The sequence below is a fragment of the Ylistrum balloti genome, unplaced genomic scaffold (assembly GCF_031769215.1).
Source record: "Ylistrum balloti isolate Yb309-2 unplaced genomic scaffold, AGI_CSIRO_Ybal_v1 Utg370800, whole genome shotgun sequence".
Classification (NCBI taxonomy): Eukaryota; Metazoa; Mollusca; class Bivalvia; order Pectinida; family Pectinidae; genus Ylistrum; species Ylistrum balloti.
The window spans coordinates 269,946-342,034 of record NW_026782466.1 but is presented as its reverse complement, the minus strand read 5'-3'; the positions used below and the strand labels follow the sequence as shown (position 1 = coordinate 342,034).

General features: G+C 36.0%; 2 protein-coding genes across 2 annotated transcripts; one reads left to right on the top strand and one right to left on the bottom strand.

Annotated features, from left to right (window-relative positions):
• The first annotated feature begins 17,368 nt into the window (after positions 1-17,368).
• LOC132558623 (hepatocyte growth factor receptor-like) lies at positions 17,369-38,806 on the top strand. Its single transcript, XM_060223218.1, has 19 exons — positions 17,369-18,500; positions 18,931-19,134; positions 21,452-21,583; positions 24,999-25,190; positions 27,392-27,531; positions 27,958-28,096; positions 29,047-29,183; positions 29,634-29,813; positions 30,661-30,763; positions 31,206-31,469; positions 31,987-32,142; positions 32,864-33,122; positions 33,441-33,587; positions 34,246-34,329; positions 36,126-36,310; positions 36,472-36,581; positions 37,332-37,494; positions 37,714-37,850; positions 37,973-38,806. Exons 1-19 carry the CDS (start codon positions 17,370-17,372, stop codon positions 38,238-38,240), a joined length of 4,131 nt encoding a protein of 1,376 aa, XP_060079201.1. The 5' UTR covers position 17,369; the 3' UTR covers positions 38,241-38,806.
• A 9,591-nt stretch (positions 38,807-48,397) lies between these two features.
• LOC132558587 (hepatocyte growth factor receptor-like) lies at positions 48,398-69,438 on the bottom strand. The gene is made up of 18 exons (XM_060223174.1): positions 68,308-69,438; positions 67,649-67,849; positions 66,958-67,089; positions 59,183-59,322; positions 58,734-58,872; positions 58,060-58,196; positions 57,645-57,824; positions 55,577-55,679; positions 54,847-55,110; positions 52,470-52,625; positions 52,072-52,312; positions 51,585-51,728; positions 50,957-51,040; positions 50,346-50,530; positions 49,985-50,094; positions 49,513-49,675; positions 49,222-49,358; positions 48,398-48,665 (listed from the first exon to the last, which is right to left on the bottom strand). The coding sequence occupies exons 1-18, from the start codon at positions 69,436-69,438 to the stop codon at positions 48,398-48,400; spliced, it is 3,915 nt and encodes a 1,304-aa protein (XP_060079157.1).
• Positions 69,439-72,089: the final 2,651 nt, after the last annotated feature.

Here is a 72,089-nt window from a genome sequence, read left to right as displayed (position 1 = left end):
GACTCCTGTAAGGACGTTGTTCCGACAAGTCCACCAAGCTGCAGAGTCCTTCATCGACTTGGTTAAGGAGAACATTTCTTGAAGCAGGGACCTAATTGGCGAGCAGGAACATTTACAAGGACTTGATGTGAAGACGTCCAAAAGGAACCACATATGCCAGGGAGTTTATCCAAGAAACCTTAGGAACCAACGCATCTGAACCCGAGATATGTTCATGAAGGCTAGAGCCGTGTCTCAAGACTTCACAAACTTGTCCTCTGGTGGAAGGACAATGTCCAGAACCGTATTGAAACGGTAAACAAGAAACACAAGTCCTGAGAAGGGAATACCTCCGACTTCTCTATGGAGGGAATGAAGCCTGCCTTCAGCAAGAGCTTCGGGACCATGCGGGTGTCCCGCACCAGCGAATCCCTGACCATGTGTAACATGAGAAAATCGTCGAAGTAGATGTGAACATCTACACTCCGCGAATGCAGGAAACTCCCCACCACCTGTAACAGTTTGGTAAAAATCAGAGGGGCAGTGGTGAGGCCGAAAGGCATGGGCCGGAACGGGAAGACCCTGCCTTCGCAAGTAAAACGAAGGTACGTCCTTGCCGACTTCTTGACGGGGATATGGAAGTACGCATCCTTCAGACCGACTGAAATTGCCCACATACCATTCCCCACGGAAGCGATGGTGCCGAGTTTGGTCTCCATCTAGAAGTGAGGAGAATCCACGTGCTTGTTGAAAGCACACAGATCGATGATTGGACGCCATGCACCAAAAACATTCTGGAGTAGAAGCCGGGCGTACATACCACCTCTGGAATCTCCTCGACCGCCCCTCGGGTAGCATGGTCCGTACTTCCCGCTCAAAGCAAGAGCCTTCTCTAGATTCCCGGGAGGGGGGAAGAAAATATGTCTTGCAGACAGGGGAGATCCTGAATCTAACGAGTCCCCTAACCCTCCGACACCACCGACAATGCCCAGCTGTCCTGAGTGATTTCCTCCACGTCTAAACCCTCCCAAACACCGGAAACTGGGCCGGAAGACATCAGCTCAACGTCTGCCCGAACCGCGACAACTAGTAATGACACGGAGGGAAGAAGCGAGTAAGGAACTCGACTTCCTCTTGAACGGAGGTTTCTTGCCGCCCTTCCCCTTCTTCCCTTTGTTTTTGAAAGTAGTCTAGGGTTTCCCCCGCAGCACGCTGCTTAGGATTAGGCCTAGACTTCATCGCAGCAGGCCCAGAACCCTGTTATGAACTAGGACCAATGGAACAAAGGCGTCGTGAAAATAATGCCAGAGGCAACTGAGATCTTCAGACCCATCTGAATAGCTCGTAAAGTCCCGCTAAACAGTGTGGGACCATTGAAGGGACCGTTAAAAGGCGAGAACGGAAGGGCTCGCTAACCTAAAGGTCCCTGAGAACGGAACACCGGCGAGCGAGCATCACGTCGGTAAGCAGCGAGCACTGCAACGCCACCGACCGTAACGCTGAATTCGGGGCAGACGTAAGACTGTCCTGCATATCCTACTTCTCCTCGTCAGAGTCGATCCTCGGGCAGATCGGACAGTCTATATAAGTAAACCATTTACAAAATTCCACGTATGACAAGATATGAAGCCAGAGGCGCAACATCCTCTCGATCTTGTGATGTTCCTTAGGTTGGAACACCACCTGGTGTGCTAACTTCCCGGGCCAAGAAGACAAATCCCTCGAGCCAGATTCCCGTCGTGGATGGCATAATCGGAGGGTTTAATCTCCGATAGATCAGTCACCCCGAGTTGCAGCCTATGATAACCCGGAGCATGTGTAGGAGAAGAATTGGTGCCTGGTCCATAGCCAGAGCAGAAGACACAATGGCGCCCTCAGACAGGGTCCTGTCACTGCGAGGTGTAGGCTATGAAGAACCAGACCGAGGTTTGGAGGACAGAGCCACTCCCTAGCTACCAACCGATACCGCCGAAACGGTAAGGGAGAGGCCAGGTGCAAGGACAATGTCCTTAGACACCCCAAAAATAGACTTGCATTTGCCCTTACCCCGGTCGGGAGATTTACCTTTCCGGCCCGATTAAGGGCACCTAGATATAGTCGCCGAACTGCTAGAGGCAGAGCCAAGTAAACAAGCATCACAGGGCATCTCCTCTGTGCAACATTGGCACTGGGGACACGCAGAATGAGGTTCGGATTCACTATGAAAGTGACCGCACCCATCCACGGTAGCGCGGCAAAAACATTGCAAAATACGTGAAGATATTGAATACTAAATAAAAAGCAACAGGTAAACGAAACAGCAAACCAGCTATAAACCATAAAAAACGAAACGAAACAATGGCAACGTAAACTGGCAAGAAAACATAGTATTGACATTTGTAGATAACCTTTCTAGTTGCAAGTAATTGTTTTCTTTATCGTTCGCCTGCCACAATTGTTGTTATTTACCTAGGCGTGATGTACAGTGTAAACAGTATACATTCTACAATGTCATTGAACGCGGACATATTGATGATAGTTCACGAGCAAGGAAATTTAATTTCCAAATTTCTAGTTTTGCATGACATCCTAAATATGAAAGGAATTTATACCCCGTTAAGGGTTGAGATTTCAGTATAACTTTAAGGAAGCAAGTGTTCTGTTCAAAAACACAAATATATTGCTATGTATGCTATGACATTGCCAAAAGTTCCTACATAACTAACAAGAAGTCAAATAGGACTATATCGCTCACCTGATATTAAATGTCAAGCAAAAATAGAATAAGTATTTATTACAAATTTATAAACATGTACGCCATTGGTATTCAATCAATTTTAACCACTTTTTATAACAAACAGCGTCTAATACTCAACTTTGTCAGTTATGACCTGGATTATAGGTAAATAAAATCAAGAAAATACCAACATGGCAACATAATCATAATCCAAACTCAAATTCCATAAAACCAAAGGAAAATATGATCAAGAGAAAGATTTACATGGAGACTCCTAAAAAGTATAAGGATAATAAGACCAGGTGTTCAGGAAGAGTAAGCGCCTTCTGCTTCATCGACGACACCCACTATGTAAACCTTAATCAATCCAAGTAAGTTATTTCACGTTCTGAAATGAGAACAAGATATACAACAATGGAACCAACAGGCAAGCTAACGAGCATCAAATACGTCCAGTTTCATGTCACACAAAGAAATAGAATATTTCACAATGAGATCACTATGACGATCATAAAACCTCATAATTTCATCAACTTACATCATTTGGACCATTGTTTTACGAGTTTGTCAGTTAGTTGACGACTTCTCGTGATTAATAGGCAATCTAAATAATTGTAATACCGAAACAAGATTAGCTAGTATTCGTCTTTTGAAAGTAAGCCAAAATCCATGCATCTACGCCGTTTTTTTGTTAGTCAGAAGAAGTTGTTTAAATATTTTAACAAATTCGACTTAAGTGACCTTGGGCCAGGTGAGCTAAAAAATAAAGGATAAAAAGGAATAGAGCAAAACCTAACAAATTGATTTTAAGTCATTTAGTTACATAAATGACGCGAACCAGTGTCCTGTTAGATGCAAATACTAGTATTTGGATCTTTTTTATCATTTCCCTATTCAGCTCCATCAGGAAGTATAACCCAACATTAATGACTAACGCCATGACTACATGAACCAATGCCCTATTAAATGTATATACTAGTATCCTGATATTTTTGCTCATTTCTCAATTCAGCGCCATAAGGAAGTATAACCATCAAATTATTAGAAACGCCGTGATGACGTCTTTGACCTTTGACCTTTTATATCCGTAAACAAAACTTCCTGATGGTATTTCGGATGTAGTCACTTAAAGAGAGACCTGTACCACGGAGGAAGGGATATGACATCCTTGCCTAGATATGTAAACCGTTGATTAAGGAGTATCAAGTCAGATTGGAATTTTAAAAAAATATAACAACTTTTTTTCAAAAGAGAAAAAAATGTCTGCAGCTGCAGTTGCATAATATGTACGATTCACCTCTTGAACTTTTAGAACTGATGTGCTATAGCTTTAACAATCCAAGTTGGTTTCTCAGCCGAACAAATTTTGACAAACAACTTCAGTAGTGGTCGCCTTTGTCTGTTGTTTCTAGATTCAGCATAGCATTTTCTGAATTTAAAACAAAATGAGTTTGTTCTTACTTCAGTTGATAATACCAGTATAGAAGACACACTCCCCCGAACAGTTCTAATAAGCAAACAGATTAAGAATTTGTCACTTTGAGATAAATTTATCCATTTCGCTTTTTTTTTCTTGTTTATCTTCTTTTTGTCACATAAACATCAACACCCAAAAGATATTCAGCTTGAAGAAAAAAAAAAGACTTTTACTTTGGAAATGGCTGTCAACAGTCAACTTCAAACCCTTAAACAATCCGTGTGATTCATGAATAACATTACCAATAAATACCAATATGTCAACATAATTATCACCCAAACTTAAATTCAATAAAACTAAGGCAAAATATGAACAGAACAAGTATTTACAATAAGACTCATGAAATAGGACAAGGAGAATAAGACCATGAGCTTCGGAAGAGTAAGTGTCTTTTGATTCATCGACGAAATTCGTCATGTTCAGGCAAACGAGCGAGCATCAAACACGTCCAGCTTCATTTGTTAGCTTCCTTAAACAACGATTCCTTTACTAGATCATTGTGTTCTGAATTCCTCTGAAATTCTACATAGGATGAAAAGCATGGAAATATTTTGTATCAAATGACTTACCATACCAAGATGAAATGTGACTGAGGTTTAAGTCTGTACACCCGTACAAGTAGCACCGCAAAGACAAATGGACAGAAGGATTGGGTACCAATAGTTGGACACATCCTACATATATAGAAGATTACCATATAAAGGGAAGTAACTGCATATCACAAAATCAAATAAGGAATACAAAGTTATTTCCCCTTGGTTGGAAGTTCTTTCAAAACGATCTCGAAATTGAATTAATATCTTTCAAATCAAGTCAGCGCACTGTGAAAATTGAAATTCGTGACAATAAAATTGTATGTAATATTCTTCAATCACCTCTCGGGGTTATGTTGGTTTCATTTGATCAAAAGCAATTGCGGAATATGAAATATTACAATTTTCCTGTTAATCATAAAACATATAATATTGTTCAAAAACACATCACTAAGCCAGGAAAGTAAAACTGGCTGGATAATGATAAAATTCAATCTAAATAACAATGTTGTCAAATGAAATATATCTGATTAAAAATACTAACTTGAAAGCTTTTGCATTCAACATAACAAGAAATTTTGGCAAAAAGAGAAAAACATCTAGATTCAGCCGATACACAATACGGCAAAGGTCATATTAATGTTCGAAGAGAATTGTAGACCAGTTTCATTCCATGCAAAACTGTTTTATACTTCCGTGACAATTTACCAACGATTCCGTGAAAACTTATTTACCTGTATTTTTAAAAATTGATCGTGCCTTCGAGATAATTAACCTGTGACAACGTACTTGTAACGCTGTGATAACTTACTGTAACTATGTGAACTCCTAACTGCATCTCTGTAATGAAGATATCACAGACATTAATGGTAGCACTTATCCATCATAACAGGCAGAGTTAACCTTAACGGGTTTGATAATTATAGTAAATTAAAATGTGGTAATGTGGTAAAATATATTTGTGATATCAGAAATGAAATAGTTGAAAAAGAAACGTTCGTATGTATTAGTACATTGATAGACTATTTAATAAAAAGATTAATGACATATCTATGTTCTTAGAAAATTTAGAAATATAATAAACATTTTCAATTTTCAATTTGTTCATGACCTTGCGGTATGTTAGTTAGAGGCTCTTTTCAGCCCCTGATGATGTGGTTACTGGTAAAAAAACAGCAATGTAACATAGATTCATTATGAATACCGCTGTGTCCTCTCATAATCACTAACGGTATCGATTACGTTTACACAATTACGGCCATGAACCTTCACCGGACTGTGTTTTTTTTTTTTTTCCAATGTGATATTATAAACATAATTATAACTAATTTTCATGATCAATTATAAATAGAACTACTGAGAAAATAATCACCAAAATTAACAAGGCTTAATTTTCACTGACATTTTCTGGTAAGATCTTTGGTCCATACATTGATTAATTAAAAACTATAAGCAGGGTCTGTATTTAAAAAAAATCCTGACAATCACATATTACATAAATTAACAAGGGAATCTGGTCTTATATTGCTGAACGGCCTATCAACAGGTCTAGTCATTTAATGTATTTTCCTCTTGTATAACGCTGTTCTATGCGGGAAAGATGCCGATTTTATGGTGCTGTTACCATAAAGATGGCCCTCAGCGGGACACCCCACTCAGTCACCTTATACTGACAACAAACGACCAGTCTTCACACTACCTTAATGCTGAATGTTAAGTAGTCCCTTGGCTTGGAGCCTTCCCGTGATAGGGCGGACACTGAACTAAAGGCCTTCCTGGGTTATCCATTCGCGGACACGGCAATCAATAATGTCCATGTTTGATATTTAATTCTACTTAACATTTTTACTCATTTCAATCACATACGTCATACTGTGACAAGTAATAATAATAATAATAATAATAATAATAATAATAATAATAATAATAAAAACAACAACAAAAACTAGGTTGGAAAGGAAACACATCATTGAACATTATGACATCGGTTACATGAATACTTTTTACGCATCTTTTCATGCAAATATTATACAGATTATGGCCCCCCTCTTCACGGTTCTAAGTAAGCTATTTGATGACTAGTAAATGTAACATAAATTCGTTATAAATGGTCTTCGTCGATCAGGAATGTTTTATAAATGCCAGGTGAGAATTTATTTTTAGACCAATTAGCCACGCAAAACATATCTAAACTGGTTTAAGACACACGAAAAGCATCATATATGGATTGTTTGTTTCCTTTTATTCAATGTTTACAATAGTAAATATACATGTATATTATGATATAAACTAATGAATATATACATAATTATTCTTCTGTCAATTCAGCAATTTTGTCTTTTTTACATGCATTTCATAAAATTCAACATTTTAGTTTATTATTATTAGTTATTATTATTGTTGAATAATATACATGTACATTGCTTAATGACATATATACTCTTTATTTTAAACAGAGTTACGGTTCTTTGTGGTCAATCTGATCCACCTCGCTATTAAGACCACCTCGCTATTAAGACCACTTTTGTCCAGTCCCCAAAGTGGTCTTAATAGCGAGGTTTCACTGTAGTATCTATCATTCCGTGCGTTAGACACATATACAAATTCGACACATTTTCGATATTCTAACATATATTTGATTTACATTTTGATCGTGCCTTTTATTCATTGACCTTGACCTTCTGTCCACTACTTGACTCAGTTTCTAGCGTCACCCACAAACTTCTTCCGACATACACGTCAGGTCCATTTCAACTGTATAATTTGACATCGACTGTGTACACCATGACTAAACCAGATAAAAAGTATTATATAGGGAGAACAGAGAGCTTGGTGATATTTTCAGGGTCGTTATATCTGTGATTACCAAATTATCGATGGTAATTTGATTCTATGTACTGATGTGTCATATGGAGTAGTTGCTATGGTAATAGGTCCCTTTGTCACTCTACTGTAACTAAGCTTGAGGAATAGCTATGTTGCATAAATGACAGCATATTTAACAATAATGGCCAATTAAGTTCCTATCTTTGTCTTCTTTAATTTTTTTTTTAAAGGAGAGAAGAGAACATGACTAAAACAGAAAAATGGTTGCTTTTCAGTAGAAGCTGATAACTCTCATTTAGAGGTATATATTGATTAATTCATTAATTTATTTAATTTACCATGTTAACGCATATACCATTGTAGCCTCTTGGCTTTAAAAAAAAAATCAAGTGTTGGTAATAAATAACATGATGTCCATTAAAAGCAGAATTTTGGAAAATTCAGGGATCGAATTAAGCATTTATGATGTTGTTAAGCATTATTCATAAATTTTACAGCGAGTTATCGCTAAAGCTATGTATTATGCAGTTTATCCTCTCTTTTTTCCGTTGTTACATCTCCCAGCCTGTGATATCTAATTGAGGTATTCTTCCATCACCGCTGACTGGTCAAATTATGTTCTACATGTTTTGTCCCGCCAGTGTAACACAGGTCTGACCGACACCCGGTTGTGTTAGGGATTTACATGTATACACAGGTAAGTGTCAATATTTACTACTTCTTTCTGTGGTGTCGGTTGATACTGTGTCTGTAATGTATATTTTTTGTCACTAATTTCCTGTGGAGGCTGTCTCAAACAAAAGGTCGGATGAGGCTCTTTATACAACACTTCATAAATTATACCTTTTCCGGCAGTTTGAATATCTGAAATTTTAGCGTCCAGAAATACTTGTCCTTCACGTTGTAAAAGCAGTATTAAAAAGCATGTTGATGTTTGTGAAGTTTGTTATAGGAATTGACATACTTCAACCAAGCAACAGTGACATGATTTGACAAAACCTTTACATACTAACGCCATTTTACACATTCATGTTGTATACCTCGTGGATGCAGTCGTATTTACAATGAAGAATCATTTTGACTGGATTTGGGCAAACATTAAATAAAGTAGTTCTTAATCAACATTGTATGATGGCGAGCCATAAATGAGGTTGAAAGCTAGGTTGAATACAACAGCTACACCGAAAATAATATTACAAAGAATATCATCCATTTTGAATTGATAACGGTGCAATAAATTACATGACGTACAGATGTAGCTGTAACTTAATCGCTAATTTTCTATTGAAACATTCAAATATGGTATTATTTATACTTTATAACGACCCCAATGACAAGTCCTATCTGATGGTAACACAGTGATACACAATGATATCAAATTCATGTTTCACTCGTGTCAACCTCTCTGATGCTAACTCAATGATAATGATATCAAGTCCATGTTTCACTCGTGTCAACCTCTCTGATGGTAACTCAGTGATACACAATGATATCAAGTCCATGTTTCACTCGTGTCAACCTCTCTGATGCTAACTCAATGATAATGATATCAAGTCCATGTTTCACTCGTGTCAACCTCTCTGATGCTAACTCAGTGATACACAATGATATCGTGTCAACCTCTCTGATGCTAACTCAATGATAATGATATCAAGTCCATGTTTCACTCGTGTCAACCTCTCTGATGCTAACTCAGTGATACACAATGATATCAAGTCCGTGTTTCACTCGTGTCAACCTCTCTGATGCTAACTCAATGATAATGATATCAAGTCCATGTTTCACTCGTGTCAACCTCTCTGATCTCTGATGGTAACTAACTCAGTGATAATCTCTGATATCAAGTCCATGTTTCACTCGTGTCAACCTCTCTGATGCTAACTCAATGATAATGATATCAAGTCCATGTTTCACTCGTGTCAACCTCTCTGATGCTAACTCAATGATAATGATATCAAGTCCATGTTTCACTCGTGTCAACCTCTCTGATGCTAACTCAATGATAATGATATCAAGTCCATGTTTCACTCGTGTCAACCTCTCTGATGGTAACTCAGTGATACACAATGATATCAAATCCATGTTTCACTCGTGTCAACCTCTCTGATGGTAACTCAGTGATACACAATGCCATCTAGTCAATACTGTACTCGTGTCAACCTCTCTGATGCTAACTCAGTGATAATGATATCAAATCCATGTTTCACTCGTGTCAACCTCTCTGATGCTAACTCAGTGATAATGATATCAAGTCCATGTTTCACTCGTGTCAACCTCTCTGATGCTTACTCATTGTTACACAATGACATCACTTTAATACTTAACTCCTGTTTACTTTACTAAATGGCTCCATGTCGATTTGTTTGTACATGTAATTCTATATCCAAATAAACTCACGCTGAATCAGCTGTTGATATCTGGCCAGTGTGATGTATGTCCGTCATGCATTATACATTTATTAGGTTTGTGATAAGATTCAGTGCATCGCAATACGTCTTACCTTCACTCCATTCAAACAGCGTCTGCGCCAGGTTCTTCAAGATATGGTGTGCAATGTGCATCAACTCTCTTCATCCCCCTCCCCCTACTCCTCCATAAAAAGCATACGCTTACAAAATCCACGTATGAAATCGTTTCTTATTTTCACTTCTGGTACATATGAAGATGTTGCAATATTTAAGTGTTGATAATGATTTTGTGTAATCTATATCAAGTGAAAAACGATGATTGACCGACCGTGATTGGCTTAAAAAGTATACATAAATTAATTTAATATTATAGATTGATTTTGTACTCACGTTTTACTTTTCGAATCTCTATATCATGATTCATATCTTTAACAAAATGAAAGTTTGAACAGTGTTTAACAATGTACACAATGTTTGTAAAGGTTTTATGTAAACTGGATAAATTAGCCAAAACGATAATACAAACATTTATACCAGGATAAAAGAGGACCTAAGAGAGAAAATTGTTATAAAGTACACAGTATGAACAGCTAAGTGATATTTATAACAATACATATTTCGTTCTCATAAAAAAATCCCTTCCGGAACACCTGATCTTATTTCCCCTGGTCTTTTTCTCTTGTTAATATGTTGCCCTAGTTTAATTGAGTTTCAATTAAGGTTATAATGGCATGTCAGTGTTCCCTGGTTATCATACAGCAACGGACCAATAGAATGAAGCGTAGTGAGTTTGAATTTTAATCATACATTAATACATCCAAGACGTATTGACAGATGTCACATTAACTGTCGGTATTTCCTTTGTCCTACTGAAAGAGACGCGTTATACATAAAACAGGAAGTGATTTCATGGTACAAATATGTTAAACGTGATCCTCTCGACTGGGATCATTTTATAGGGCTACACACAACGGTGTATTTATAAACATTTTAAGTCCCATTCATAAGAGAGACAATGCAAAAGTGTATATCGGTATCAAAGTTTATCTAGTGGCGGTGAATCACTGACCAGCATGCTGTCCCAAAATTTGAACAGCACGGCTCGCATAGAAACCATGTCGATCATGACACGCGCTCCTCACCGACTCAACACGAGTATACTGGTGAGTGGTGACAGACCAACTCATTTGAGTATATTGGTCAGTGGTGAGTCTCAGACTCAATAGGAGTATACTGGTCAGTGGTGAGTCACCGACTCAACAGGACGTTATACTATACATTTTGAAAACACTTGCTTCTTTATAAGTATGATGATCATCAGTGAGTTTTTCCAATTTGTTCGTGAGAGTGTACTTGTCAATGGCGAATCGCTATCCCAATAAATTAAATCCATCATGGGGATGCTGGTTAGTGATGAGTCACTCATACATGAGTATATCTGCTGCAGATATAAAGTCAATGCCGCGACAGTTACCCCTACTGATAAAAAAACCTGGTCAGTGATCAGGCAATGATGCATATTACTACTACTACTGGTTAAAACTGAGCCACCAACCCTTACAAGTGTACACTGGTTAAAACTGAGCCACTAACCTTTACAAGTGTACACTGGTTAATACTGAGCCACTAACCCTTACAAGTGTACACTGGTTAATACTGGGCCACTAAACTTTACAAGTGTACACTAGTTAATACTGAGCCACTAACCCTTACGAGTGTACACTGGTTAATACTGAGCCACTAATTCTAACGAGTGTACACTGGTTAATACTGAGCCACTAACCCTTACGAGTGTACACTGGTTAATACTGAGCCACTAACCCCTACGAGTGTACACTGGTTAATACTTGGCCACTAACCCTTATAAGTGTACACTGGTTAATACTGAGCCACTAACCCTTACGAGTGTACACTGGTTAATACTGAGCCACTAACCCTTACAAATGTATACTGGTTAATACTGAGCCACTAACCCCTACGAGTGTACACTGGTTAATACTTGGCCACTAACACTTATAAGTGTACACTGGTTAATAATGAGCCACTAACCCTTATAAGTGTACACTGGTTAATACTGAGCCACTAACCCTTACGAGTGTACACTGGTTAATACTGAGCCACTAACCCTTACAAATGTATACTGGTTAATACTGAGCCATTAACCCTTACGAGTGTACACTGGTTAATACTGGGCCACTAACCCTTACAAGAGTACACTGGTTTATACTAAGCCACTAACCCTTACAAGTGTATACTGGTTAATACTGAGCCACTAACCGTTACGAGTGTACACTGGTTAATACTGGGCCACTAACCCTTACGAGTGTTCACTGGTTTATACTGAGCCACTAACCCTTACAAGTGTACACTGGTTAATACTGAGCCACTAACCCTTACGAGTGTTCACTGGTTTATACTGAGCCACTAACCCTTACGAGTGTACACTGGTTAATACTGAGCAACTTTTACACTGGTAAGTGTCAGCAGTGTGGCACTTACTCTTAACAGTGTATTATTGTCAGTGATGTGCAAACAACTACCACCTCGTTGTGATGTGCCACTTACTCAAACACTTGTATACAGGTCAGCAGTGAGCTACACAATAATACTGGCCAACATTGAGTCTACAGGATGGTTTCTGATATGTGTGTACTCTCATTAGTGACTTACTTCCTCCACTACGATTATACTGGCGATAGGTCAGTTCTCTCCGAAATGGTTATACTGGTCATGTGACGAGTTACACTATCAAACACGTGTAAACAAGTCACTATACGAGCATCCTTCGATAATCACACACGAGTATATGTGGCATGAGTGAACTACTGTGATCCTATGTGAGTTATAATCTCTAATTCAAGTATATTGGTAAGTGGAGAGTCACGTTATCTCACAAGTATACGAGTATAATTGAGTTTCTCTCTCTAATTCGAGTATATGAGTCAGTGGTGAGTCACATTATCACTCACGAGTATAAATGAGTTCTCTCTCTAATTCGAGTATATAAGTCAGTGGTGAGTCACATTATCACTCACGAGTATACGAGTATAAATGAGTTCTCTCTCTAATTCGAGTATACAAGTCAGTGGTGAGTCACATTATCACTCACGAGCATACGAGTATAAATGTGAGTATACATTATCACATTATCACTCACGAGTATACGAGTATAAATGAGTTCTCTCTCTAATTCGAGTATACAAGTCAGTGGTGAGTCACATTATCACTCACGAGTATACGAGTATAAATGAGTTCTCTCTCTAATTCGAGTATACAAGTCAGTGGTGAGTCACATTATCACTCACGAGTATGAATGAGTTCTCTCTCTAATTCGAGTATATAAGTCAGTGGTGAGTCACATTATCACTCACGAGTATGAATGAGTTCTCTCTAATTCGAGTATACAAGACAGTATCACAATCACTCACGAGTTAAATCTCTCTCTAATTCGAGTATACAAGTCAGTGGTGAGTCACATTATCACTCACGAGTATAAATGAGTTCTCTCTCTAATTCGAGTATATAAGTCAGTGGTGAGTCACATTATCACTCACGAGTATAAATGAGTTCTCTCTAATTCGAGTATACAAGACAGTGGTGAGTCACATTATCACTCACGAGTATAAATGAGTTCTCTCTCTAATTCGAGTATATAAGTCAGTGGTGAGTCACATTATCACTCACGAGTATAAATGAGTTCTCTCTCTAATTCGAGTATACAAGTCAGTGGTGAGTCACATTATCACTCACGAGTATAAATGAGTTCTCTCTCTAATTCGAGTATATAAGTCAGTGGTGAGTCACATTATCACTCACGAGTATAAATGAGTTCTCTCTCTAATTCGAGTATACAAGTCAGTGGTGAGTCACATTATCACTCACGAGTATACGAGTATAAATGTGTTCTCTCTCTAATTCGAGCATATAAGTCAGTGGTGAGTCACATTATCACTCACGAGTATACGAGTATATATGAGTTCTCTCTCTAATTCGAGTATACAAGTCAGTGGTGAGTCACATTATCACTCACGAGTATACGTCAGTATATATTATCACTCACGAGTTCTCTCTCTAATTCGAGTATACAAGTCAGTGGTGAGTCACATTATCACTCACGAGTATACGAGTATAAATGAGTTCTCTCTCTAATTCGAGTATACAAGTCAGTGGTGAGTCACATTATCACACACGAGTATACGAGTATAATTGTGATTCTTTTGCCTATAGGAGTATACCTGTACGCCGTACAGTGAGTCACGTTATCACACACGAGTATAATTGTGATTCTCTTGCCTATAAGAGTATACCTGTATACTGTTCGCATAATGTTCTCTCTCTAATTGAGTATACAAGTCAGTGGTGAGTCACATTATCAGAGTATGAATGATTAAATGAGTTCTCTCTCTATTGGTATACATCAGTGGTGATTCCTATCAAGGTATACCTTTCACACACGAGTTAGGTTAATTACCTGATGTAAGAATTGGTGATTCCTATCAAGGTATACCTTTCATTAGGTTAATTACTGATGTAAGAACAGCCAACTTGACCATTCAGTCGTAGTGTTAACCTTTAGATTGGTGTAGTATAGAAACGCCTATTCTAAATTGAATCTTTTTAGAAAATTTCAAACAGTGGATATATGGATTTTATTTGCTTGTAAAACACATTTTTGTAAAAATTCAGAGGGATACATGTAAAGGATTTAATTAACAATTCAAACAGATAGAATTTACATCAAAATGCATATGGAACATTGTTTAAACGTTTGTAATACTAAAAAGAAACTAACACGACATTCACTCCCCCACAGATGATTACTGGAGGTGTATACGTTTGTGTGTGATGTATGTAAACAGCGTGTCTAACATTAAACCCTTGTATACACACAGATACGTGACAGCAGTACCACAACTTAACTGTAAGTATTTTATGTCTATCTAATCGTTTATGTCTATAACAACTATTGCAGTGTTTATAATTATCATTCTACATTCATATATTCGTAAAATTATCCTTCGAGAGTAAATAACATTATGAGGACATCTCCTAGATCAATTGTAAAGCAAGATATAGGTTTGAAATCATGTTATAGTAATTCAACATTCAAATTTAACGTCATAGCCAAATGAAAGTAGATGAAGTATGTATGTAAGTTTTTAACTTACCGTCATTTCCTACCGAAACAATTCTGTAACAGAAAGCATGTTTGTATAACTCAAATATGAACAATTTTGAAACAACGAACGTGTTTGTATCACTCAAGGAAGAAATAAATTTAATAATTTTGGAACAGAATTTTTCTTATCATGTTTTTCAGACATATTCTAATCTATGAAAGCCTAGAAAGGTAAAATTTCGAAGAGGGGGGTGGGGGGGGAGAGATATGAAATCGCGTTATTACGCGAATAAAAGCGTAATAACGCCTTTCAAAAGTCGCAATAACGCGAAAAAAGTCGTGATAACGTCTTTTCAAAAGTCGGAAAGTCGTAATAACGCTTTAATAACGCGATTTTATATTTTTTTCCCTTTGAAATTACATAATACTTGTCCGTGACAGAACACATACTAGAGACATCAGCTAGTAGTATAATCTTAATTGAGAAAAGTAGTAAGTTATTTTCAAGACATACTTGAAAATATCTACAATACGTGTACATTTCACGGCCTTACATACATTTATTTACGAGGACTTTCCTATACTGGTAAGCTTGATGTGATTCATGTGATGCACGCGGTGCCATGGATGTGTAAAGAAATGGGAAAGGAATTATGAACTAAACTCCACATAAAAATTAGTTATGTTCCAGGTATGCCAAACAAATATAAAAAAATACTCTTTCGTGTCTAGAGCAAGCGACAGTGGAAATAATCAATGTATGAAATCTTATAGTTTGGGTTTATTTAAGATCGTGACTCAATTCAGTTATCTAACGCATCAATGCGCCTCGGAGCGTGGCCGAAATTTGCCGCCATATAAGATAAGCACTCCCAGTTTTGGGTGGGCTTTCCTCTGCTAAACCTCAGGATTGGGAGTCGTTCAATTTTAATCGACAGTCTATTACTTCTCAGGTTTCTCCAACTCCAAATGAAAATTAGATATATATTCATATCACCCTTTCACATGTAAAACATTATTTAGACGCAGCGCTTTCCCCAAGTGAACAAAGCCGCTCTGATGAGACGTTGGGAGGTATGCTCTAAGTTCAAGTGAAAAAAAACTGGTACTGCATGGTCACATTTGACCATGAGTTCCTACTTTCCTTTATAAAATAGTGATTAATAGTAAAATTCAATTAAATCACCTGGGAATGATGGACCCGACAAGAGCACTGTCTGTTACTATGTCTATTGTGGTTCCATGGTTGTTGACCTGTCTCACCACAACGCCCATTCTCAAATTTTCAACGCATGAACTGTTTGTTATCGTTCGTTGTCCACTGGCGGTTGTTGTCCTTGAAATGACCATTTATTTGGCAGAGAAACTAAAAAGGAAAGAAATTAAAACACAGAATTACTGGTGACCTGGTTTGAACTTCCATAAATTTCTTACTACAGGGCATATTTTGAAATCCCAGTTTTTTTTTGTTTTTTTTTTGTTTTTATTATGTTTGTAGTATCCAGTATTGCACAGCTGCCATGACTACAGACAACAATTAATGTCATTTACTCATGCAAACACACATTAGATATTACAGAACATTAAGGCTTTAATGAATGCCATATGGCAAAAGAACAAATGCTATCACGTGTCACCATGTATAGTACGTTGTCTGCCAAATTCAATATCACAAATGAAATTCTATCTTGTGTAATCATTCTAAATGTTATCAAATAGAAATCTCATCCTTCAACAACAGGGTACAGAAACCAATTTTTAACGCCAAATTTAACAATTTAATGCACACATTTTAAGCGGATCCAAGTAAAAGCTCAACCGCCCACTATTAATATATTAATTGCTATTTTCTAAAATAACAGATTCATTTACAAACCCACTCTCAATAAATAATGTTAATTCAAAACCCCGCAAATACCATCTCGACAGCCATAACAGTCCATAGCCTCAGTGTTACAACGTTTCCTTGATATACGTCTACCAGCACCACAGGACAGTATGCTTTAAAGATGAAATGCTTTCTTAGGTAAAGAATTTCACGAAAGTTAATGAAACCGCGGTCTATTTGAAAAATTATCTATTATATTTAAATGTTTGCTCCATTTCTTTATTCTTGTTTTTAGATTTACGAGATTGTTGACGTCACATGTGAGGAGAAGCATCAGAGATCGACTCAACCAACTGCTATATATAATGGAATCACCAAGAGAGTATTTTTTACCACAAGTTAATTAAACAAAAGGAATGATGACGTAACAGTCAGTTAGCCTATCTGATATATCCTATTTGTATTTGGGCACACAGGCGAGTCATGAAGGTGATGATATTTACAAATATTTGTTTGGCTGTGCTCTGGTGCATGCCTATTAGTACATTTGCATTTTATGTTGTGTACAATGTGAGCAGTGAGAATCAGCCTCTAACACAAATAAGTATGGATACACAAAGTAGACATTTGTATGTTGGAGGAAAGAATAAAATTATACATTTAGATAAAGACTTAAATATGGTACAGGATCATATTATTGGGCCAGTGCAGGACAATAGTAACTGTCCTCCTTCACCTCTAGCCTGTAGTGAAAGACGAACCGTGACACCCAACCATGTCCGTGTCTTGGAAATTAACGACCAGAAAGATTTCATACTTATGTGTGGTTCAGCTAACCAGGGACTGTGCTCCTGTCTATTTCTTAATGACATTTCATCCAATCATACACTGGATTCCAAGGAAAGTGTAAATTATATCGGAACTACATCTGCTTCCACTGTTTCAGTGGTGTTCGGTTCTCCATACCAACGGTCTGGTAGCACAGATAAAGTCCTTTATGTTGCCATGGGAATGGACTACAGAGATTTTCGATTCCGTCCAAAAATGATTTCAACACGAGAATTTAACTATATTGATTCATATTGGAGTTTGTTGTATTACGTACGAAGGGACACACACGGGACGTACCTAACGGCAGATGATTCTGTCCAAGATTTGTTCCAGTCTTACTATATCTACTCATTTGAGTATGGAGATTATATATATCATATTTCTGTACAAATGACGGATCCTTTTGGAAATAAAACAGAAAACAACGTTTTTGTAACAAAAATAATACAGATATGTAAAAATGACTTAGCATATGCGTCGTACACAGAATTGCCTCTCCAGTGTGAACATGACGGAAAGATATACGACATTGCAACAGATGCTTTCCTTGCAGACGCGCCAAAACTTCTGTCTTTATGGGAGAAAAAGCTGTTTGTTACATTTGGTGCAAACAGGCAACTTAATCCAAATCCAGAAGAAAATGAGGGGTCAGTCATGTGCTTTTTCGATTTTGATGAAATATTCGGGAATCTCTCTGTTCTTCAAAAGGATTGCTTTCTGGGAAATGCAATACAGCCAGCCTGGGTGTATGGCAGAAGAATAACCTCCCCAAAGATGTGTGCGGTATGTATAAATGAAAATATATTTATGACTTATTTTGAAAATAACAAATAACAATCCATCTATAGCGTCATTATTATTTAATTTTCTTAGTTTTCATTTTGAATGGACATTCAATGAATTTCACTTTCTAAGACAAATTTATATAGAATCATGTAAAAAAGAATCTGATAATGAATTAAGCGTAATATCATAGGGACCTAGAGCGTTGAAATCCAGGAGGCGACTTCGGCGAATAAAAAAATAACGAAATAATTTAATGATGCGGATGTTCACTACCACTATAATTCAATATTTTGTAATCTCTAGTTGATGTGTATTCTCAAAACTGTGCCACCATTTTTATGGACTGTAACGTTGCATGCTTTGCAAAACAATCTGAAACATAACTGCTTTAAGGATTTCAGCCCCGCCTTTCATTATATTTCTTCAGTCAAGTACTTTCCCTAGAAACAAAGAGTTCTGTGGCAGTTCGAGTAACATTGGTATTCAGAACCATCGACCAGAACACCGTGTTCGGAGTATGGCAACCACTCGTATGTCAAACAGCGTGTTGACATCGGTTGCCGTGGTAACGCAAGGCGAAGATACGGTGGCTGTGATGGGCACGTTTGATGGACATCTAATCAAAACGAAGGTAAGATCTTTAACAGTCGACTAGACAGGTATATATTGCACTTCTCTGATAATACTCCATGGGTTTTGATCATTATAGCTCGCTCTCTGCACCACTGCAACATTTCATGGCAAATTTTAAGGCACAAGTAAACTAAAATGATTGGTCTAGAGTTGGATTAAGTGGGGAAAGTGACCAATCAAAGACTGATACGCCCATTTGCAGAACAGAAGGCAGCGACATTCATCTTCAAAGCCTGTACAAGATATCGTTATGCGACCTCAAGGTTCATTTAATGTGCATCAAAGAATCAAACAACATGATAGTCTTTTCGTCTTGTCAAAAAGGTGCCGCACATGGAACCTTAAATTTTGCCATGAAATGTTTTAGAGGTGCAGAGACCGATAGTGAGCATAACTGCTCAATCACAATACGTTGTGGTGTTCCTCTTTCAGACTTTTTCGTAAAAGTGCTGACGGTTGGATAAATATATTATATATACCACTACTGCTAAATGACATCCCGGTCTTTTGATTGGTTGAAATAGTAGTGCGTGATTTGTTTCGTAATGAATTGATTTTTGTATTGTTTTCTATCGGTCTATTGATTTGAAGACAATAAACTGACATATAGATACACATTTTATGACTTGTATTTAATTATAATATTTCCACGTATTTATGAAATTGTCATTGTAAATCAAGTCGTGTCATGATGTAAATAATTCATCCTGTTATTAGCTTTTTCTTGTTGTAGTTAAAGAATCACACAAACTCGTGGTTGATATATATGATATTTCTTTTACTCTCGTTAGTTTTCAAAACTTAAAAAAGAAAACAAAACAGAAAAACATCCGCTAAAGCAGATGTTTTTGCAACTTCTGAATAAACAACTACCTGCAGTGAAAATACCATTTGTAACAACTGGTTGTTATGTAAGCTCTGTTAGATCAATATATGCCTATATATTGCCATGTTTAATACACACTGGTCAATACAAGTCTACATATTGTGTTATATATATTTAATTACCGAATTATACAATTGAATCATGATGTGATAGCATAAGAATGATTCTTTTCTGATGAAAATACGAGAAAGTGACAAAAAAAGGTCTCTCAGCATGACATGATATGACACCGTCAATTATCATTATGACGTCATCAAGAAACAATAATATTGACGTCATAATGCAACACCAGTAATAAGATCAACCTTTATAGTACTTGCTACAAAGTTTCAGTCTTTTTATATTAAACATTTGTTCTTTGAAATCTCTTGTTGATATATCAATGTATTATGTTTTATTGAAGGAAGGATAAGAAAAACATAATAAAAAGGATCAAGTTACCGGTCGACAACATCTTCGTCGAGTTTGGTGGTTAGGTCTTCCAACAGACTGTTGGCATACGTATGGGACTAATTGTGTCCCTCTGTTGGCGGTCTTGCTTTTGTTTTCATACGTGATTGAATTGATCGAAGAGCTTATCAAACAAGCCACAAAAACGTTGCAGTCATTTTATTTCATTTGCAGATGCATTGATTACGTTTTGTCTTTAAATAACAAAAAAATATATATTGACCACGTCCAAAGTCCAAACAGAACAGGAATTCAAGAACACCAGAGTCTTTCCTACATCAGCCATTTATCTCGGTCTTTTGCTAGGACGAAACCAATATATAGATATATGTGACTGCTGACTTTAAGAAATCTCATCTTGTCATTGTTTATGTTCTGTCTAGTTACATTCATTTGTAATCGTATTTCACATCCGGTCCTACATAAAATCAATATTTTTAACACCTCAAAACATAGATTTCTTTAATAACACGTTACATCTGATTTGACTTTGATAGCTGAACCTTTTGCAAAATCGTACTTTTTACATTCCACTATCATCTTACAAGAACCACCAATTTGTTTCATTCATTTTTCTGAACCATCAACACCAGTTGTATTCTAAACAGCAATTTGTAATTTACATAACACTATTTTCAGTGTGAGTATATTATGGCTGAAAAATGTTGGCTGATTCCTTACCATCTCGCACACTACATATGTCAAGACAAGTACGATTCACATGATCATTTGTCTGATGAAGGTGACGCTGTAGTCATCGGAGCGTCACACTCAAATCTTGTTGTGTTGTAAGAACTTTTAATCTACTACATAGCAAACATTTCCGGTTTAAAGGTTGTCTTTTACAACGAAGAATTATTTTCTTGATAGTCTTGTTTCACTAATTTCTCCGTAGTTTTAATAATGTTTGACAACATGCAAGTGATAACAAATGGTTAGTATTAGTGTGTGGTCATTATCTATGATATGAATATTGAAGGTTGACGAGGATCACAGGCTAATGGAGCCATATATGAACTTTGACCTAACCAAAGACATCAACATTCCTATTCAAAGTGACATGCAGCTTGATAAAGGAGAGGATCATGTGTATGTCCTAGCCGGTAAACAGGTAATATACTAATGTGTTAGGTAATAGTCAGGTGATATACAGATCTGTTAGGTAATAGTCAGGTGATGTACAGATATGTTAGGTAATAGTCAGGTGATGTACAGATCTGTTAGGTAATATTCAGGTGATATACAGATCTGTTAGGTAATAGTCAGGTGATGTACAGATATGTTAGGTAATAGTCAGGTGATGTACAGATCTGTTAGGTAATAGTCAGGTGATATACAGATCTGTTAGGTAATAGTCAGGTGATGTACAGATCTGTTAGGTAATAGTCAGGTAATATACAGATCTGTTAGGTAATAGTCAGGTGATGTACAGATCTGTTAGGTAATAGTGTGGTGATGTACAGATCTGTTAGGTAATAGTCAGGTGATGTACAGATCTGTTAGGTAATAGTCAGGTGATATACAGATCTGTTAGGTAATAGTCAGGTGATGTACAGATCTGTTAGGTAATAGTCAGGTGATGTACAGATCTGTTAGGTAATAGTCAGGTAATATACAGATCTGTTAGGTAATAGTCAGGTGATATACAGATCTGTTAGGTAATAGTCAGGTAATATACAGATCTGTTAGGTAATAGTCAGGTGATATACATGTTAGGTAATAGTCAGGTGATATACATGTTAGGTAATAGTCAGGTAATATACAGATCTGTTAGGTAATAGTCAGGTAATATACAGATCTGTTAGGTAATAGTCAGGTGATGTACAGATCTGTTAGGTAATAGTCAGGTGATGTACAGATCTGTTAGGTAATAGTCAGGTGATATACAGATCTGTTAGGTAATAGTCAGGTGATATACAGATCTGTTAGGTAATAGTCAGGTAATATACAGATCTGTTAGGTAATAGTCAGGTGATATACAGATCTGTTAGGTAATAGTCAGGTAATATACAGATCTGTTAGGTAATAGTGTGGTGATGTACAGATCTGTTAGGTAATAGTCAGGTAATATACAGATCTGTTAGGTAATAGTCAGGTGATATACATGTTAGGTAATAGTCAGGTGATGTACAGATCTGTTAGGTAATAGTCAGGTGATGTACAGATCTGTTAGGTAATAGTCAGGTGATATACAGATCTGTTAGGTAATAGTCAGGTGATGTACAGATCTGTTAGGTAATAGTCAGGTGATATACAGATCTGTTAGGTAATAGTCAGGTGATATACATGTTAGGTAATAGTCAGGTGATGTACAGATCTGTTAGGTAATAGTCAGGTGATATACAGATCTGTTAGGTAATAGTCAGGTGATATACAGATCTGTTAGGTAATAGTCAGGTGATATACAGATCTGTTAGGTAATAGTCAGGTGATGTACAGATCTGTTAGGTAATAGTCAGGTGATGTACAGATCTGTTAGGTAATAGTCAGGTGATGTACAGATCTGTTAGGTAATAGTCAGGTGATGTACAGATCTGTTAGGTAATAGTCAGGTGATGTACAGATCTGTTAGGTAATAGTCAGGTGATGTACAGATCTGTTAGGTAATAGTCAGGTGATGTACAGATCTGTTAGGTAATAGTCAGGTGATGTACAGATCTGTTAGGTAATAGTCAGGTGATGTACAGATCTGTTAGGTAATAGTCAGGTGATGTACAGATCTGTTAGGTAATAGTCAGGTGATATACAGATCTGTTAGGTAATAGTCAGGTGATATACAGATCAGATAGTGATATAGGTAATAGTCAGGTGTTATACATGTTAGGTAATAGTCAGGTGATATACATGATCTGTTAGGTGTTAGGTAATAGTCAGGTGATGTACAGATCTGTTAGGTAATAGTCAGGTGATATACAGATATGTTAGGTAATAGTCAGGTGATGTACAGATCTGTTAGGTAATAGTCAGGTAATATACAGATCTGTTAGGTAATAGTCAGGTGATATACATGTTAGGTAATAGTCAGGTGATGTACAGATCTGTTAGGTAATAGTCAGGTGATATACAGATCTGTTAGGTAATAGTCAGGTGATATACAGATCTGTTAGGTAATAGTCAGGTGATGTACAGATCTGTTAGGTAATAGTCAGGTGATATACAGATCTGTTAGGTAATAGTCAGGTGATATACATGTTAGGTAATAGTCAGGTGATGTACAGATCTGTTAGGTAATAGTCAGGTGATGTACAGATCTGTTAGGTAATAGTCAGGTGATGTACAGATCTGTTAGGTAATAGTCAGGTGATGTACAGATCTGTTAGGTAATAGTGTGGTGATGTACAGATCTGTTAGGTAATAGTCAGGTGATATACAGATCTGTTAGGTAATAGTCAGGTGATGTACAGATCTGTTAGGTAATAGTCAGGTGATGTACAGATCTGTTAGGTAATAGTCAGGTGATATACAGATCTGTTAGGTAATAGTCAGGTGATATACAGATCTGTTAGGTAATAGTCAGGTAATATACATGTTAGGTAATAGTCAGGTGATATACATGTTAGGTAATAGTCAGGTGATGTACAGATCTGTTAGGTAATTCAGGTGATATACAGATCTGTTAGGTAATAGTCAGGTGATGTACAGATCTGTTAGGTAATAGTCAGGTAATATACAGATCTGTTAGGTAATAGTCAGGTGATATACAGATCTGTTAGGTAATAGTCAGGTGATGTACAGATCTGTTAGGTAATAGTCAGGTGATGTACAGATCTGTTAGGTAATAGTCAGGTGATATACAGATCTGTTAGGTAATAGTCAGGTGATGTACAGATCTGTTAGGTAATAGTCAGGTGATATACAGATCTGTTAGGTAATAGTCAGGTGATATACATGTTAGGTAATAGTCAGGTGATGTACAGATCTGTTAGGTAATAGTCAGGTGATGTACAGATCTGTTAGGTAATAGTCAGGTGATATACAGATCTGTTAGGTAATAGTCAGGTGATGTACAGATCTGTTAGGTAATAGTCAGGTGATGTACAGATCTGTTAGGTAATAGTCAGGTGATGTACAGATCTGTTAGGTAATAGTCAGGTGATGTACAGATCTGTTAGGTAATAGTCAGGTGATGTACAGATCTGTTAGGTAATAGTCAGGTGATGTACAGATCTGTTAGGTAATAGTCAGGTGATGTACAGATCTGTTAGGTAATAGTCAGGTGATGTACAGATCTGTTAGGTAATAGTCAGGTGATGTACAGATCTGTTAGGTAATAGTCAGGTGATGTACAGATCTGTTAGGTAATAGTCAGGTGATGTACAGATCTGTTAGGTAATAGTCAGGTGATGTACAGATCTGTTAGGTAATAGTCAGGTGATATATAGATCTGTTAGGTAATAGTAATGTAGTAAGGTATGGCATACTTTAAACAGAGATCTTTTTTTCATACTAAATTATTGAATAACACTGGTCAATCAGCTTCACGACCAGACCAAGCTTGGCTTCAGCTTACAGTCCAATTGTTACAGGTTGTAAAGTTCCCCCTTTCTACCTGTGACGTGTATAGTACATGTGAAACATGTGTTGTCGCGGACGACCCTCTAGGGTGCGGATGGTGTTTAAACCGTTGTACAAAGAAAACAGAGTGTGTGGAGCCAATCCAGCCGCTAGGTAACCTGACCACATCAAGTTTGGATACATGTTATCCTATGATATATTCTGTAAGTATGTGTTAATCTACGGATGCTCTCTTGTATCGATGTAATCCTACAAAAACATATTCTCTATAAAACACACTATAACACAATGATAGATATGATATAATAGTATAGTGTTATATAATATAATAATATGATATAAAATAAATTTAATCATTACACATATTTTTTTATCTTGACATTCAAACATATACTACATGTAAACACTAAAGGTAGGGAACTCGAACTCAAACTTCACTGCTTTAAGCCAAGTCAAGCGATACGTTTCATTGGCAAATAAATTCCTTTATACTTTCATTTTGTCTGATTTATGTTCAGAAAGTAATCTATAACACTTCCTGAACAGAGCTTTTTTTGTGTGAAATACTCCTTTTTACCTTGGCTAATTCCGTCTGCAGTTTTCGCAACTTTCACGCAGAAGTGACTTTTGTATCTGCAACCATTGTTTCGTCTAATCACTGAACGCTGTTATTGAAACTTATAGAGTTATGAGATTAATGTAAAAATAATTTTGATGAAATGGATTACATATTGAATCACGAAATTAGATGACCAAGTCCGTGTTCTGGCGAAGGTGTGGTGACGAACAACATGGGGAATCATCGAAAGGAACAAAAGAAACCTAGAGAGGAGGTTGCAAACATTTATGATAAAAGAATAGTAGGGTATCGCATGGAGCATGTAAATTGGTAATGTTTTTTGATTTCGGCAATTTGCGTTAGGAGAAATTACGACTAATCGTGGCCAGGTTTGAAACGAAATTATAGTGTTTGTCAAACAATCGAATTTGTATTATTTGAAAAATGGATGGACATTCTTAAAATGCACTATTTTGCAAGGAAAGGGAGGGACAAAGATGTACAGCTCTGTTTAAGTAGCGATTAAATAATGTTTGTACGACAGACAAATGAGTGAATAACATCTGTGTGGGGATACATTAAGGATCAGAAAAGCAATGCATCAAACAATTGGTTCGTCCTTCTACGACTTGTCAGTGATACTGCATCATATACCTGTTTCGTCCTTCTAGGACTCATCAGTGATGCAGCATCATTTAGCTGTTTCGTCCTTCTAGAACTCATCAGTGATGCTACATCATTTAGCTGTTTCGTCCTTCTAGAACTAATCAGTGATAATGAATCATTTAGCTGTTTCGTCCTTCTAGGACTCATCAGTGATGCTGCATCATTTAGCTGTTTCGTCCTTCTAGAACTAATCAGTGATAGTGAATCATTTAGCAGTTTCGTCCTTCTACGACTTGTCAGTGATACTGCATCATATACCTGTTTCGTCCTTCTAGGACTCATCAGTGATGCAGCATCATTTAGCTGTTTCGTCCTTCTAGGACTCATCAGTGATGCAGCATCATTTAGCTGTTTCGTCCTTCTAGAACTAATCAGTGATGCGGCATCATTTAGCTGTTTCGTCCTTCTAGGACTCATCAGTGATGCTGCATCATTTAGCTGTTTCGTCCTTCTAGAACTAATCAGTGATAATGAATCATTTAGCTGTTTCGTCCTTCTAGAACTCATCAGTGATGCAGCTTCATTTAGCTGTTTCGTCCTTCTAGAACTAATCAGTGATAGTGAATCATTTAGCAGTTTCGTCCTTGTAGGACTCATCAGTGATGCAGCATCATTTAGCTGTTTCGTCCTTCTAGGACTCATCAGTGATACTCATCATTTAGCTGTTTCTTCCTTCTAGGACTCATCAGTGATGCTGCATCACTTAGCTGTTTCGTCCTTCTAGGACTCATCAGTGATGCTGCATCATTTAGCTGTTTCGTCCTTCCAAGACTCATCAGTGATGCTACATCTGTTACATTATTCAGCTGTTTCGTCCTTCTAGCACTCGTCACTGATGTTACAGCATACATATGTTTCGTCCTTCTAGGACTCGTCAATGATGCAATTGCCCAAAATTTTAGGTGACAAATTAGGAAATTCAAAAGTGGACAAAATGTCAAAATACATATGGGAAAGTTCACCAACCATATCATAGAATTAATTTCATTTCGAATATAGATAATTTCAACCTAGTTCATTGGTATATTGTGATGTATGCCTCTATTCTTTGCTTAATCATGTGATGTGTATATAAAGTGACCATCAATGTTCTTACATAGGTTAGAGATATGTTGAATACTGATAATTCAATTAACATACTATGTTAGTGACGCTTGATGAAAACTTCTACTTCACCAGATCAGCCCGCAAACTGGTCCTGTTGAAGGGAACACATCCATCACCATTAAAGGACATAACTTTGGGTCTTTTCGTGCCCAGATGATACAGGCTCGTTTGGGCGGAATGGATTGTCCTGTTAGACACAGAAACTTTACAAGGTATCTGTCTCAATATGATTTCCCATTATATAATTGTTAAACTCCGCTAAATAAAAATCATAATTTATGCGTAAGATTTTCTCATTTGTAAATAACGAACAATGATGGGATTGAGTGATATCGACAGAAAAGATTATACGAAAGAAATATAAGTGAATAACACATTACAATAAAACTTGAGAATTACATAAAATAAAGCAAACAAAATGAACCAAAAGGTACCAAATGTACCAAGCAGCTCTTCCTTCTTTCAAGCACTAGTCAGTTGTTAATTGGGCCAAAATGTTGAAACCTAGATGGCAACTGAGAAAACTTCAAAATATGTGATGAAAAGTTGATAAATAATATCTATCAAAACTTTATAAAATATCAGGCAAATCAGATTTTTTTCCAAGCTATTGATCAAGACAATTTATATAATTTCAGTATAGTTTGTATTGCTCCGCCAGTAATGGCTGTCAACACATTACCAGTCTCTGTGAAAATTATTGACAACACCAGGACCGGAATCAAGTACAAGATTAATGGGACGTATTCCCTTAAGGCGTCTCTATTCAGTTACAAGGTAAAAACTGGAATATTATACCAATTAATGACCCACAATATATAATTTTTGTCATGTATCACAACCTTATAGTCGAACCTGTGGCCCAGCCAGGATAGTATCATAATATGAAAATTATGAATATTCACCATACATCTCATATTTTACTGATTCAGTAAATACGATAAGTACATAAATTGGTAAAAACTAAATATACAGACATATGGAACAAGATACCCCAAGGCCTGTTTCACTCACCTGCTTTAGTTCGCTGAAATTGCGTCTTCGAAACTCAAGAAAAAGTGTATAAACGATTTATGCATATTTCCCCTATTAGGCATCATCCCACAGCCCTATGAGGGTCAAATGCATCAATTATATAAAACTTAGCTTTCTTCACCCAAGGATGCTTTAGACCATATATTTTTAAACATACCTGAAGTTTTTTTATATTGCTCATTTTCCCCATTGGGCCCCATCCCTCCCATATATTGCTCATTTTCCCCATTGGGCCCCATCCCTCCCATATATTGCTCATTTTCCCCATTGGGCCCCATCCCTCCCATATAATGCTCATTTTCCCCATTGGGCCCCATCCCTCCCGTGCAAGGTGAGCGAGACTCACTGTTTATAAAATTTGTTTCCCCTTCACCAAAGAATACTTTGGATCAAATTTGCCACATTTCTCCCCCCACCTGCCCGAGGTTAAACCCGATCTAAATTTTCTTTTTGGCCCCGCCTCCCAGACCCCACCAATTATACAACATTGAGTAATCTTCCTCTTAGGATTTTTCTAGCGCGATTTGGTTAAAACCCTCTCAGTTGTTCGTGACCAGTTGTATAAAATAAATTGTGAAGACAGACGAAGGACGGATGGACGACTCACGCCATGGTACGATATAAGTTCGCCTTCATTCCTCGACCACGTGAGCTGAAAAGAATCAGAAATATTTAACTCCTTTTTTTTTCAGAAGCCAATAATGGCAAATTTTACACCTCGTTTGGGACCAATGTCTGGTGGTACGACAGTGGCAATAGAAGGTCTTGATCTGAATATAGGCAAAGAACGTTTTGTAAAGGTAGCCAGCGTCTTTTGCACACTAAAAAGGTGGGTGTCTCGTATTATGACGAACCATTTATTTCTATTCCAATCGTGTATCTACTTTAATTCGAATTCGTCGAGGCATTATTACTAAATAATTACAAAAAAACTGTTACTATGTGTGTACCGTTATTTGATTTGTTTTACTTTTTAAGAATTCAAAATCCGCACTTTTTTTCTGTTTTAGTTTTTATCAAGTTCAGTATTAACTCTTACCGTCTATATCTACAGCAGTCAAAGATACTGTTTCACAACGTAGAATACAAAATCTCAGAATAGTTAAGAGTAATGCTGATCACGACTTTCAGTAAAAAATTTAAGGCAAGGTATGGCTCACACAAATTCTGTTTCATCAAATTTTTCATCCTTAAAAGACAAACTGAAAAATATCTATAAACGCATTGAGTCACATGAAAACAAAGCTGTTAATGAAAAGAAGGATTTTCATTATAATAGCTACAACAAGACAATGATTATCTGTGAGACGACAGCCTGGACACAAGGCAGGTCTGGACAGGGGACCAGTGGCACAGTGGAGGTGAATATAGATGGAACCACATTCCCCATCTACTCAGACTTCTCCTACATGAACGATTCGTCCATCTCTAATGTGGCTCCACCACGTTCGATCGCCAGGTGAGTCATCACAATCTATTCTTCTTAATGTAGACATGAAAAATATCACGTCCCCAACTTGTCATTAAAGATTTTATATATCAACATCTGATCAATAATTTTGGGATGCAATTTTACTTTACATAATATTGATGTCATATAAACTTAATATAGAAAGTGGAATATATACCAATATCGCCACAGCTAATAGAATGTGTACCTTATATAATGATCATGATATTAAAGATGAATTTTAAATTTTATTTTGAAGTGTCCTTTTTATTTAGATTTGCTTATCAAATACTTTAAAAATCGTACTATTTGCGTAAACCAAATGTATTTAAAATTTTCCAGTTACTAAGAGTCAATAATACCAAAGAAAAAGGTAGTCTTGGACATTTCTTACATGTTGTATTTAAACTGCGTTCTTAATGTTTATTGTTAATGCTTAACGTCATTGTTGTTTCACTCTCCTGTACAATATATGACATATAATTCATAAATTCATGGTTAAGCCGAGCCGAGAATGATTTATGAATGCGAGTGATCGCAAAAGTACTTGGCAGCAAGGACGAGAGTAAGAGTATGTGATAGGGTTGATGTGTTACAGCATCTTAAAATATTAACCTTGTACCACGTGTGCCGTAAGGCTTTTAGAATACAGAAATTGAAATATGTCTTATTTTTGTTGCTCTTTCATTCACAATTCTCACCTGTGATGTTCCTACCTGTGTCTTTCTTACCTTCCTGATTCTTACTTGTGTTAATTCTTACTTTAATAATTCTTGTCTGTGTTATTTTTGTCTGCATTATTCCTACCGGTAAAAATTCTCGCTTGCATAATTCTTAACTATATTACTTCGTACAGTGGCGGTATAAATCTGAAAGTAACAGGGACAAATTTACATATTGTGGCTGATCCTCGGATAGGAGTTACGATTGTCAAGACCCAAAGGACACCTCCAACACAGGTACATATTGGACACTTTTGTTAGTATTACTTTACTAGTCAATTGTTTGCACATCCGAATCACAGCAATAAACGTCCCCAGCCATGCATACCCAGCTGATTTGTAAAATCAAGGAAGGAAAAATACAAAATACTATACTAATTCGGAAAATTCCATCTTCTACATCTTTATTTGTTTAAGATACTATGTATATGTGCAACCAGTATATTAAGCAAAATTTCAAAAGACCCAAATCCATTATTTTCAAAAAGGAGAAAAGACGTATGGTGTATTTATACCTCAAATCTACAGAAGCACACTACACATTTAGGGTGGTTTGTGCAGCAGCGTCTTTGTAATAGAAGATAGGTTGATAGACTTATGCACAGTCTACTTATTTGAACGTTTGCGTAGCAGTTCCGGTGAAATAATTCATCTCATACATGTTACCAATTTATTTCAGAAATGCAAAGCTGCTACTAATGGTCGAACAATGCGCTGTCCATCGGTTAACATCACTGGTTACATTGATGGACAACTCCCTCTTCGTTCCGAGGAATATCACATTTGGTTCAAAATGGATGGCATTAAGGAACTTGGTCAGAAAAATGTGGTTGATCAGGCTTGGGCGATTTTCCGATACTATCCCGATCCTAACTTCTATAAGTTCAGCGGTAGTGGACATTTGCGATACATGGACCTTTCTGAGTCAATATTGGACATAAAGGTAATACTTGTGAACCCTATGAAACGTACATCAACATGTTTTTTTCGTTTCAACAACTAAATGGCGGAATATTTTTTAAAAACATATTTTGAGCATGATATTCATAGAAGTAATGAACATTTTAAAAGAAACTCACCAGACTTCAAACGTGGGAATATTTGACTTGTTGTGATTAAAGTCCTATTAAGGAATCTTATTTAGAAGATTTAGAAGAGTTTGGATACTAAAGGACACAAACATTTACTAGAAATTGTCCATATTATAAGAATGAACCTTTATGACCTGCACGGTATTTTCAGACAATTTATAAATAGTGTTTGGGCTTGTTTTTATTGGTCAGTTGTTTGGTTACAGCTTTTGTGAAAAATATATTTGATGGCAATATAGACATATCAACCTTAAACAATCCTTGGCTTATTATTAAGGAGTGCAGATATTTTCAAATCACCTGTAAAACAAGTGAGATTTAAAATCTGTATAATAAATATAATAATACTATTTTATTGAACCGTGACAGGGAGAACACCTCAACCTGGGTATAACTATTGAAGATATGTCCGTCAAGGTTGGGGAAAATGGACTTTGTAACATCACCAATCTCAAGGATACCGTTATGTATTGTGCTCTTCACAATAAGCCTGTCAATGCTTCGTTACAAAAGCATAAAGTGACGGTAAGTAGAACTGGATCTCATGATTGGTGATTTTTATAGTGTCTGTCATCGTCCGTCGTCTGTCTGTCTGTCCGGAGGGTTTCCAGATAATAACTTGAGTAATGGATGGCCGATTAGATTGAAACTTGATGTAATGTTAGTTTAGTAGAAGACCTATTGTGGATTGTGTTTTGGATAGAAAAGTCAGCCGTGGAGATCACTGTTGCTAAAATAGATTTTTGGATTCCAGATGTTAACTTGAGTTAGGAATGATCGATTAAGTTGAACCTTTATACAATCTTAGTTTAGTAACACTAATTGTAAGCTTGTTTTTCATGATTGATTTGTAGATATTTTGCTCATCTCGAATATTCACGATGCATAAATGATGTTAAATCAAGAAATCTGGGTCGGGAAAATAACGTGTATATGATGCATTAATTAGCACTGGTAATTACTGGTAGGAGGTAGGGGTTAAATGTTTGCACCCTGTAAATTTTGATATACCCTATGCCATTTGACCAGGTACTGCCAATGTTTCAACACAGATCGAGTTTGAAGAGAGTCGCACATTCCAATGGGCTATCTGTAATCTTCACTTTGACATTTCATTACTAATCATGGCAACACGAGGACAAATGTTACTGGAATTTTTTTTGTTCCTGGATAATGTTATGTGTAAACTTTTATCTGATCAATATGTTTCATAAAGGAAGATTATATGAAAGCAAAACTTTTTTAGGTATTCGCAGGAGCAGTAAAGAAAGATATAGGTTTTTTGGTCTTCACCATGACCGAGGAAGCAACACCCACCACGACCATTGTCCTAGTTGTAGCTCTCATCGTTGTCATCAGTTTGATCATTGTGCTAGTTGTGACCTTGAAGAAAAAACATATTTATCCGTTTAAAAAGCCATTGGATCCTTACATGGCCCAATATCAGTCTGTCCGCATTTACTCTAACGGTCAAAGAGTAACAGACATTCAAAACAGAGCGAATGGTTTGTATAAATACATGTATACAAATTAACTTTTAATCTCAATAACCGCCACACCCAACAGAAAATCATAATGATAAATGAATCTGCTTTTTTCAAATTAATTAAATAAGAATTAGACTTTTATGTACTAAACTAGTTTGCAATGTTTTAAATCCTTAGTACCACTTATGGATCGGGAAAGTACGAAATAGCTGCATGATGCAGTTCAATTCATTTTTGGCTATAATACATCCAACTCTAACTTTGTATTTAATTTCAGTTTGTATTGAAAGGTGTTATTCACTTGTTTGGTACAAACTTTAGCATTTCTTTTGAAAGACTATACAGAGCAGCACATGTCGGAAGGTGGTGGAGTTTCAGCTTCTCTTCTTTCCGGAATTGATGATGACACACTGCTGGTTCTTCGAGACAAAAACCTTCTCATAGAACGAGAGTGGCTTACACTTGGGGAAATTTTGGGGAGAGGTCAGTGTTATTTGGTGTTATTTAAGAAGATGGTGGATGTCTAATTTTTTTTCATTATTTATTTGTATACGAATGATCAAAGAAGAATAACATAAAGGTAGTGCAATCATTGTTCAAGAGGACAAATGTCGACGATCTGGGTGAGGTTGAGGGGATAATATTGATGTTTTTGACACGATAATGACAACAGAGAGTATAATCCGAGCAGTACAAGCATTACAGAAAATGTCAGAGCAAATATTGAAAACAATGTGATCATAACTGTAAATGTTACCTCACATGTTGCGAAATCAAATGCTGTACAGAGCTTTCCCCTTTCTGTGTAAAACAAGCTAATACATATGTGACGTTGCTGCCATATGATAAGTCTTACCATTGTTGCATACCTTCTTGTAATGTTAAGACTGTATTCATTTCACTTTCTAAAAGCTCTGTTATATATCAAATATCAACCAATCGCGATATAGAGTCACTTTCGCGTCAGAGGAATGTTCCAGACTTTAAGTAACTTTTTTTCCATTTTTATACTATTCTTTATCGCCAAGGTAGTACTATATATTGTAGTACAAATTAGGCTGGATATTTGAAATGTCAAATTTTCAGTGCGCAATTTGAATCCAATTCGAGTAGCTGCTACATTGGACTGGTTATTTTACAGGTCATTTTGGTTGTGTGCACAGGGGATACCTGACCTTTCCCGACACTAAAGGAGATATGTTAGTTGCTGTCAAGACATTACATAGTGAGTATCTGACAAATGAAAGAAATATTGGTGTTATCAGATAGTATTTTGTACCTCCCACTGGAATTTTCTCTGTCAGAGCAATCCTGCTTTCGTCCCTTCTTAACTGTTATCCTCTTCATGTGCAACCTAAGAGGTGGGTGAGGACATCCCAAAACATTCAGGGTTAACAACAGAGCTTTTTAATTGTTCTGTCTCTTTGATTTGCTCTAAAACAGGACTAAATTCTTATGCTTAGTTTACCAGTCAAGAACATGAAAAACACATGAATGTCCGTGGTGTTCTTTTAAAGCTTATTTTAAAACGTTCTATGCTGAAAGGTGAGACAGCTGTACAATCGTATGGCACTTCTTATCTGTTCGGTTTGAATTAGGAGCATTTTAATTATATCTATTTGGTTCAATACTTTCATCCATATTTCTATTTACATAATGTATCAGATTGATAGTGTTTGTGTCTCTCTGATACAAAGGTAATTTGATATTTTTGTTTGATAAGTTCTGTTGGTGTTAAAAGTACATTAGATAAGTCATGTATCACGTAGCACATATCTTCTTACATGAATTCCTTATCTACTTTTCAACACTTCGTCATCATTACATCACTTGATCACATTAAGCACTTTATTACATTCATCAATCACTTTATTACATTCATCAGTCAATCACTTTATTACATTCAGCAGTCAATCACTTTACTACATTCAGCAGTCAATCACTTTATTACATCAGTCAATCACTTTATTACATTCAGCAGTCAATCACTTTATTACATCAGCCAATCACTTTATTACATTCAGCAGTCAGTCACTTTATTACATCAGCCAATCACTTTATTACATTCAGCAGTCAATCACTTTATTACATTCAGCAGTCAATCACTTTATTACATTCAGCAGTCAATCACTTTATTACATTCAGCAGTCAATCACTTTATTACATCAGTCAATCACTTTATTACATTCAGCAGTCAATCACTTTATTACATCAGCCAATCACTTTATTACATTCAGCAGTCAATCACTTTATTACATCAGCCAATCACTTTATTACATTCAGCAGTCAATCACTTTATTACATTCAGCAGTCAATCACTTTATTACATCAGCCAATCACTTTATTACATTCAGCAGTCAATCACTTTATTACATTCAGCAGTCAATCACTTTATTACATTCAGCAGTCAATCACTTTATTACATTCAGCAGTCAATCACTTTATTACATTCAGCAGTCAATCACTTTATTACATCAGTCAATCACTTTATTACATTCAGCAGTCAATCACTTTATTACATCAGCCAATCACTTTATTACATTCAGCAGTCAATCACTTTATTACATCAGCCAATCACTTTATTACATTCAGCAGTCAATCACTTTATTACATTCAGCAGTCAATCACTTTATTACATCAGCCAATCACTTTATTACATTCAGCAGTCAATCACTTTATTACATTCAGCAGTCAATCACTTTATTACATTCAGCAGTCAATCATTTTATTACATCAGTCAATCACTTTATTACATTCGGCAGTCAATCACTTGACCACATGTATCACTTCATTATTTGATCTCGTTTAGCATTTCGTCAGTTTATCACATATATCATTTGTACTAGGATATGTTTAATCAGGTTTAGCGCTTCATCATTTCGTAATATATGTGAATTATTCATTTTAACGTGTCATAACGTGATCTCTTGTAATACTTTACCGTTTGGTCACAGTATGCATAAAACCTTTTGATGCTGGGTGGCTAAATATCTAATAATACTATAACTTACACTTTTGTAGATGACAGCCCAAGAGAAATTGATGTACAGAGTTTTCTGGAGGAGGCCATGCGTATGAAAGACTTCCATCACGACAACGTGCTTACTCTGACTGGAATCTGTTTTGGAATAGACGACATGCCTTTGGTTGTGCTACCTTACATGAGTCATGGCGATCTATTGTCTTACATACGAAACGCACAGAATGTAAGTCGACAGACTTAACATGTCCATCTGTCTTCTCTGATTTTCTTCTTAGAAGATGTGAAACATTCCATAGGATATTCTATTGGCAATATAAAGTAATCTAATACTTATAAAAAGAAATCTTTAAATTTTGAGTTTAATATTGTTTATCATTGTTTTAGCATCCAACAATTAAAGACCTGATAGTTTATGGTATAGATATTGCCCAGGGTATGGATTACTTGTCAGGACTGAAGTTTGTCCACAGAGATCTGGCCGCCAGGAACTGCATGTAAGGTTCTATCTATTCTTTTTGTAGTGTATTCATATTATAGAAAGTATTTGGCAAAAATTGCATGAATGTAAAGACGGTGGGTCATGTAAAGCACCATTTAACTAGTTTGTATATGGTAGTCATATATAAATATATACATTTACATTAACAAAACGAAATCACTTCATATTTTTATTATTTGAATGTATATCATTGTGTGATCTTTTGATATAAAAATATGAGTATAGATAAGATATAGGTAAAAAGACAATGACCAAGGAGACAATGACAAATTCGATGAAAATAAGGAAAAATATGAACAAAGGAAATAATTACTCGGAGACTCTTGAGAGAGTACAAGGAGAAAAGAGACCAGGGCCCCTTTTCCTGAAACCGTTCTCATGCTCAAGCATGAATTTTTTGCTCAAGCCTTATGTCTTGTTTAAGTTAAATATTAATAAATAAGACTGATTTTGCCAAAGATTAGAATGAAATTTGAAAGGACTTTAAGTCAAAGTTATATTCAATGTTTATATTTGGCATTTGTGTTATTTTATATGATTTAGGTGAATTATAAAAAAGTTTGCTTAAGCACAAAATATATGCGTGAGCATGAGAATGGTTTCATGAAAACGGGCCCTGGTGTTGCGTAGTAGCAAACGTCTACTGCCACAAACACCCACCATGTAAAGTATTCATTCTTGTGCTGAATTTGTTTATTTCATAAATTAACGAGTTCCGACAAGTATCCTGCTGTTTCGTTTGTAGGTTGGATGAAAACTTCAAGGCCCTGGTTGCTGACTTTGGCTTGTCCAGGGATATCTATGAACGGGATTACTACAGTAGTGACAACAAGAAGAGTAAACTGCCTGTCAAATGGATGGCTCCAGAAAGTCTTGAGAAGGGAAATTACAATTCAAAGTCAGACGTGGTTAGTAGGAAGTTTTGTGTAATTCTGAGAATAGTTTATCAGTAAGCTCATAATATACATCCAACTGGAACATTTCTGAAAAGTATTTTCGATTTTTACTTATTTTGGTCTTAGTCTTCACAGTTAAATGGCAGTATTGCGTATTCGGCTTCGTATCCAGCAACAATAACTAAACACATACATATTTATATCTAAGTGAATTTTATTTGTTTTCTTCAGTGGTCCTATGGTATCTGTCTATGGGAGCTGATGACAAGGGGAGTTAACCCTTACCCTGAGGTAGATAACTGGGATGTATTGAGATACATTAAGGCAGGCCGAAGGATGCCACAACCTCCTTTCTGTCCTGATACTTTGTAAGTAAACTCAAAACCCACCTTCTATCTGTCTCTCTTGATACTTTGTAAGTAAACTCAAAACCTACCTTCTATCTGTCTCTCTTGATACATTGTAAGTACACTAAAACATCCATTTTCAGATACAAAATTATGACGAAGTGTTGGATGTTTGATCCGAACTCGCGTCCCACTTTCTCCGAACTGGCTCATGAGGTACGGGAGATGGTCACTGTTCTACAGCAGCAGATGAAACAAGGCCAGCAGCGTAGTGATATACAAAGTACCTATGTCAATGTAGAAACTGCCACCGACTACCATTATGGTGACGCTAACCAGGCGGCCATCATGGCGCCTGATGTCATCGAGCATAACATCGAACTGACTGAAACAAACACAACGATTGTATAGTAGGCCAACAGCCATTCGTGTTGTATCGTAATTTCAAAAGACTTTTTCATTTCATAAGAAACCGGTAAATCCATTTTTAATGTCATATTTTGAAATTTTTATAAAGGATATATTATGAATCATGTCTTGAGTTATAAATATCACAATGTTTTATTGATGTATGTTGTATCGACCTTGATTTATGTATTTTTGTAAATCCTTATTTTTCTGATTGTGCAACAACTTTGTCCGATATACGTGTCTTATTTAAAACTTATTCTTTAAAGGCAAAAAATTGTTGACATATTTACATGCCTTGACTTGCCTAGAAACAAAAGTGTTGTAAATTTGACATTGACCTAACTCTAGGTGAAAAACGAAGGTTTACAGGAAAAAACTGTATGAATGCGGTATCAGCTGTTTAATATTCATTATGTTGATAAGGGTCAGTAGTTTTTTTTTTAAATGTTGTGTCAGTATTCAACATTCCTTTTCATCTTTTCAAGGTTAATCAAATTTTGATTGGTATTTTCAAAATGTCTTTTGAAACGTTATGCTGAGTTGAAAGATCATATGTACAAATTGTATCATGCTTAAATGCTTATTATTTTTTGTTTATTAAGTTGAATGTATCAATGATAATTGATTAATTTTTACTTTGCCTGATTTAGAAACACTCAGCAGAATCTTGTGTACGTTTTACCATTCTAACAACTCTCAATGAAACTGTTAATGATTATATATATGCTTCATATCTTATTTTTCGAAAAAAAATATATATATATTTCGCTTTCTACTTGTTATCTGATATTTGACCAGACTTCCCATATTGATCATCAAATGGAAGGCGTTTACTTTGAAATGCAATATATTTTTACATTTTATTGCCTTCCGTTGTGCTACTTGGTCCTTCATACACTACCTGTTGGTGAAGGGTTCAGCTGAAATGTACTGCCATATATCGGAGATTAACATTTCAAAAAACTATCAAAAATGTTGATTTCCATTCTCAAACTTCAGAAATATGCAAGATCCGGTGTCATTTTTCTGCGTTCCTGTTATACAATATAATAGGTCATCACGCCTTTTGAAGTGGGTGAGTACCTGCTTTTATCACGTGATCTATTTTGATCTAATCCAGCTTGTGTTAAGGATTGAAATCGTATCCTTGACAAATATATTTTACAATACCAGGTATATTATAATAGCTATAAAATAACATTATCAAGTGTCTTTACATATGTTTCTTTGTCATTGGCCGTTTTTGTGTCGTATATAGGTATTACTATGTCGGCGTCATCATCCGCACAAAGATTTTTTCATGATAACTTCAATTCCCTTTGTCCCGTCAAGTTTACACTACATACAGTGCTTCCTTACCAAAATGGCTTGCTTGTGATTGCTTTACAGGTCCAAATGTTAAAGATGAAAGTCAATGGCACTATGCATAGAAAATTAGTTTTCTCGCGATAACTGAAGTTCCCTTTGGCCGATCAACCTTAAACTTCATACTGTACTTCCAAAGTTTCGTTTGGGATTGCTTTTCAGTTTCGAAAGTCAAAGGTCAAGGTCACTGTTACTATAAATAGAAATTTAGTTTTGTTTGCAATAACTCCTGTTCCTTTAGGCCGACTTCCTACAGTGCTACCTTATCAGAAGTGCTGCGATGGGATTGCTTTTAGGGGTTTCGAGATCAAAGGATAGTGTTACCATATATAGGAGATTGGTTTTCATGTGATAACTTGAGTCTTCTTTAGACAATTACACTCAAACTTCATGCAATGCTTCCTTACCAGAGAGGTTTGCTCAGGATTGCTTTTCAGATTGGAAGGTCAAAGGTCAAGGTCACTGATACTATAGATAAAAACTTTTTTTTCCTACAATTACCTTACCAAAGGTACTAGTTTGTGATTGCTTTTCATGTCAAAAGGTCAAAGGTCATGGTCATTGTAGCTGTAAATGCAAAATTGGTTTTGTGTGATTACTTGAATTTTCGTTGTACAATTAGACTAAAACTTCATGCAATGCTTCATAGCCAAAGCGGGTTGTTTGAGCTTTCCATGTGGGTTGTCCCTATTCCTGCTTTATTCGGAGCAAAACAAATTATATAAATGGAATAAATCCAATGAATAACTAGGGCTATTGTTCCATTAAACTCCAGAAACCTTTCCAGGTAAGCGACACATCCACTTTTGTGGAATTCTTGTCTTTCTTCATTTGTGGACAACATAAAGCCAGAAATGGCACTAAATTTGAGGAAGTAGTACAATATATGGAGTATCATTTGGTTGCAATGTATAGATGATTGACTGCTAATTTCAACAGCATACTTTTACCAGTTAAACTGAAATTCTACACAGCGGTTGACCAGTCATATGGCGATCATTTATCTATATAGACTGATTTTGTCATTATCGTTACAGTATTTTCTATAGAAAATGGAGTTTTGAAAGTATATGATATAGACACACGTATCTGTGTCCGTGAGAAGTATATGATATAGACACACGTGTGTTTGTTCATGAGAAGTATATGATATAGACACACGTGTCTTTGTTCATGAGAAGTATATGATATAGACACACGTGTCTTTGTTCATGAGAAGTATATGATATAGACACACGTGTCTTTGTCCATGAAAGGTATATGATATAGACACACGTGTCTGTGTCCATGAAAGGTATATTATATAGCCACACGTGTCTGTGTCCATGAGAAGTATATGATGTAGACAAACGTGTCCTTGTCCATGAGAAGTATATGATGTAGACACACATGTCTTTGTCCATGGGAAGTATATGATGTAGACAAACGTGTCTGTGTCCATGAGAAGTATATGATACAGACACATGTGTCTTTGTCCATAGGAAGTATATGATATAGACACACGTGTCTGTATCCATGAGAAGTATATGATGTAGACACACGTGTCTTTGTCCATGAGAAGTATATGATGTAGACACACGTGTCTTTGTCCATGGGATGTATATGATGTAGACAAACGTGTCTTTGTCCATGAGAAGTATATGATAAAGACACATGTGTCTTTGTCAATGAGAAGTATATGATAAAGACACACGTGTCTTTGTCCATGAGAAGTATATGATGTAGACACACGTGTCTTTGTCCATGAGAAGTATATGATGTAGACACACGTGTCTTTGTCCATGAGAAGTATATGAAGTAGACACACGTGTCTTTGTCAATGAGAAGTATATGAAGTAGACACACGTGTCTTTGTCAATGAGAAGTATATGATGTAGACAAACGTGTCTTTGTCCATGAGAAGTATATGATAAAGACACATGTGTCTTTGTCAATGAGAAGTATATGATAAAGACACACGTGTCTTTGTCCATGAGAAGTATATGATGTAGACACACGTGTCTTTGTCCATGAGAAGTATATGAAGTAGACACATGTGTCCTTGTCAATGAGAAGTATATGATGTAGACACACGTGTCTTTGTCCATGAGAAGTATATGATGTAGACACACGTGTCTTTGTCCATGAGAAGTATATGATAAAGACACATGTGTCTTTGTCAATGAGAAGTATATGATAAAGACACACGTGTCTTTGTCCATGAGAAGTATATGATAAAGACATGACCTGTTAACGTCCACCAGCTAACTTCCTACTTCCCCGATATGTTTAACATATGAATATACTATTCTAACATTTTGGTCATTGTGTTGATGAAGATGTGTTTATAAAACAAGTTTTTATAAATAAAAAAATAAATACTTCACTTTCGTGTTTACTTGTACTTTACAAGCTTCGCAGTATATCAACAGATGAAATCAAAGTGCTGAAAAAATGTTTATATTAAAGAATATTACATTGTGTAAAATCTAAAAGTGAAAAGGACAAAAATTTGAAAACACCAATACAACGGAGTAAACAGGTAAAATAAGAGCACCAAACACATCCATATTTCTCACCGAGATCACTATGACGACTGTAAAACTTGCCCATAATATTCATCAACCTGGATCTCTTGAAACCCTGTGTATTGAGTATGTCTGTTGACATCTTGCAAGATAATCTTCATATTGGGTACATGCCCTTAAATCAATTGCCACATATAAACACCATAGGTTGGAGATGAAGGAATGTTGCTATCCAGAAACACAAAATTAACTGCAGGGAAAATGAAATCATCATGCTTATCATACAGCTTTTCAATAGGGCACTATACCATTAGATATTAACACATAAATATAGAGGTTAATGCAACATATATCATGGTATTATATGATATTATATTAAAGAATTATCTCACTAAAGTGAGTTTGTCGATGACATCACTGTTTACCAATGATTGTATACAACCAACAAAATGTTGAAAAGTTCAAGAATATACATGGCAGATTTCACCCATGAAGCAGAAGATGCTTACCTGATATTGTCCAACTGATTTTAGTATTGAATAAAGATTTTGTTAACATGTCTGTATTTTCTGGTTGTTTTTAATCCAACATAAAGATTTCTAGTACATGGTGTACTTAAGTTGGTCGTTTTCTTCCATTCCAACCTGATTTTTTACCTGAAGTCATGTTGATGCTAAATCCTGTGTATAAACACTTAAGTAAATGAAACAAAAAACTCAGATATATAAAGAAAATTTCTGATTTATTTATAAAAAGGACATTTCAGTACATATCTTATAAGTATATATTAATATAATGAATAATTACAAAAAATCCAGTGCATACATTGTATTCCAAGTATCTTGAAGAAACGAAAAATGCCAGATTTTTCAGCTCAAAACATCAAAAGTACAGAGCTTTGTAAAAATGATGAATGTAGTTACACGATTTCAGTTTATTTTAAACTACATTATCTGTTTTATCTATAAATGTAGCACCATGCTATGGTTGAAAAAGTATTTGAAATGTGTATAAATATAGATATGGAATGTATGTAAACATAGAATTTTATTTAAATTCCCACCTTAATACAAGGAAGGTATTATGATATGTGAAAGTAAAACACACTTAGTGTCGTCCCATTTCTCTCTGTCATATATGCATAGTATCAACTATATTTCTGGTTAACCAATATTAGTTGATGTGCGTCAATACACGACAACCAGCTAGTTGTATACAGGAAATCCATTAGGACACACCTCTTTGTAATACCTAATGACTTATAACATGATAACAAGGAAAGATAACTCTGTAAGATCACTTGCCTATGTAACCTCAAGCGAAAACCTTTGGTTGCATAATTTAACAATCAACATCCGTAGTGCTTTGTGTTCTTGTTATGCCCTTGGTCACGACACCACACCTTTATTTCTCTAGATGTCACGTAATGGGCCTCCTGTATGTTGTTCAGTGAGGCAGCAACCAGCTGTTACAAGGAGATCCTGCCACAAAATAGCCCTGGATAAACCAAGGTAATGTAGCAACATAATAACAAATGTATCCAGAGTTGGGACTTTTACCTGATAATACATGCTAATGTTGTGTGCCCCAAATAAAAGGTTAAAGCTGTCTGTTAAGTTAAGGATATCTATCTATTTGGTAATAAGCAGTAAATAACAGAATTAATATAGAAATTGAACCATAGTTTTTTGGTTTTCTTCTATCACTAACAAGGTTCAATGCAATGCAATATAGAAAATGGTGGTGGTGGGGGAGGGGGTTGGGTCACTATTTGGATCCCTCACAATGTCAACTGGTACATTTCACAATGCTGAGAGCAATGAACTGAGTAATTAAAACATATGTCAAGATTCAAATAAAAAAATCCTAGTTCTTGTTGTTAAATGACTAACACAACCCAAACCCATACATCAGCATCCTAATACACATATTTAATCAGAAACTGGAATATTTCAACACAAATGCAGCAAAAAGAAAAAGTCCAAAAATATGTTGAAATGCCAGTTTTTTTTTAAAATTTCCCTTATTTCATTCTGTTAAATGAATTGCATAACCCAAATCTACCCTCATACCAATTATCAGCAACCTAGTATGCATATTCCATCATATAAACTAGAGCATTTCCTAACTGGCAGCCTAGCCGTCAATGTCACCAATGACACTGATTCCAAGGTCATTCCACAGCTCCCTCTTCATTCTTCTTATAGACCAGGTAAAAAGTCATGCTGGAAAAATACTATCATCCCATTTACCAACCATGTCAGTATACAGGACTTAGAAATCTGCCATAAAATAAGGATATCTTTGGGTAAAATACAACTGTAGGAAACAATGTGTACTGGACATCTATAAACAGATCCTTGGATAAGGAACAGGAAAATCTCTGACATTTCATTCACTCTTTACAGATCAATGCTACAATGAGAGTTGGAAAATTAAGTCTTACAATGTTTAACAGTTAAAATACAAGATATGTGGTTATCATATAATCTTTTGACATGGAGCTCTTCATAGAATAGACTTCACAATATCTTTATACAAAACCTAATTCATTTCACTCAAATTCTACAGGAAACACAATTACCAAAATACTCACACAGGGCTTTTTTTCTATGTGAATACCTTTGTGCCATTATCAACTAAGAAAGGAAAGAGTGCAATAAGATTCAACAAATACTTAAGCAACTCTGAATGAAAAATATCTCTCGACCCTAAGGATGCACTTGACAAAAAATCCATATCACAATGAGGTAATTTACTCAACACCTTACAGACTGAAAAATGACACTTTACACAATGACATCTATCAATGAACTGTACACATACACATAATGATGATATGTTATAAAAATATTGATCAATGACACAATGTTAAAGTAAATTATGTATCCAAAATGTTAAGTTATTAGTCCAATATAGAACATTGTAAAAACAAGTGGAAATTAACCATACATTTGAAACAAAATCAAACCTTAGTTAAATATTGACACTCATTTAGGTAATCTGGTGTATCAAAGTTACCTCCCTTTATGGTTGAAGATCAAATAGTGGTACTTTGATACTAAAACATCTCTGAGCAATGAATGGGAAGAGTCTGTATCAATGAGCTTTTAATTAGAGGTTCCAGTAATTTTTATATACACACGTCCATCATTAAATAAATCTACATAATATTGTCATAATTAAATTGATGATCTGAAATACAATTGCTTTGGGTATGTAGGTAATCAATTTCTATATAATCATATTTTTTATAATTAACCTGGCAATGTTTATCTATTAGCAAATTGTTAATAACAATCTATGTGGATATGCTATATTTTAAAAATTGCAATAAAATTAACCAATGACAGAAATGATCATAGACAAAATGTGAAATGCAAGGACGATTTTTTGTTAGAATTGTCGAGAGTTTCGTTGTACTTGTGGTTAACAATCAGGATGGTTAGAACTCCCTGAGTATCATATGAAATCACCTTAAATATGTACTGCTCACCCTAAACCCCCCACCCCATCTTCCCCCTCCCACCCCAACCCATCCCCCTGCTCACACAATTAAGAACCCAATGGTCATTAATTCATTACAAGTCTTTTAATTAAGTTAATTCTCAAATTCAGTATTATCTGTGCTGTTTGGAAACATTTTGTTTATCTACATAATCATTCCCTTAACAAAGCCTATATATGTTACTTTCATTGATAATCACCATTTTCTTGGTTTAACATCCTGTGTTTTAGACAGAGATCAAAATGATGCATAGTACATTTCATTGAATGAAATTACTACATTATTTGTAAAAGTTGTTTAAAGTCCCTGTTAAAAAAAACATTGCACAATCCCTTGATTTGGTAAATATCTATTGTAGAATTTTGACACAATATACCTCACACAAAGGGGAGTGACTGTGCTCAGTAAACTCAACTGTACAAACAGAAGAGAGTTAATGTCACCTCTTCAAATCCATTTCTGTCAATCAATCTGATGACAAGCATCCTGCTAAAAAATACCTGTACCTACGTACATTAACTCAGTTGATCCAGGTGAACACTGACCAATAATGACCCATTGACTGTGGTCAGTGTCACTCTGATGATAGGGACTAGAAATTCATTAGCCATGGTAACATCTCGTTTAGCAAGAAATGTACTCAAATAGGACCAAATATTTGTACAAAAGAAACAAGTCAACTTTTCAAAATGTTTGATTTCAGAGAAATAATCCACATGAAGTAGCAAAATACCGCTTTAGAAAAAATATTTTTATCTGCCATTTATAAATGTAACAAAAAACTTAATATTATTCTTTTTCTTGAAAATAGAGAAGAAATCATGCAAAACACGATGTATATTTGCAAACTGAAACATATCATCTTAAAAATCCATCTGCCACTTGTTCTATTTCATTTACCATCAAGGAGATAATTGTGATCTGTTGCCTTCAACATTTTTCAATTTTACACCAAGAAATCATTTTTCTATCACATTTCATGAAAATCAATTATTCAAGAATTACTGATATTGGAAAAATAAATGAACGCAATGATTGTTAGCTATTAGTATTTTTTTTTATATTAACATAAAATCAATTAAAACAATTACCTTATAAATCACAAAACCCCATATATCTATGTTTACTTATGTTATAGATAGAGCACTTCTGTAGAATAAATCAAAGTTTTCTTAAACAAAATAAAAATCAAATAAAGACACAAATTAGCCACGACACATTTGACATAAACAAAAAGGTGAATGAAACTTGATAAATAAAAGTGGAACACTGATATGTGGTTTCTATAGTATCTGAGGTTCGTTTGTACAATTGTTCAGTTTTGTTTGTTTAGGGAAACATGCAGTTCAAACCATTGATCATAAGTTTGTTAAATTTATCTGAATTATACAATACCTTCAGTATGTGTTTAATTCCACATGAAAGCTTGAAATGATATTTTAGTCAGTCAAGATACATTTTTATCCAATCAACAGGTTGGAATTTCTCATATGCTATTAATTGGTTTTGTTGGGTAATTTAACCACTTTGAGTTGCCACAATTAATACTATAAAATGCTCACTATGATACAGGTTATCATTGATATACATAAACATGGTATAAAACTAAGTTTTCAGAAAAATCATTTGTAAGTTTGGATAACTCCACACTTTTTGGAATGTACTCAGTATCTAACTTTTGTAAATAACAACAACCCTTAAAAAAATGAATAAACTTCAATAAAATATATCAACATAAAAAAACAACAAATTTTAATACAACATCTACAAACAACAAACATTGATGGTTGTCATGGTGATCATACAATTAAGTGTCTATTTCAAGATTTTATTTCAATTAAGGTTTTTGGAGAACCAGTTCATCAGTGTATACAAATTTGAAAATAACCATTATCTTACATCACAAATTGATCTACAATGGAACCTACTGAACTTGGATCCTATGTATTTTCATGAACACCATAAAGTTTACTTATATAAAATTAAAATATTTTAAGAAAAAGTCTAAATCTTGTTTTTATGATCGATAGAAGTTTTTGAAAATATCAATATCATCTGTGTTGTTGATCTCTTATCATCTATGATCTGGTCATAGCCCTACAGAATCAAGGGTGAAAAGGTGTTTAAAGGATAAACAGGTAAAAAGACTTTCTAGTCAATTCTAATTGTTTAGTTATCTATAGGTAGTAAGATAATGTCCTATATTATGTTTGAACATTATTTGGCTAAAATTAGATCCAAAAATTGATTTAAGAATTTTAAATACTGATCCAACGCAGAAGGATATTAAGTAAATCAATCATTTTTTCATGATTTGAGCAAATCATACGGCTACCATCATGCAGCCCTGAGGTGAGTTGACAACAAGTATACATTGATATTTCACTTCTTTACATATATATCTAATTGTGAAGTACACAACACAGGATTATATCTAAATTATAACAGTTCATACATTGAGGTCTCGTTTGAGAAGGAATTAACGACAGCACAATGATTTAGTAAAATATTCTGGAAAAATCGAGAACACCATTGAGAAACTTGTTCATTATATTTCATCCAGACTGATTCGGCACCAAACAAACCATATTAAAGCTAAACAGGTATACACTATCAGTCTCACACATAGATATCATTGTATCTGAAGAACTCAAGGCATTCCATGCCATATCAATCAAACACAATATAATACTATGACACATTGAAGATGTAATAAAAATTAAAAAAAAAAAAAAAAGCCCTCTAAAGTACATCAGAAAGATTATTGAGCATTGGGACTATGCAATTGTTGTGTTTGGTTCTGTAGGTTCAATATCGTGTTCTTCCGCATCAGGTGTCATGATGGCAGACTGGTTAGCGTCACCATAATGGTAGTCGGTGGCAGTTTCTACATTGACATAGGTACTTTGTATGTTACTACGCTTCTGGCCTTGTTTCATCTGCTGCTGTAGAACAGTGACCATCTCCCGTACCTCGTGAGCCAGTTCGGAGAAGGTGGGACGCTCATTTGGGTTAAACATCCAGCATTTTGTCATAATTTTGTATCTGAAACAAATTAATTGTAGAGAGTAAATTGTTTTAATGTTGACAATGAGACTTAAACCGTATTAGGCAGATATCTGGATCGCACAAAGTCTGGTTTAGACAGAGTCTACTATATCAATCACATACAACCTATTTCATATTGTAACATTATGTAATCCCCAGAGGTGACCACATACATTAAGTAATTTAGGTGATATATATTATATGGGACATGTCTCTAATAAAGTGAAAGAGCTGGAATCAAGGGCCATAACTTTGTATATTGTCACTATGTACAGAAATATATCCTGTTGCCCCTCCTTGTGTCACTCTAATACTATTAAAATGGAACAAGACCTAATTTTAGTACAAGATATTTAAACATCTTAAAGTGGATACTCATATGCAAACATAAGTAACTGAATTTGATATACATTTAACACATAATAAAACAAAGGTGTATAACTCCGTATTTTAAAGCCTAATTGAGATAATTAATGTGAATGAGCATTACTACTCTTAAAACATTACACCACTGCTATAGGATATTTAGAAGGTGGGTTTTGAGTTTACTTACAATGTATCAGGACAGAAAGGAGGTTGTGGCATCCTTCGGCCTGCCTTAATGTATCTCAATACATCCCAGTTGTCTACCTCAGGGTAAGGGTTAACTCCCCTTGTCATCAGCTCCCAGAGACAGATACCAAAGGACCACTGATATAAAGAGATAAAATGTTATATTTCAATTATGCTGTGTAATTTTCAATGATGTTATGAAAAAATCAGAGATAAAATATTTTGTTGATGCTGGATGTTAGGACAATTTAAAAACATTACAACTACATTTCTACACACAGACTGTACTAACCACATCAGACTTGGAGTTGTAATTTCCCTTCTCAAGACATTCTGGAGCCATCCATTTGACAGGCAGTTTACTCTTCTTGTTGTCACTACTGTAGTAATCCCGTTCATAGATATCCCTGGACAAGCCAAAGTCAGCAACCAGGGCCTTGAAATTTTCATCCAACCTATGTGTACAAACATACAGAAAACATTGTAATCTCAATATCTATCCTAGAATTACCCTGAAGACAACAAGTTACTTCTTCCTGTAAGCTAAAGGGCAGCCTTATTTCAGGACCATGAAATTTTTTTTTTAAACAAATGCAACAACTGTTCAAGGGAGGGGGTAACTTAAATCAGAAGGAACCAGTTATGTTAAATGTTGGTAGTAAACAAAGAAATCAACAACACAAAGAAATCACAACAACATCATCCTTAATTTACAACTAATTTCAAATTTCATAATTTTTTGATCTGAGCAAACCTCTACTTACATGCAGTTCCTGGCGGCCAGATCTCTGTGGACAAACTTGAGTCCTGACAAGTAATCCATACCCTGGGCAATATCTATACCATAAACTATCAGGTCTTTAATTGTTGGATTCTAAAATGAAAAATAAATTCCAATTTCGGAATTAAAGAGCTTAAAAAATTATCAATCACTATATTATATTAAAAAGAAACACCTGTCAACTGTTTTTAAATGACTTAAAAAGGAGGAGGTATATATAGTGTAATATTGGCTAAAATTATAACTCTTCTACAAAAATAAGGCATCCTGTAATACATCTCACATTTCTTAGTCATTGTGTATTTATGGGAAAAGAAGACAGCAGCATATACTTATATACTTACATTTTGTTCATTACGTATGTAAGACAACAGATCGCCATGACTCATGTAAGGTAGCACAACCAGAGGCATGTCATCCATTCCAAAACAGATTCCAGTCAGAGTAAGCACGTTGTCGTGATGGAAGTCTTTCATACGCATGGCCTCCTCCAGAAAACTCTGTACATCAATTTCTCTTGGGCTGTCATCTACAAAAGTGCATGTGTGGTGTTAGAATACAAAATCATACAAAGTGATGTAGTCGGTGCTACAGGCAATCAGAAAATATAGTAGTGAATAATTGACATGAAGACATTGTTGACTGTAACAACCTGAAACATAAGCTTCAATATCTGTGAATTTAATGGTGGAAAGGTTATCCATGTATTGATGAAAAATAGTAAAATCACAAAAAAAAATTAAAAAAAAGATTTAAAGTGCATTGAATGTAAGTATAAGGGAAGACATTTAGTATTTCTCCATATCAAAATAACAAAGGATTGCTTAAAAATTTACAATGGAACAGTGTAATACCAAAATTGTTTATTTATTCACCAAAAAACCACAGTATTTGCTCAAACTATGATGGAATAATGGAAATGTACCAATACTGAATTTTATTTGTAAATACTCACTGTGCAATGTCTTGACTGCCACCAATGAATCTTCTTTTGCACCTGGGAGGGTGAGGTAACCCTTGTGTACACAACCGAAGTGACCTGAAATTAAATCGTGTGTTAAAAGAAAATGTACAATTGAAAATCCTTGCTTTGCACTGCCGTCATTAATCTTCACTATTTCATTTGATTTCAATTCAAACTGATTTTCACTTATTTAACAACAATAATTAACAAGTGTTAATGTTTGAGGAAACTGGAGAACCTAGAGAAACGATCAGGTAAGAATGTGACCAAAATCATATGAGGGAATTGACCCTTGGATACTTAAGTAAAATGTGAATATCGTATCCAGTACATTGTGCCAAGTGTAGCCGAATCCAATACAATACATAGTTACCAGCCTCTATACTTTTTATCGTCTTTCTACCAGCTCCATCCGCTATTTTCTCCAATACAACTGTACACTCTAAGGATCAGTTAAGTTCCCTAATGGCTGTACGACTGTATGGACCAGTCAAGTTTCCTTAATTCAGACTAAATGTAATGTTTATACATTGAATTCTTATGAACAATTATTAAAACACCTACTTTTAACATACATTGATTGTACTAACCCCTCTCTGAAATAAATAGAAATACTCACCTCTCCCTAAGATTTCCCCAAGTGTGAGCCACTCTCTTTCAATAAGCAGATTTTTATCTCTGAGAACCAGCAGAGTATCATCATCTATACCCGATAGGAGAGAGGCTGCTGCTCCACTTTCTGACATCCGCTGTTCCGTGTAATCTGCCGATAATAATCATATCTCTCAGTCAATCACCTCAAAGCTGCTTCAAATTGAAATTATTCATAAATCATACATAGGTAAAAGAATATAAATATTAAATTTTTTATATTTACATATCTTATATTTGATATTCTAGTTTCGGAAAAAGGACGGAAGTCAGCAAAGTGACAAAAAAAAAATCATTGATACCAGAGTAGAGAGATATCTTATAATATTTTTTGACATCCAGGAACTTATGGCAACATCAGGGAAATGTTGGATATATGGTTATAATCAGAAAGTTATAATGGAAGGCATTAAAAACGAGAACTGGTAATGAAGCAATCTTTGTTGAATACTAACCATTTGCTCGATTCTGGCCATTAACATCCGTGCGTACAGCCTGGTAATGGGCCATGTACGGATCTGATGTCTTTCCGAATATAAAAATTTCTTTCTTCTTCATGACGATGAGTAGGATGATGAGAAGGACTATGATGACAATGATGATAGTTACAATGATGATGGTTGTGATTGGGGCTGTTTCCTCCTTCTCTGTGAAGACTAGAAATCCAATATCTTTCTTTATTCCACCGGCTTTTACCTGAAAATATCCCATTGCATTGTCATTTATGTTTTTCCTTATCCAGCAATACGTAGATCAGAAATATCCGAAAGTCTGGTTCTGCAGTAAAGAACGCCTTAGTCATATTTGTTGCAATTAGACATGATATTAAAACTCATGATGGATAGAAACTTACTGTTACACGATGTTTCTGTGATGAGGCTTCAGCAGGCTTGTTATGTAAGGTGCAGGTCATGACAGTGTTCTTGAGGTCGATGACGTCACACAGTCCATTGGTCCCAACTCTCACCACAACATCTACCTTAGATATACCATAGTTGAGATATTCTCCCTATAACATAAAAACACTAACCTAAAGATTTGTTTTCGGTAAAAACGTTTGTCTCCCATTTCAAGCAAATAAATGCATATCTGTTACTTTTGAAAATGGACTGGTGAATAAGAAAGATATTATTTTCCTTAAATATCAATTTTGTTGTATTTGTTACTGTTAACAATGCTGGCAAGTTTAAGTAGTCAAGGCACAGAAAAACATATATGTTGAATATAACAACTATTGCACGCAAGGTTTTTCATCAGAATTGGTTAATAACATTTAAAACACAATACTACGAGCAAATATTCACCACATTTTGCACATATAGATTAACTTGTGTTTTGACTTATCCCCTCTCAATAACTTATATCTACAGAATGTTGCACTGTTACTAAAATCCCTAAAAAAACTACATTTGTATAATACTTTGGTTTGAGGTGACAGAATTTCAAGTGGGGTCATCTCTTAAATAAATATTATGGCCTTTGACCTTAAAGGTCAAGGTCACAGTGACAGGTGTACAACAACTTTCATTGTGATAACCTGTTAATATTATCTCGCAGACAAGATCTTATTGAAAAAATCAGCTTGTTTGACCTTTGATCTTGAGGTCAAGGTCAGTGATCTAACAGCACTGCACTGCACATTGACTTCAGGCAATTCACAGCAACTTTCATGGAGTTATATTGAATAATCTAAAACTGATTGACTGGACAAGAAACCATTACCACCAAAAGAGAACAAGTATCAAAATAAGATGTCTCCCTCAAAACAAAACAAAAAAAAATCTCATTTGTTATTTCCTGAAAAATAATTTAATTAATTAAAAATAAAAAAAAAAAAAAAAAAACTTAAAATAAATTTCTGAATAAATGAATGGCCTGTTTTGCTTGACATTATCTTTTTTGTTAACTGAACCTGATTAATTGAAATGTCAACTTTGGACTCAGACATATGAAACATGATGCTAAATTTATGCAAAAATGATCTACTAGATGGATAGATGGAATATATACCCTTGAGTGTCAAGCTGTCAACAGAATCTGGTCTGGATGTAGGTCAAGGCTAATGAAAAGGCCTAAAACGTTTCTCTGTGTGGATTATCTGCCTAAATTGTTGTTTATATTAATTCCTAGTGTATATACCCAAAATTTGGCATGTCTTTTTGTGAATGGCAAAGGTATTTGTTCACTGAAATACAGATCGATAAACAACAGAGAGACTTTGAGAAATGATGGGGGACTCACCTCAAATTGTAAGCATGTTTCTTTCAAAAAGAGATTGGAATGTGTGAATCATTCTGTTTAGAATAATCCAGTAATGGTAGGAAACAATGCCATGTGACAAATTATTTCATTTAGTTGTGATATGTATGACAATTCAAGTTAATTCTTGTCTGAGAATTTTATCTACAGTCACAGTTATCATATTCATTGACATTCTTACATCACCGACAAATGCACTTGCAACCAGAGAAATGTGATATGGTATATAGCACTAAAATTATTATCATCATACTCTCCACCTCACATTTCACTTACACATTTAAGCATGTCATTACCATAAATTTCTCCATTGTCTATACCAATCATTTGTCTAAACAAGAAAGATGGCTGCCATATTTGGGCTAGTATCAGAAAAAGCTTCATAGCAACAACTTAACAATCCATGGGTATATCGGTAATGAGATCAGGAATATTATCCAATAACAAGAGGCCCAAGGGGCCTTAACGGTCACCTGAGGAATATATGTCAATAATCTGGGGATTTTAAAATGTTGCAAAAATGTAACAACACTTGTACAGGACCGTGTGTAAAACATCTGTACCAAGTTTGAACATGATCAACCCAGTGGTTCTTGATTTTTAAAGATTTACCTAATTTTACCCCCTTTTTCCCCATCCTGCAGCCCCTATTTGGGCCACACCCTTTTTCTTTGCAAACTTGAAGCAGCTTCCCATGGGGATGCTTTGTGCCAAGTGTGGTTAAAATCCATTCAGTAGTTTGTTAGAAGAAGTCGAATATGTGAAAAGTTTATGACGCACGATGACAGACAAATCATGATGACAATAGGTCACCATTCGGCTCAGGTGACCTAAAAAAATGCATTACATTACCATATTTTGTTTTAGAAAACCAGATATGACCAGGACAAAGTGATAGAGAGACAAGGCTAATGGACAAGTTTTAGTGAAGTAGTGACAAATAATGGCCTGATATAATCAAGGCAGGTTACCTTAATATCCAACGTTGTCTCAGCAATGTCTATACTACGCAGATGTCCACTATCGCTGAACATGTAGAAGATAGGGTCAGGATAGTATCGAAATATCATCCAAGATTGGTCAACAAATTCCTTCGGGCCGAGTTTCTTGATGCCATCCATTTTGAACCAAATGTGATATTCCTCAGATTTGAGAGGAAGATTTTCCTCGACAAAACCTGTGATGTTGACCGAGGGGCAGTACATTGTTCGACCATCACTTGTGGCTTTACATTTCTGTAACACATATAATGATATACAACTTGTTGATATGTTCATCTTTTAAATGCAGATATAAAGGTATATCACACACATTATTTCACCCCTCCCTCAATGATTGATCAAAAGTATGGAACTGGATTACATGCTAATATTTTGCCAATACAAAAGTGCCTGCCATCTTGAACAATCATCATGCCTTACATTGACAATCAATATATCTGTAATGTTGATAAATTCAACAATATTTTTGGTGTTAACAGACAAATAAAAAAAAAAAAAAAAAGTTTTTAATAATAAAGAAAAAAAAGGATGCGTTGATTTTACCTTAGAGATTAATGCTGACAGAGAATGACAAAAAGGAAGACAAGATACTTAATTTCGTAACAGAGACCTAGTGTGTACATTAGAGGTGTCTGTCCTTTTTATAATAACATGTATGGTTGGTACAGTAGAGTATAGGGTTAGAAGGCCAATGTCTTACCTGCGTTGGAGGCGACTTTTTGGACTTGACAATTGTGACTCCTATCTGAGGATCAGACACAATGTGTAAATTTGTCCCGGTCACTGTCAGGTTTATACCGCCACTGTATGAATTAAAAATAGAAAACTACACAGGTAAGAAGAATACTTAAGGAATAACCAGTTATGAACCAACTGAGTTCAGTATAGTTTCAGCTATCCTGACATTTTAGCTCCAGATTTGAGAAAAATATATCACTCAAAAAATTGAAAGAAGACTATAACAATGTACTCAATTTCTTCATGTGCATTACCTTATATGGATAACTTGATTTCAACTAAAATGACTCTTCCGTAACGGAGTATTAAATCCTGCAGATGATATCGCCATACACGTGTATCTATGTTAATAATTATGATGTCATAATGGACATACAATTGATGTCATGCTGTGAAATTCAGAAATCCCAAAAAACAGAAGGAAACTCATACTTTGCCCAAGTCATACAGGTTCTACACAAGTTCCAGTCACTCATCTAACTACAGGCAATGTTCACCATTGCTAACTTCAGAACACCAGCACAACACTCCATCGCACAGCTGAACAACATCCAAGAACCATCACATGATTCATTTTGCCTGTGAGCTTCATTCTCATAATTGTGACCTGGCATGCCCAGCATATGCCATCCTCAAGTATCAGTGCCACCTCAGATTTGGAACTCCCAGTCCCAAAAAAAGTCTTCAAAAACATTGTGCTTCCAATGTTGTTAAATAGACATCATACTGGATACCTGAGGCCCATTCACTGCGACCACTGCGACTACATGCACTGGCGTTGGGCGAGGGGGGTTTCCCACCCACTGGCATTGGGAGAGGAGGGTTAAGCACCCACTGGCATTGGGTGAAGGGGGTTACCCACCCAATGGTATGTGGGGAGGGGGGTTACTCACCCACTAGCGTGGGGGAGGGGGGTTACCCACCCACTGGCATGTGAGGAGGAGGGTAACCCACCCACTGGCATGTGGGGAGGGGAGTTACTAACCCATTGAGGTGTGGGGAGGTGGGTTACCCACCCACTGGCATTTGGTGAGGGGAGTTACCCACCCACTGGCATTTGGTGAGGGGAGTTACCCACCCACTGGCATTTGGTGAGGGGAGTTACCCACCCACTGGCATGTGGGGAGGGGAGTTACCCACCCATTGAGGTGTGGGGAGGTGGGTTACCCACCCACTGGCATTTGGTGAGGTGGGTTACCCACACACTGGCGTTGGGTGAGGGGGGTTACCCACCCACTGGCATGTGAGGAGGAGGGTAACCCACCCACTGGCATGTGGGGAGGGGAGTTACTAACCCATTGAGGTGTGGGGAGGTGGGTTACCCACCCACCCACCCACTGGCATGTGGGGAGGGGAGTTACCCACCCACTGGCATTGGGAGAGGGGGTGGGGGGAGGGGGGTTACCCACCCACTGGCATGTGGGGAGGGGAGTTACCCACCCATTGAGGTGTGGGGAGGTGGGTTACCCACCCACTGGCATTTGGTGAGGTGGGTTTCCCACACACTGGCGTTGGGTGAGGGGGGTTACCCACCCACTGGCATGTGGGGAGGGGAGTTACCCACCCATTGAGGTGTGGGGAGGTGGGTTACCCACCCACTGGCATTTGGTGAGGTGGGTTACCCACACACTGGCGTTGGGTGAGGGGGGTTACCCACCCACTGGTATGTGGGGAGGGGGGTTACTCACCCAGTAGCGTGGGGGGAGGGGTATTACCCACCCACTGGCATGTGGGGAGGAGGGTTACCCACCCACTAGCGTGGAGGGAGGGGTTACCCACCCATCCAATCAATGAATGCCTGGGCGGGGACATGACAATCAGCCACACAGTGTCATAAAAACTAGATAATAAAACACTGCCATAACACTGATGTTCGTGTCACACTACCATCACACTCCTAGCCCTCAGTACTGATTGATCAAAGCTGCTTCAGACAAGGGAATGTTGTCAAAAAAATAATGAAAACATTTGAAAGAAGAAATACTTTCTGCCATCATATCTTAACTCATTGAAAGGTTGTTATCACTGACCTGGCCATGGAACGTGGTGGAGTCACCTTAGAAATCAAGGAGTCTGTCATGTAGGTGAAGTCTGTGTAGATGGGGAAATCGGTTCCATCTATATTTACCACCACTGGGCCACTAAGCTCACGGCCTAACCCACCTGGAGTATGTGCTGTCGTCTCACAGGCAATCATGGTCCTGTTGTAACTGTATCAATAGAAATCCTATTTCATTTAAAGACTTCAGTTTAATTTGACAACATCATCATATGTGTATATTTTACTGTGTAATACATTTAGGCATATTCCAGCAATTCTGCTTTGGCCTCCTTAATCAATTACTTTTTCCAAAATGATTGAGTTACATATTCTTACGGGTTTAGTACTGCATATATTATCAACACTTAAATCTAAAGAGAGTTCACCTTGACAAAGGCACTCACCTTTTTAAACTACATGGGATGTTGGCTACTTTGACAAAACGATCTTTCCCAATGTCCAAGTTGTCTCCCTTGATGACTAGGGCTGTACCGCCAGATATTGGTCCAAAACTTGGCGTAAAATTGGCCATCTTTGGCACCTGGGGACAAGGAGTTAAAAGCATTTGGACCGTTGTTGTATTAAGTTTTACTGTAGCACAATTTGTCTACAGTAATTCTGTTGTATTAAGTTTTACTGTAGCACAATTTGTCTACAGTAATTCTGTTGTATTAAGTTTTACTGTAGCACAATTTGTCTACAGTAATTCTGTTGTATTCAGTTTTACTGTAGCACAATTTGTCTACAGTTATTCTGTATTAAATTTACTGAAAATTTTAACTCCTGTTTAACAAGGTTTTGATGTGTAGTAATAATTGTAGCACTACTATATTGATCCAATAATAAGCACATATGTCAGACGATATGCTCATCATTATTATTTTGTTATTTACAAGAATTACCAATAATAATTAATTAATTAATATTTCACAATCCTTTGATTAGCCAACCAATAGTAAATCACCAGTTACTGACAGATAATTACTATTTTATTGTCTTCAGGATAAGTCAATTCTTCAAATTTGATTCAGAGAAAATGAGAATTCTTCCCCTGGCTAATTTTGAACCCAATTCTTACCTTATAACTAAAGAGAGTTGTCTGTAGGTTAAAGGTCCCATCGATTTTGTACTTGATTCCGGTTTTGGTATCATCAAAAATTTTCACAGACACTGGTAGTGAGCTGGAAGTCGTCACTGCTGGAGCAATGCAAACTATACTGAAACAATATGATTTGTTTCTTTTATGTTTCTGTAAAACAATACCTGAGTAGGTCTTAGTCATTTTTTATCAATTCTATTTGGTACTTTATTTTTGTAATTTTTCATAAGAATGACGGAGAAAACATCAAGCATTTTTCTTTCTCTTTCTTATAATTAACAAACTTTAACATTCTATTTATCATAAAAATTCTAGAATTCAGTGGGCCAATAGGGTGATCAGCTCACCTTAAATGTGATCTTTGATAAGGGAGCTGTATTTACAGTCTTACTTTTAACTCATATAAAAAAAGCTAAAAAGAGAAAAACCTTGTGAAGTTTCTGTTACTCAGAATACAATCCAAGTTGCCAACACGTGCCTGCAGCTCCTGAGCATTTGAGGATCCAAAATTGTTGCCATGGATGGTAATCGGGGTTTGCCCCTCATATGGACCTGAGTCTGGGGTGATCTATCATCAAGGTTAAAGGTCAAGTTGTCTAGCTTTAGATATTGAATCACAAGGTTATGCATGAAAATGATAAGATAAATTAGCCATTTAGGTTATCATGATTCCTTGTCAGAAGATATTCAATCCTGATAAACCTAATGTGTATAATGGGGAGCAAATCTTATAGTTTTTTTCAACAAAAAAATACTTTGGCACATGACATCATGAGTAAACAATACTCTTGCCTTTTATTGAAATCATATATGTTTTAAACTGTTAACATGTATTGGATACACATAAAGTCAATTAAAATAAATGATTTCACAACAGAGTATTATATTCTCATAGTAAATGGTGGGAGGACACTTACAGTAACCTCTAGCCAACTGATACACTACACAGTAAATGGTGGGAGGACACTTACAGTAACCTCTAGTCAACTGATACACTACACAGTAAATGGTGGGAGGACACTTACAGTAACCTCTAGTCAACTGATACACAAGACAGTTTATGGTGGCACACTTACAGTAACCTTTACTGAACTGATACACTACACAGTAATTGGTGGGACACTTACAGTAACCTCTAGTCAACTGATACACTACACAGTAAATGGTGGGAGGACACTTACAGTAACCTCTAGTCAACTGATACACTACACAGTAAATGGTGGAACACTTACAGTAACCTCTAGTCAACTGATACACTACACAGTAAATGGTGGGAGGACACTTACAGTAACCTCTAGTCAACTGATACACTACACAGTAAATGGTGGGAGGACACTTACAGTAACCTCTAGTCAACTGATACACTACACAGTAAATGGTGGGAGGACACTTACAGTAACCTCTAGTCAACTGATACACTACACAGTAAATGGTGGGACACTTACAGTAACCTCTAGTCAACTGATACACTACACAGTAAATGGTGGGAGGACACTTACAGTAACCTCTAGTCAACTGATACACTACACAGTAAATGGTGGGAGGACACTTACAGTAACCTCTAGTCAACTGATACACTACACAGTAAATGGTGGGAGGACACTTACAGTAACCTCTAGTCAACTGATACACTACACAGTAAATGGTGGGAGGACACTTACAGTAACCTCTAGTCAACTGATACACTACACAGTAAATGGTGGGAGGACACTTACAGTAACCTCTAGTCAACTGATACACTACACAGTAAATGGTGGGAGGACACTTACAGTAACCTCTAGTCAACTGATACACTACACAGTAAATGGTGGGACACTTACAGTAACCTCTAGTCAACTGATACACTACACAGTAAATGGTGGGAGGACACTTACAGTAACCTCTAGTCAACTGATACACTACACAGTAAATGGTGGGTAACCTTTACTGAACTGATACACTACACAGTAATTGGTGGGACACTTACAGTAACCTCTAGTCAACTGATACACTACACAGTAAATGGTGGGAGGACACTTACAGTAACCTCTAGTCAACTGATACACTACACAGTAAATGGTGGGACACTTACAGTAACCTCTAGTCAACTGATACACTACACAGTAAATGGTGGGAGGACACTTACAGTAACCTCTAGTCAACTGATACACTACACAGTAAATGGTGGGAGGACACTTACAGTAACCTCTAGTCAACTGATACACTACACAGTAAATGGTGGGACACTTACAGTAACCTCTAGTCAACTGATACACTACACAGTAAATGGTGGGAGGAACACAACTTACAGTAACCTATATCAACTGATACACTACACAGTAAATGGTGGGAGGACACTTACAGTAACCTCTAGCCAACTGATACACTACACAGTAAATGGTGGGAGGACACTTACAGTAACCTCTAGACAACTGATACACTACAGAGTAAATGGTGGCACACTTACAGTAACCTCTAGTCAACTGATACACTACACAGTAAATGGTGGGAGGACACTTACAGTAACCTCTAGTCAACTGATACACTACACAGTAAATGGTGGGACACACACACTGATACACTACACAGTAAATGGGTTACAGTAACCTCTGTCAACTGATACACTTACAGTAACCTCTAGTCATACACTACACAGTAAATGGTGGGAGGACACTTACAGTAACCTCTAGTCAACTGATACACTACACAGTAAATGGCGGGAGAACACTTACAGTAACCTCTAGTCAACTGATACACTACACAGTAAATGGTGGGAGGACACTTACAGTAACCTCTAGTCAACTGATACACTACACAGTAAATGGTGGGACACTTACAGTAACCTCTAGTCAACTGATACACTACACAGTAAATGGTGGGACACTTACAGTAACCTGTACAACAACTGTATATGGTGGGAGGACACCTACCTACACAGAAATGGTGGGAGGACACTTTAACCTCTAGTCAGATAACTACACAGTAAATGGTGGGACACTTACAGTACAAATGGTGGGAGGACACTTACAGTAAGTATACACTACACAGTAAATGGTACTTAACCTCTAGTCAACTATACACTATCAGTAAATGGTGGGACTTACAGTAACCTCTAGTCAACTGATACCTACACAGTGAATGGTGGGAGACTTACAGTAACCTCTAGTCAACTGATAACTACACAGTAAATGGTGGGAGCTCTGACTTTATATACACTAACAGTAAATACATATAGTAACCTCTAGTCAACTGATACACTACACAGTAATGACACAGAACCTCTAGTATGATACTGTATATTATACCTACACTGTATATCTACCTAACAGATCTGTATATTACCTGTCATTACACTGACTGTATTACCTAACAGATCTGTATATCACCTGACTATTACCTAACAGATCTGTATATCACCTGAATTAACCTAACAGATCTGTATATCACCTGACTATTACCTAACAGATCTGTATATCACCTGACTATTACCTAACAGATCTGTATATCACCTGACTATTACCTAACAGATCTGTATATCACCTGACTATTACCTAACAGATCTGTACATCACCTGACTATTACCTAACAGATCTGTACATCACCTGACTATTACCTAACAGATCTGTACATCACCTGACTATTACCTAACAGATCTGTACATCACCTGACTATTACCTAACAGATCTGTACATCACCTGACTATTACCTAACAGATCTGTATATCACCTGACTATTACCTAACAGATCTGTACATCACCTGACTATTACCTAACAGATCTGTATATTACCTGACTATTACCTAACAGATCTGTATATCACCTGACTATTACCTAACAGATCTGTATATCACCTGACTATTACCTAACAGATCTGTATACCTGACTGACTATTACCTAACAGATCTGTATATTACCTGACTATTACCTAACAGATCTGTATATCACCTGACTATTACCTAACAGATCTGTATATCACCTGACTATTACCTAACAGATCTGTATATCACCTGAATTACCTAACAGATCTGTATATTACCTGACTATTACCTAACAGATCTGTACTATTACCTAACAGATCTGTATATCACCTGACTATTACCTGATCTGTATTCACCTAATTACAGATCTGTATATCACCTGACTATTACCTAACAGATCTGTATATTACCTGACTATTACCTAACAGATCTGTATATCACCTGACTATTACCTAACAGATCTGTATATCACTATTACTGACTATTACCTGATCTGTATATCACCTGACTATTACCTAACAGATCTGTATATCACCTGACTATTACCTAACAGATCTGTACCTGATCCTAACAGATCTGACTATTACCTAACAGATCTGTATATCACCTGACTATTACCTAACAGATCTGTATATCACCTGACTATTACCTAACAGATCTGTATATCACCTGACTATTACCTAACAGATCTGTATATCACCTGACTATTACCTAACAGATCTGTATATCACCTGAATTACCTAAGAGACCTGTATATCACCTGACTATTACCTAACAGATCTGTATATCACCTGACTATTACCTAACAGATCTGTATATCACCTGACTATTACCTAACAGATCTGTATATCAACTGACTATTACCTAACAGATCTGTATATCACCTGACTATTACCTAACAGATCTGTATATCACCTGACTATTACCTAACAGATCTGTATATCACCTGACTATTACCTAACAGATCTGTATATTACCTTTTACCTAACAGATCTGTACATCACCTGACTATTACCTAACAGATCTGTACATCACCTGACTATTACCTAACAGATTTGTATATCACCTGACTATTACCTAACAGATCTGTATATTACCTTTTACCTAACAGATCTGTATATCACCTGACTATTACCTAACAGATCTGTATATCACCTGACTATTACCTAACAGATCTGTATATCACCTGACTATTACCTAACAGATCTGTATATCACCTGACTATTACCTAACAGATCTGTATATTACCTTTTACCTAACAAATCTGTATATCACCTGACTATTACCTAACAGATCTGTACATCACCTGACTATTACCTAACAGATCTGTACATCACCTGACTATTACCTAACAGATCTGTATATCACCTGACTATTACCTAACAGATCTGTATATCACCTGAATTACCTAAGAGATCTGTACATCACCTGACTATTACCTAACAGATCTGTACATCACTATTACCTAACAGACTGTATTATCACCTAACAGATCTGTACATTATTATTACCTAACAGACTAACAGATCTGTATATCACCTGACTATTACCTAACAGATCTGTATATCACGTGAATTCCCTAACAGATCTGTACATCAACTGACTATTACCTAACAGATCTGTATATCACCTGACTATTACCTAACAGATCTGTATATCACCTGACTATTACCTAACAGATCTGTATATCACCTGACTATTACCTAACAGATCTGTATATTACCTGACTATTACCTAACAGATCTGTATATCACCTGACTATTACCTAACAGATCTGTATATCACCTGACTATTACCTAACAGATCTGTATATCACCTGACTATTACCTAACAGATCTGTATATCACCTGACTATTACCTAACAGATCTGTATATTACCTGACTATTACCTAACAGATCTGTATATTACCTGACTATTACCTAACAGATCTGTATATTACCTGACTATTACCTAACAGATCTGTATATCACCTGACTATTACCTAACAGATCTGTATATCACCTGACTATTACCTAACAGATCTGTATATTACCTGACTATTACCTAACAGATCTGTATATCACCTGACTATTACCTAACAGATCTGTATATCACCTGACTATTACCTAACAGATCTGTATATCACCTGACCTATTACCTAACAGATCTGTATATCACCTGACTATTACCTAGCAGATCTGTATATCAACTGACTATTACCTAACAGATCTGTATATCACCTGACTATTACCTAACAGATCTGTATATCACCTGACTATTACCTAACAGATCTGTATATCACCTGACTATTACCTAACAGATCTGTATATCACCTGACTATTACCTAACAGATCTGTACATCACCTGACTATTACCTAACAGATCTGTATATCACCTGACTATTACCTAACAGATCTGTATATCACCTGACTATTACCTAACAGATCTGTATATCACCTGACTATTACCTAACAGATCTGTACATCACCTGACTATTACCTAACAGATCTGTACATCACCTGACTATTACCTAACAGATCTGTATATCACCTGACTATTACCTAACAGATCTGTATATCACCTGACTATTACCTAACAGATCTGTATATCACCTGACTATTACCTAACAGATCTGTATATGACCTGACTATTACCTAACAGATCTGTAAATCACCTGACTATTACCTAACAGATCTGTATATTACCTGACTATTACCTAACAGATCTGTATATCACCTGACTATTACCTAACAGATCTGTATTACCTATTACCTAACAGATCTGTATATCACCTGACTATTACCTAACAGATCTGTATATCACCTGACTATTACCTAACAGATCTGTACATCACCTGACTATTACCTAACAGATCTGTACATCACCTGACTATTACCTAACAGATCTGTATATCACCTGACTATTACCTAACAGATCTGTATATCACCTGACTATTACCTAACAGATCTGTATATCACCTGACTATTACCTAACAGATCTGTATATCACCTGACTATTACCTAACAGATCTGTACATCACCTGACTATTACCTAACAGATCTGTATATTACCTGACTATTACCTAACAGATCTGTATATCACCTGACTATTACCTAACAGATCTGTATATTACCTATTACCTAACAGATCTGTTTATCACCTGACTATTACCTAACAGATCTGTACATCATCTGACTATTACCTAACAGATCTGAATATTACCTGACTATTACCTAACAGATCTGTATATTACCTGACTATTACCTAACAGATCTGTATATCACCTGACTATTACCTAACAGATCTGTTTATCACCTGACTATTACCTAACAGATCTGTACATCACCTGACTATTACCTAACAGATCTGTATATCACCTGACTATTACCTAACAGATCTGTATATCACCTGACCTAACAGATCTATATTACCTAACAGATCTGTATATCACCTGACTATTACCTAACAGATATCACCTCACCTGACTATTACTGTATATCACCTGATATTACCTAACAGATCTGTATTACCTAACAGATCTGTACATCACCTGACTATTACCTAACAGATCTGTATATCACCTGACTATTACCTAACAGATCTGTATATCACCTGACTATTACCTAACAGATCTGTATATCACTGATATTACCTAATTTACCTAACAGATCTGTATGACTATTACCTATGACTATTACCTAACAGATCTGTATATCACCTGACTATTACCTAACAGATCTGTACATCACCTGACTATTACCTAACAGATCTGTATATCACCTGAATTACCTAACAGATCTGTATATCACCTGACTATTACCTAACAGATCTGTATATTACCTATTACCTAACAGATCTGTTTATCACCTGACTATTACCTAACAGATCTGTACATCACCTGACTATTACCTAACAGATCTGTACATCACCTGACTATTACCTAACAGATCTGTATATCACCTGAATTACCTAACAGATCTGTACATCACCTGACTATTACCTAACAGATCTGTATATCACCTGACTATTACCTAACAGATCTGTATATCACCTGACTATTACCTAACAGATCTGTATATTACCTGACTATTACCTAACAGATCTGTACATCACCTGACTATTACCTAACAGATCTGTACATCACCTGACTATTACCTAACAGATCTGTATATTACCTGACTATTACCTAACAGATCTGTACATCACCTGACTATTACCTAACAGATCTGTACATCACCTGACTATTACCTAACAGATCTGTACATCACCTGACTATTACCTAACAGATCTGTACATCACCTGACTATTACCTAACAGATCTGTACATCACCTGACTTTTTACATAAGAGATTTTGTACATCACCTGACTATTACCTAACAGATCTGTACATCACCTGACTATTACCTAACAGATCTGTATATCACCTGACTATTACCTTACAGATTTGTATATCACCTGACTATTACCTAACAGATCTGTATATTACCTGTCTTCCAGCCAGGATGTACACATGATTCTCTTCATTATCAACTTGCATATCTTTTTGTACAGGTATGTTAGGGTCTTTGGTTAGATCGACTTCTAGGTAGGGTTCCATCACCCTGTGATTTCCATCAACCTGCAATGTACATTACCGCAAACATTGTCTTCATCACATATCATATATAACATCTATCACACCATACATAATCTTCATCACATCATAGACATCCTTCATCACATAATGTGTGGTCTATATCCTACCATACAGTTTTCATGACTTTAAATAGTCTTCATCACATGGTATTGTTTTCATCACACCATAAATGATATTCAGCACACCATACGGTATGCATCACACTATATTGTCTTTATCAAAATTATGACAGACGACAAACGGCCGGAGAGACAGAGTGCCGACTATATGCTCTTTCTACATGTTGATGATTTTCTTGATAACCAATAATTGATAGAAGTTTTAATATGATATTTCAAAAACAGAAATGAATCAACTTTTATACATCGTCTTACCAATACTTTGATTTTTCAATCTCGATTATGTATCAGGCCTGTAAATCTGGGAAAAACCTCCCCTGTATAACTGTATAACATAAATCTAAATGAAAGACCATTTTGATTGATAAATATTTTGAAAATTAATATTCGAGATATTATTGCACTCATCTTATACTTCCTACCTTGGTTTTAAGTAAATGTCCATCAAACGTGCCCATCACAGCCACTGTATGTTCACCTTGCGTTACCACGGCAACTGATGTTAAAATGTTGTTTGGAATGTGAGTGGTAGCCATACTCAGAAGGTGGTGTTTTGGCTGGTAGTTTTGAATACCAATGTTACTTGAATAACCACAATAATTACTTTTTTCGAAAAAGCTTGCCTAAATTAAAAAAAAAGGACAAAACTTAAAATTCTCAGAGCACCAATTTATAAACATAGTTTACGATTACATACTTCTACTTTTGCTGAATGCAATACGATTCTTTAATCTTAATAATTGAACAGATATATTCTCTTCATTCCTGGAATGAGCAAGCTGTCGATGACCAGACGTGAATCTATTATGAAATTTTAGATGTTTTTAACATTTTGTCTAGTGATACCATTTTTGATGCTGGACAGAATAGGGCAAGTATTAATATTACTACTACAATAACAGGAGTGCATCCATACAATAAAGTCGCAAATTCTTGTAGTGAGTGAGTTCTAAGGTTCAAGAATTTTTTTCATCTACCTGTAATCATTTAAAAAATCATACAAGTAACGATTTCAACCCATAAAGACAATTTTTAATCTGAAGATTAAAATCTTACTTAATCATACAATTTTCATGCTTACCACACACATCTTTGGGGAGGATATTTTCCTACCATACACCCACACAGGCTGTATGGCATTTCCTGAAAAGCAGTCTTTTTGAAGATCAGAAAAGTTTCTAATGATTTCAACAAAATCAAAGAAGCACATGACTGATCCTTCATTTTCTTCTGGATTTGGATGAAGTTGTCTGTTTGCACCAAATGTAACAAACAGCTTTTTTGCAAATGTAGATGATAGTTTCTGTGCATCTGCAAGGAAAGCATCTGTTGCAATCTCGTACATCTTTCCGTCATGTTCACACTGGAGAGGCAATTCTGTGTACGACGCATACATTCGGTCATTTTTACATATCTGTATTATTTTTGTTACAAAAACGTTGTTTTCAGTTTTATTTCCAAAAGGATCCTTCATTTGTACAGAAATATGATATATGTAATCCTCGTATTCAAATGAGTAGATATAGTAAGACTGAAACAAATCTTGGACAGAATCATCCGCTGTTAGGTACGTCCCATATGTCTTCTCGCTCACATGATAGAGCAAGTTCCAATATGAATCAATATAGTTAAATTCTCGTGTTGAAATAATTTTTGGACGGAATTGAAAATCTCTTTTGTCCATTCCCATAGCTACATAGAGGACTTTATCTGTGCTACCAGATTGTTTGTGAGGAGAACCGAACACCACCGAAACTGTGGAAGGAGATGTAGTTCCGATATAATTTACTCTGTCCACAGCAACAAGAGTATGATTGGATGAAATGTTGTTCAGGGAAAGGCATGAGCACAATCCCTGATTGGCTGAACCACACATAAGTATGAAATCTTTTTGGTCGTTAATTTCCAAGACACGGACATGGTTGGGTGTCACGGTTCGTCTTTCACTACAGGCTAGAGGTGAAGGAGGACAGTTACTATTGTCCTGCACTGGCCCAATAATATGATCCTGTACCATATTTAAGTCTTTATCTAAATGTATAATTTTATTCTTTCCTCCAACATACAAATGTCTACTTTGTGTATCCATACTTATTTGTGTTAGAGGCTGATTCTCACTGCTCACATTGTACACAACATAAAATGCAAATGTACTAATAGGCATGCACCAGAGCACAGCCAAACAAATATTTGTAAATATTATCACCTTCATGGCTCAAAGAGATAGGAACATCCTTATTACAATAAGATAAATTTTATCTTATAAATATACAGACTTCAACATCTTTATTTCTCCATGCCGTGCTGTAGGGTCTAAAACATTGTCCAAACCATCACATACTGATTATGAAGACGCATTAAGTCTGTTGATGCCCCATAGACCTAAATGTCTTGCTTTTCTTTTCTTTCCGATCTCGAAAATTTCAAGTTGAACTATTGATCCGTAATCTAAAAAAAAAAAAAAAATTATGAAATGCATTAAATTGTAAATGTAGAAAATTAATTAAAATGGTAGAAAATATTTTGAAATGAATTTCTGCACTTTTTGATTGACTGGTTATTTACAAAGATTGAAATCCTTGGTTATCAGATAACAGTCTATAGTACTTACAAATCTTCAGAAACACAAGTCTGAAAACTCTGAGAGCATCTGTAACTATAAAAAAAAAAAAAAAAAAAATATTTCAACAATTATTTTTACAGTATTGATAAACTCTCAAATATGACGATTGTTTCCTCACATAAAGTGAAACAACAAAGTATTGGCCAATAATAGCTTATCTCTTTGAATGGCCGAATGTTTCTTTAAAGTCATCTGAAAATTAAGCATAAGCTTTGATGGACATCAGCATATAAGTATAGGCATATTTTCAAATTAAAAGGTGCATTATTTTTTACTAAGATGATAAAAACTTTGCTTCATCCGAAATTTGAAAATGAAGCAGTGACTTTCCCCAAAATTCAAATGGGTGTTATAAATATGGAGATAGAAGATGGACCCGAAGAAGCCCATATGTTTCGGGCAAAACCAGCAGACGAATGATAATAAATGATCATTTCGGTATCCTGAGCTTGTTGCGATTGTCTATTATCTTCTAGTTCCTACTATTTTTCAATCGCCCTGCATACCTGCAGGTATCCAAGTAAAGGACCACGGAACCCACTTGAACTTTACTAAGAGTACTGCGTTGGCTCTACACCCTCTTAAAATATGGAGATACATACAACATATCTATTCTAATTTAAAGTTGTGTACATAGTCATGTACACTTTGGATGCTGTAGTATTCATCAAAACCATTTCATGCCAAGTTGAGGAGTGGGGGGAGGGGGGGACTGCAGGCTGTCAGTATTTTGAAATGTCCTGTCTGTTGAAAAGTGCTCCAAGTTTTTAACCTATAATTCTATATTTACTGTATAAACTACATGCAAAATGCACTCAGATATTTAACATTGTGTGTGTTATAATAACTCCTTGCTTTCTATACCTACTTAAAATTCTGGGTTACAACCATATAAACCCTGAATTGATATAGTAAATTTAAAAGCTTATTGTCTTGTTGTCTACCTGTCACATTGATGATCATGGTCATCTTAAAATGTCCCCTCTGGACCACTGTATTTGACACTGGTGGGAATTCCCAACCTAATTTTGTCTAGAAGACCCTCAGCAGAGTAAAATTTAAACGGTCAATACGTAAGGGGTCTCTGCACAAATTTACGGTATACGAACCCTTCATAATAATTACAGGTAAAATTGAATAAAAAGTGTGACAAAATTCCTTTAGCCACAACATGAATACAGGCAAAATCATTACTGTATAAACATGTTTAGATTTAAAACCGCGATTCGTAGGGCATAGTGGACAGCTCATGATAGAGTTCAGCTGAAATATATGCATATTTTTACAACTTACTGTGTATCAAACCAGACGAGAAGATATATAATAACCACCATCAATATAGACAGAATCTGCCCCTCCCATTATCCCCTGCAAGGACACAACTTTACTGTACACCCAAGTTGTACAAGCAGTGATGCATACCTGTATATAGATGACACATTAACCGTGACACACCTGTGCTGATCTCACCTGGTAGTACAACTATGTTCTTAAATTTGTTGCAGCTTGTTAACTCTATCTTAAAGTCTCACCTACCATTCCATGGCCTGTATGTACCCGCAATTATAATAGAACTTTCACTTTGCCGTACAGGTGTGTTTTGGTCCAGTACACCGACATATATATCCGGAAGTACAATCTGGATCGTCGTTGCGTGACGTCATCACGGAGGGCCACAGATGGGATATCTTGTGACACAAGCCACCGCGCTGCGATAAACTTAACATTTAATGACATTTTTTTTTAAATATTTGTAAACAATGTCATTTATATTTTTTTAATTATTATTGATGTAAAACATTCACATACACTCCCAATGTGTGTACATGTACTACACTACAAATCGATAGCGGGGAACAGAAAACACTACTCTGTGTATTACTGATGGCAGAGACGTATATACCACGTCTCTGCTGATGGCTTTAATTTTTTTCGACTTGAAACATGTAACCACTTTATTAATGATACTGTTTCTAAGCACAGGAAATATTTTGTGATGTGTCATCATGTCCCTGTATAAGCTGTCTTTTTTATTTGTTTATTTTTTGAGGAAAGAACTGAGATGGGGTCGACTGTTCCGGTGCTCCTACATGTAGAACCAGGGATGTATAATACTTATCATACTCCTGTAACCTACAGTATATCTGGTGGCCTAACATTCTCCTAATTACTAACTCTAGATCTGACCATATTAAGTGGGTTCAAGTTATTTTTTTCATCAAAGAACCTATTTCAAATGA

Bases quoted from the DNA above. Each gene is read 5' to 3' on its own strand.
- LOC132558623 (XM_060223218.1), top strand. From the start codon at position 17,370: ATGAAGGTGATGATATTTACAAATATTTGTTTGGCTGTGCTCTGGTGC. The intron at 18,501-18,930 runs GTATGTATAAAT...ATATTTCTTCAG, and splicing joins CCTCCCCAAAGATGTGTGCG to TCAAGTACTTTCCCTAGAAA. The intron at 34,330-36,125 runs GTGAGTATCTGA...ACACTTTTGTAG, and splicing joins TGCTGTCAAGACATTACATA to ATGACAGCCCAAGAGAAATT.
- LOC132558587 (XM_060223174.1), bottom strand. From the start codon at position 69,438: ATGAAGGTGATAATATTTACAAATATTTGTTTGGCTGTGCTCTGGTGC. The intron at 55,680-57,644 runs GTCAGTGATAAC...TAATTCATACAG, and splicing joins CCACCACGTTCCATGGCCAG to TGGCGGTATAAACCTGACAG. The intron at 52,313-52,469 runs GTAAGTTTCTAT...GGATATTTTCAG, and splicing joins CACAGAAACATCGTGTAACA to GTAAAAGCCGGTGGAATAAA.